Source organism: Henckelia pumila, chromosome 2 (genome assembly GCF_033568475.1).
Source record: "Henckelia pumila isolate YLH828 chromosome 2, ASM3356847v2, whole genome shotgun sequence".
Taxonomy (NCBI): domain Eukaryota; kingdom Viridiplantae; phylum Streptophyta; class Magnoliopsida; order Lamiales; family Gesneriaceae; genus Henckelia; species Henckelia pumila.
In genome coordinates, this window is record NC_133121.1 from 18,402,103 (window position 1) to 18,473,655 (window position 71,553).

The 71,553-nt window shown below is 37.6% G+C and overlaps 7 protein-coding genes and 1 pseudogene across 11 annotated transcripts; 5 read left to right on the forward strand and 3 right to left on the reverse strand.

The window, feature by feature from the left end:
• The first annotated feature begins 16,254 nt into the window (after positions 1–16,254).
• Positions 16,255–17,267, forward strand: LOC140877309 (uncharacterized). The gene is made up of 2 exons (XM_073280848.1): positions 16,255–16,767; positions 16,851–17,267. Exons 1-2 carry the CDS (start codon positions 16,255–16,257, stop codon positions 17,265–17,267), a joined length of 930 nt encoding a protein of 309 aa, XP_073136949.1.
• A 462-nt stretch (positions 17,268–17,729) lies between these two features.
• On the forward strand, positions 17,730–19,620 carry LOC140881180 (DNA polymerase II subunit B4-like). Its single transcript, XM_073286280.1, has 3 exons — positions 17,730–17,991; positions 18,263–18,381; positions 19,269–19,620. Exons 1-3 carry the CDS (start codon positions 17,762–17,764, stop codon positions 19,415–19,417), a joined length of 498 nt encoding a protein of 165 aa, XP_073142381.1. The 5' UTR covers positions 17,730–17,761; the 3' UTR covers positions 19,418–19,620.
• Positions 19,621–19,750: 130 nt separating this feature from the next.
• LOC140881179 (glucan endo-1,3-beta-glucosidase 14-like) lies at positions 19,751–21,923 on the reverse strand. 3 transcript variants are annotated; one of them, XM_073286278.1, is made up of 3 exons: positions 21,906–21,921; positions 21,558–21,640; positions 19,751–21,192 (listed from the first exon to the last, which is right to left on the reverse strand). In XM_073286278.1, the coding sequence occupies exons 2-3, from the start codon at positions 21,604–21,606 to the stop codon at positions 20,036–20,038; spliced, it is 1,206 nt and encodes a 401-aa protein (XP_073142379.1). In that variant the 5' UTR covers positions 21,607–21,640; positions 21,906–21,921; the 3' UTR covers positions 19,751–20,035. The 3 variants fall into 3 exon arrangements, with proteins under 3 accessions (XP_073142379.1, XP_073142378.1, XP_073142380.1); XM_073286279.1 differs by having other exon boundaries at positions 19,755–20,081; positions 20,162–21,192; positions 21,558–21,923; XM_073286277.1 differs by having other exon boundaries at positions 21,558–21,923.
• Positions 21,924–32,226: 10,303 nt separating this feature from the next.
• Positions 32,227–33,818, reverse strand: LOC140882820 (ferredoxin, root R-B1-like). 2 transcript variants are annotated; one of them, XM_073289029.1, is made up of 2 exons: positions 33,577–33,818; positions 32,227–33,008 (listed from the first exon to the last, which is right to left on the reverse strand). In XM_073289029.1, the coding sequence occupies exon 2, from the start codon at positions 32,999–33,001 to the stop codon at positions 32,546–32,548; it is 456 nt and encodes a 151-aa protein (XP_073145130.1). In that variant the 5' UTR covers positions 33,002–33,008; positions 33,577–33,818; the 3' UTR covers positions 32,227–32,545. The 2 variants fall into 2 exon arrangements, with proteins under 2 accessions (XP_073145130.1, XP_073145129.1); XM_073289028.1 differs by having other exon boundaries at positions 32,228–33,024.
• Positions 33,819–36,448: 2,630 nt separating this feature from the next.
• LOC140877310 (large ribosomal subunit protein uL1z-like) lies at positions 36,449–38,320 on the reverse strand (annotated as a pseudogene).
• A 38-nt stretch (positions 38,321–38,358) lies between these two features.
• Positions 38,359–43,555, forward strand: LOC140880661 (protein ADP-ribosyltransferase PARP3-like). 2 transcript variants are annotated; one of them, XM_073285289.1, is made up of 18 exons: positions 38,359–38,867; positions 39,262–39,542; positions 39,635–39,830; positions 39,916–40,026; positions 40,117–40,174; positions 40,257–40,330; positions 40,636–40,806; positions 40,892–41,025; positions 41,105–41,342; positions 41,428–41,555; positions 41,640–41,716; positions 41,790–41,950; positions 42,069–42,278; positions 42,380–42,482; positions 42,560–42,642; positions 42,741–42,884; positions 42,970–43,152; positions 43,238–43,555. In XM_073285289.1, exons 1-18 carry the CDS (start codon positions 38,805–38,807, stop codon positions 43,307–43,309), a joined length of 2,487 nt encoding a protein of 828 aa, XP_073141390.1. In that variant the 5' UTR covers positions 38,359–38,804; the 3' UTR covers positions 43,310–43,555. The 2 variants fall into 2 exon arrangements, with proteins under 2 accessions (XP_073141390.1, XP_073141391.1); XM_073285290.1 differs by lacking the exon at positions 38,359–38,867 and adding an exon at positions 38,889–39,044.
• Positions 43,556–45,271: 1,716 nt separating this feature from the next.
• On the forward strand, positions 45,272–49,587 carry LOC140880729 (protein SUPPRESSOR OF K(+) TRANSPORT GROWTH DEFECT 1-like). Its single transcript, XM_073285419.1, has 8 exons — positions 45,272–45,992; positions 46,181–46,286; positions 47,351–47,549; positions 47,956–48,024; positions 48,095–48,169; positions 48,258–48,356; positions 48,445–48,600; positions 49,167–49,587. The coding sequence occupies exons 1-8, from the start codon at positions 45,527–45,529 to the stop codon at positions 49,290–49,292; spliced, it is 1,296 nt and encodes a 431-aa protein (XP_073141520.1). The 5' UTR covers positions 45,272–45,526; the 3' UTR covers positions 49,293–49,587.
• A 3,738-nt stretch (positions 49,588–53,325) lies between these two features.
• LOC140877311 (uncharacterized) lies at positions 53,326–54,765 on the forward strand. The gene has a single exon (XM_073280850.1). It carries the CDS (start codon positions 53,326–53,328, stop codon positions 54,763–54,765), a length of 1,440 nt encoding a protein of 479 aa, XP_073136951.1.
• The last annotated feature ends 16,788 nt before the right edge of the window (positions 54,766–71,553 follow it).

Here is a 71,553-nt window from a genome sequence, read left to right on the forward strand (position 1 = left end):
TTTTCAGTATTTTTAATGTATTTAAAGTTTCTCCTTTTTATTATTTATTAATTTATTTTTATTGATTTTATTTGGAAGAAAAAAACAAATGAAAATAATAATTAAATAAGATCGTGACAAAAAAATTACATATTTTATTACGAACGCAAATCAAATTAGTTAACTTAACATTAATTAAATATGTAATCATATTAAAACATTAAAAATAAACAATTATTAAAAAACAGAGTACCAATAATTTAAAACAAACAAACACACACAAACAATAAACATACACACACTTTTATTCTACTGCAATGATGACTAAACACTAGTAGTCTAGAAGGTCGGATTCGGATGGAGAAGTTCCACCAAAGAACTGACCAAACGGACTAGAAGGTTCACCGGCTCCATCCCCTTTTGCTGCTTTTTTCTTCCAAATTTTTTGTTATTTTTTGAGCAAGTAAACACGGAACGATTCATCAACAAACATGGGATCGATCCGTAGCATTTTATTTTCTTCTTTCCAAGCCAATTGAGCATTCCTTTTTTTATGAACATCAATGAGTTGTTGTCGATTGGCCTTGACATTCTCAATTGAAGTCATCATTTTCTCAATACGTATATTTGGCCATGGTGGAAATATCCTTCGAATAATCTAATTAGCTTTAGTTTTTGACTTTCGATTTTTTATGCCAGTTGGACGCTGAGAACCTCTGATGGGCTATCTTCATCTAGGCTTACAGCAAAACCACATAATACTGGAGAATCGGGTGTTGGGGATTTTGAGTTGGGGGAATAGTCGGACTGAGAGAAGTCAAAATTCCTGCGGTTTGATATGAAACCAGGTAAGGCAGCATTGGATGACGTAAACTTCTCCTGATCCTTTACTAAAGACAAAACATGATCCAACCTCCAAGTTGACCCATATTGCTTAGCTTCATCTTACTTTAAGCATGTATTAATTGTATGTTAGTTACACATTAAAACTTAAACTCTAACAAAAATATTTGAACAAAAATACTCACAATGTCTTTCTCTGAAGCACTACTTTGAGAATACATTCACTAAAACTTTGGACTATCTTGCTTATGTTGGACCTTCGACATTGGAGGACCTTCATAATACGATGCTTTGTTGACGGGCTAGCGAGTTTCTCGTTGTTGCTTGCTGCCACTTATGACCACAAGCTATCATGTGACTAGTTTATGTCAATAATAGGATTTTGGGATATGTCTAGATAAATTTTCAGAAGAAGTTTTTCCTCCTCGACTGAGAATCCAGGACCACGTCGAGATGAATTCATTATACTTGGAGAGAATGAATTAGAGGATGCTAGAATTTTATTATAGCAGGATAGATGTAGTGGGATAGTGGAAATGGTCCGGATTAGACTGTAGGAATACTTCTATATATAGACAAAAAATTGCAGGAATACTTCTATATATAGACAAAAAAATTCAAGGACTTTATCTTTAATTTTACTGAATTCTGGACATGACATTTCAATGCTTTATATTTTACTGTATTGTGGATAAGATAATTCAATGGCTTTATCTTGTACTCGATTCGAAAATCTAAATAATTTTTCGCTCCATATTATATTAACTGAATAGTTGAAATGACAATTCAGTGTCTAGCTACTCTATTTTAAAGCATTCTACGATTATTCTCCAAATTTGAAGAACTACTGTAGCAATGAAGAAGGGATTTGGAGAATGACATTATTTACAAAAATGTCATTCTCCTAATTAAAATAACCCTTTTTTTTCTTGGTTTATTTTAATTATATATTTTTTCATTTCAATATTTTTATTTATTTTTAATGGTTTTTTGGTATTTTTTAAATGTATTTCAAGTTTTCTCCATTTTTTATTATTTATTAATTTATTGTGATCGATTTTAATTGGAAGAAAAAAACAAATGAAAAGAATAATTAAATAAGATCGTGACAAAAAAATTACATATTTTATTACGAACACAAATCAAATTAGTTAAATTAAAAGGAATTAAACATGAAATCATATTAAAACATAGAAAAAAAAAACAATCATTAACAAACATAGTACCAATAATTTAAAACAAACAAACACACACAAATAATAAACATGCTCACACTTTTATTCCACTGCAATGATATATGAATAAATACTATTACTCTATAAGGTCGGACCCGGATGGAGAAGTTCCGTCGAAGAACTGGCCAAATGGAGTAGAAGGTCCATCGGCTCCATCCCCTTTTACTGCTCTTTTTTTCCAAATTTTTTGTTGTTCTTTGAGCAAGTATACACGGAACGATTTATCAACAGAAACAGGGTCGATCCGTAGCATATTATTTTCTTTTTTCCAAGCCTATAGAGCATTCCTTTCTTTTTGAATATCAATGAGTTGTTGTCGATGGGCCTCGGCATTCACCATTGTAATCATCATTTTCTCACTACATTTGGACATGGTTTAAATATCCTTCTAATATTCTTCATCAACTTTTCTTTTTGGCTTTCTCTGTTTTTATGTCGATTGGCCGCTGAGAACCCCTAATGGGATATCTTAATCTAGGTTTACTGCAAACCCACATAATCCTGGAGAATCGAGTGTTGGGGATTTTGTGTTGGGGGATTAGTCAGACTGGGGGGGAGTCAAAATTTCTGCGGTTTCATATGAAACCAGGTAAGACAACATTGGATAACCTAAACTTCTCCTGGTACTTTAGTAAAGACCAAACATGATCCAACCTCCAAGTTGACCAAGATTTCTTAGCTTCATCCAACTTTAAGTATGTGTTAATTGTATGTTAGTTACACATTAAAACTTAAACTATAACAAAAATATTTGAACAAAATACTCACAATGTCTTTTTATGAAGAACCACATGGAGAATACATCCACTAAAACTTTGGACAGTCTTGCTTGTGTTGGACCATCGACATTGGAGGGCCTTCATAGTACGATGCTCTGTTTATGGGCTAGTGAGTTGCTCGTTATTACTGGCGGACACTCGTAACCACAAGCTATCATGTATGTGACTGGTTTATGCCAATAATATGATTTTGGGAGATGTATGGATAAATTTTCACAAGGAGTTTGTCCTCATCAACTTAGAAACGAGGACCACGTCAAGATGAATTCATTATTCTTGGAGAGAATTAATTAGGGGAAGCAAGAATTTTATTATAGCAGGATACATGGTAGTGGGATAGTGGGTGGTCTGGATTAGATGGTGGGAATACATCTATATGTAGACATAAAATTCAATGACTTTATTTTTTTTGAATACTGGATGTAGTGACCCGCACCGTGATCACCTACTGATCAGAACATAAGCATACATTTAATCAATAAAATAATCTTAATCAGAGTAAATGTGGAATTAAAGTAAGTCAAATACCATGTAAGCAAATCCTAGTGGTCAACCCTGCTATCCAACCTTGGTCACCACCTAACCTCCCTGTCTCCGGGAGAACTACCTGCAACTGCCCCATGGAATAGGGCATCCAGCCAACAGAAAAATAACCGGAAGTGAGCCTAACATGCTTAGTAAGAGAGTATGAGCATACACTATTATATGCGCATGAATGCAAATGAACTGAGTACTAAGACACTCAGGTCAAGAAACTAGCTCATAGACCGGGCCCAGGGTATATAGCACGTTGCACCATCGCCTCTGGAGGTGGCTCATATATCCAATGGATAATGGTGACCAGATACTATACATGTGTCCAACCAATCATGGTGACCTGACACAAGACTTACGTATCCAACCATCCACGACTCGTAGGGTGAGCGCCCTACTACAGGTTACCTCTAAGGTAATAAAGCTCAATATGCATATGAATGCAACATACAATCATGGCATGCTGTATATAAAGGCATATAAAACATGCAATCACATAATCTGTAGTGACCCGCACCATGATCACCTACTAATCAGAACTTAAGCATTCAATTAATTAATAAAATAATCTTAATTAGAAAAACTGCGGAATTAAAGTAAGTCAAATACCAGGTAAGCAAAACCTAGTGGTCAACCCCGCTATCCAGCCTTGGTCACCACCTAACCTCCCTGTCTCCGGGAGAACTACCCGCATCTGCCCCATGGAATAGGGCTTCCAGCCAACAGAAAAATAACCGGAAGTGAGCCTAACATGCTCAGTACGAGAATATGAGTATACGGTGTTATGTATGCACGTATGCAAGTAAACTGGGTACCAAGACTCTCAGGTCAAGAAACAAGCTCATAGACCGGGCCCAGGGTATATAGCACGCTGCGCCGTCGCATCAGGAGGTGGCTCATATACCTAGTGGATAATGGTGACCTGATACTAGTACATGTGTCCAACCATAAAGGTGACCTGACACAAGACTTACGTATCCAACCATCAACAAACTCGTAGGGTGAGTGCCCTACTACAGGATACCTCTAAGGTAAAAGCTCAATATGCTAATGTATGCAACATACAGTCATGACATTCTGTATATAAAGGCATATAAAACATGCAATCACATAATCCATGCAAACACATAATACATGCATACTCAATCTGGATATCTCGAATAATACTTCCGTACCTTACTAAGGCAGATCCTAGAAGCTCCCCCTCTAGGTTCAAGCCTACCATGCAGCACTACAGCATAAATAACCATGCATTACCTAGCATGCCAAACATCACCTACTAGGCTCTAAAAGCCTTAATTAAACTATATCCTACTCCCTATTTACTATAGGGAACCAAAGCCATACCTTCGTTCGTCGTCAGCCCGCTGATGTCGTATGCCCCAGAGCCTGGGCATAGCCTAGCTACGACTCCTAGATGCCTCGCCAGAGCTCTACCGCCTGGCTGCTACTGCGGACAGTGTCCGCTATAAAATAAACTATTTCCTACTCCAACTCTTAGAGAAAGAGTCCCGAAGCCCTTAAAAAGAGCGATTACCGGGAGAGGAGAAGGAAAATTGCACTTAAAAATGAGGGATTCGGACCCCTATTTATAGGCCACGATCGGAAGCTCCGATCTCCTGATCGAAAGCTCCGATCGGTGCATGTTTGCCATGTTTTGGATGGCCGAGATCGGAAGCTCCGATCGCAGGATCGGAAGCTCCGATCTCCTGCATCTGGCCACGTGTTTCAATCTCCTTGACACTTGTTTTTGGTTGAGATCGGAAGCTCCGTTCTTGGATCGGAAGCTCCTATCTCGGATCGGAAGCTCCGATCTGCCCGGTAGCTCCGAACTGTTTCTCATGCTTCCGAACTGGTTTTGGACCTCCGGGACCCCCAGGAACTACCCCACCATTTTCGGACGTTCCGGATATGATTTTCCACTTATTTTAACCAAATAAGGACTCCTTAAATATGTTTTGACACTTTTAAAATTATATGTCATTTTCTAACATGTTTAAAATCACTTAATCTTGTAAAATAGAACCGGGATACTACATTCTCCCCCTACTTAAGATATTTCATCCTCGAACAATCTTAAGTACTGAATGCAGTAAAATATTGAATAAAAATCTTTTATTCAAAATGATTCATTTTACAAGTTACAACCTGAAAATACAAAAATTCAAAATCGCTCTGGATAATCTGTACGCATACGACTCTCAAGTTCCTAAGTGGCCTCCTTAGTGCCTCGGCGCTGCCACTGAACTAGAACAAGAGGAATGGTCTTGTTGCGTAACACCTTTTTCTTGTGACCTATGATACGCAAATGTCTCTCCACATATTTCAAATTTGAGTCCAACTGTACCTCAGACGGCTGTAAGATATGAGACTCGTCCGCTACATACCGTTGTAACAGTGAAACATGGAACACGTCGTGGATACTTAGAAAAATACGGGGGTAAAGCCAACCTGTAAACCAGATCTCCAACACTTTCCAATATTTCAAATGGACCAATAAACCTAGGAGATAGCTTAACCAAATCTCAAAAATCCTGCGAAATGGTGAGACTTTCAGGAATACTTTCTCACCCACCTCAAACTGTAAAGGTCTGCGCTTGACATTCGCATAACTAGCTTGTCGATCATGCGCAACCTTAATTCTCTTCTTGATCTGTCCAACAATATCAACAGCCTGCTGGACTAACTCTGGTCCCTCAACCTGTCGCTCCCCCACTTCCTCCCAGAATAGTGGAGTACGACATCGTCGCCCGTACAACGCCTCAAACGGAGCCATCCCAATACTGCGATGGTAACTGTTGTTGTACGCGAACTCAATCAATGGCAACTGATCTTGCCATGCTGGACCAAAATCCATAGAACATGCTCGCAACATGTCTTCAAGAGTACGAATCGTGCGCTCTGACTGCCCGTTAGTCTCTGGGTAATATGCTGTACTCAAACTAAGAGTAGTACCCATAGCGCGCTGAAGACTCCCCCAGAACCTGGAAGTAAACCTGGGATCTCGATCGCTGACTATGCTCACAGGCACTCCGTGCAATCGAACAATATCCTGGATGTACAACCGTGACATCCTAACAAAACTGTAGTCCTGGTTATAAGGAATAAAATGTGCTGACTTGATGAGTCGGTCCACCACAACCCAGATAGCATCACAATTCCTCAAGCTCACCGGTAAATGGGTCACGAAGTCCATCATGATCAACTCCCATTTCCACTCAGGAATGAATAAACTGTGAAGCAATCCTCCAGGTCGTCGGTGCTCTACCTTGACCTGCTAACACACCAAACATCTAGAAACATAAAGATACACACTCCTTTTCATTCATTTCCACCAGAAAGAACATCGTAAGCAAATCTTTGTACACTGAAAGGATTCTCATACTTTATGACTAACACTTGTCATAATACCTGTGACAACGTCGTTGTCCATAATTCTTGATTTCTTGAATCCCTCAGGTTCTCTTCTTGGAAAACATCAATACAATTATTCTGTTGATTAACAAATCGATTAGTGCAATCTCTAGTGCCAATTTATATTGACACCCATCTCATAACTTCAGATAACACCTGAAAACGAGAATATTGCTTATCCTCTCACGGATAATCATTTTTTGTTGAATCCTGACTTGCACTACTGGATGAAAAAAACCGTTTCATCCCTCTTAGGCAAAGTCCTAAAAACAATACAACCTAGCAAAAACCCCTGAATCGATCTCATCAAATCAGACTTATCAATGCATCCATTAGACATCCTGAAAAATCAGTGACAACAATCTCGCTGGATCTGATAACCTTAGATCTCAGCTGATGTCCTTTTTCCATGTCTAAACACTTGATGTTATCCTGTTAGTATTCATTAAAATTTAAATGCTTGCTAGATCAATTTCTGTCACTGAAGTCCGAGAATTACTTCAAATCATTCCTGAGAACTGAATATCTGAGTACTCTACTCATCTTTTCAGTCTATCAAAAAGTGAATAATTCTAATCATTCTTTATGCAAAAGAATATTTAGCTCCCCCATCACGGGTTATAACATCTGTATCAATCTCAGACAAATAATTGCAAATAGTCACTGGGCACCAAACTTGCACCAGTTTAACTGACCATTTTAAAACATACATGAACACCTAAGTGCCCAGCTTTCACTAACCAAGTGAATTCTCATACTGATGAATCCATACTGTAATTTAGCAGGCTCATGACATCTGTCAATAGAATCGAGTATCTTTTCAAGGTTATCAAACTGACACCAAACTATATTTTTAACGTAACTGTTGCAATAATCTCTAGACTGAGTAAATTTTCCATCCTTTCCTGAAGTACAATAGACTTCCAGAATATCAATGGAAATATACTCTCCCATGTCTATCGTTGATCACAGTTCACGTCTTCTAGTATAAGTCATCACAGTGCCCTGATAAAATTCTTCTTTGCTTGACAATCCATCGATCGAATTCCAATTCTTACAGGAAAATTTACCTACGTAAACTCATCACTTAGAATTTCCTGTTCATCTCGTAATGAAGATCCTGATCACTAAAATACCTCTGATAGAATCAGACAATACTGGTAAAACCTCCTGGTTCTCCCCCAGTATCACGTGCGAGAACTACCCGTCCAAAATATTCACTTGTCAAGGAATCCTTTCCAAGACTATTCTGTCCACGGAAAAAAAAGTCTGTATCTCTGATGAAGTCAGACGATAACTCAAATCCCTTGGAACTAATCCAGTACCAAGTATAACTCCAGAAGACTCAAATAAATCCTGAATATTCCCCTGATAATTATACCTATTGCTATGACTATACAAACAACGAGACTGAGGTAAGTCTTCCTATAATGCCAAACTGGAACAAAAGAATCCTTCCAGAGTACACCGACATAAGGTTGCACTTACTATACCATCTCAAAACCCGACAGTCAAGAGCACCCTGGCATAACTCATCCCTGAGTCTCTGATATTATGCAATCATTCCTTTCTGGACCAAAATCATTAGTCAAGGAAAATTCTCTGTAGAGGCACAACTCATATCCCGAGTCTGCAAGCATCTGATAATTAAATCCTGTTGAATATCAATTCAACTAATCTCCTGGATTAAATCCCGATATCACAAATCAAGATCAAAAACTTATATACTCAGAACAATTACTTGTCAAGGAAAAATCCATTCCAAGACTGTTCTGACAACGGAACATCTTTATCTCAAATAAATTATAACTAAACCTTGATACCACACCTGGTATCTGTCCTATCCAAAGTCATACCCTGTTGTGACTGTTGCCAAATTTCTAAAATGAGTAGCCTTCCCTATATAGTCCCTGGAGCACCAAGGCCTCCAAACAATCTCTGAAGTATAGAAACTTCTAGAGGAATAACTGACTAAGGGTGGCGCCCCCTCATGTCTAGTACTGGTCACAATCCACAACTCTTGGTATTAGTTAATCTGTCATCCTGATGAAAATCCATCATCACTAGGTAACAACCTAAAAGGATCAAAGCAGCCAACTGTTCTAAGAAAATACGTCTAGAACAAACATTCATGCGTCTTGATGAGTCACATCATCCTTGGCAAACACTTGGCTTAATAGAATATTCTAGGTAAAACATCAAGAACTATTCATTGAAAACATGCAAAATTCCCAAGTACTCATTTAAAACAATGATCAGTCTTTTATTCAATATAACCAAGTTAATCTCAAGATTACAACACTTGAACCACAAATTCAGGTTCTAATACAATCTTTATTACAATCCCATGTAAAACACAACTTAATCAAAAGATTACACTGAAAGATGTACAATACAACAATAACTGAGTACATCAAATACTGAAATCTTTAATACATCTGATTACAACTGAAATACTGTAGTGACCCTGCAAGGAATCACCTACTAACTGGCAACTAATAGCATGCATTAAACTTAATACAGCAATATACTTAACAGAGTAAGACATGCGGAAACAAAACCATAATTTACATATCAGCGTAGTAATATAATTCAGGCTTAATACTGTAGTGATACAACCAAATTGAAATCTTAAACAGTAAACATTATACAGCTATATCGAATCCTGCTGTATAATAAAATCCTCAAGGCTCCTGCTCCCTAGTCCTGCCTTGAACTACCAGCTCCGTCCATCCTGCGACCTGCCCCATGGAATAGGGTGTCCAAGATAACAACTAGGACGTGAGCGCTACGCCCAGTACATAGACATGAGTAAACATATGTAAATAATGCATGCAACATGATGACTGGTACAGGGTCATCTGAAAAGTCATGCTCAGAACCGGCGCCACATGAGTGCTGCCACCGCACGGATCAACCTCTGGGTGCAACCACACTCGTCTAGTACACCAGAGTAGACAGACATAAATGCCCCCGCCGTCGCGGTACTCTCAGTGACAGACTATCGAGTATAGAGCTGAGCGGCTCTATAATCAGGTATAACAAGGAATAGGCTCAACGTGTATATGCACATGACATATGAGTATAGAAAACGGTAAATCATACATCATGCCATATAATAATGCCAAATAAATGCAACATATAAACATGTATACTCGCTGGCAATCTCAGTCAATGTGTACGTACCTCTAGGCTAGTTCAAGTATAATAGGATCCTAGGTTCCAAGCCTATATTCAAAAGTTCACCGTATCACTACATAAATTCTATAAGCCTTAACTAAGCTAATAAGTACTCCCAAAACTTAAATAGATTCCCGGACCATACCTTCGTCCGTAGTTAGCCCTTTGGAGTCGCTAGTCCCGGATGACTATAACCACACCTTGGTTATTCCAGAACCTCTATTATAACCGATAGGGCCCTCAAGTGTATATCTCACACTATATAACTGAAGAAGGAAACTCGGGAATTCGTAATTGAAAATGAACTCTGAACGGCCCTATTTATAGCCAAATTTCTCGGCCAGGATCGGAACTTCCAATTTCAGGATCGGAGCTTCCGATCCAGCTCATTGCGTGCATGTCTGCCACGCCAGGATCGGAACTTCCGATCTACAATCGGAGCTTCCGATCTGCTCTATGATCGACACTTGTCAAAACTCGCGACTGAGTCATCGATCATTTCTGGCAGCTGGGGATGGGAACTTCCGTTCCAGGATCGGAGCTTCCGTTCCGATCGGAGCTTACTATCTAGGATCGGAGCTTACTATCCGGGATCGGAGCTTACTATCCGGGCCAAAATTAAAAAGCCCAAATTTTACTTCTGAAGTCCAATAACACTCCGAAATTGGTTAAATACCAACCCTTAATCATGTTTAACATATTATTATCTTAAAATGGTATCTGGGTTACTACAAATACTGTTTACAAGAGAATACAGTATTTAAACTCTTACGGAAGTCTTTCATTTCGTCTACTGATCTTGAACATAAAGTTTTCCTCAGGTCAGCAGACCTTCTTCATCGCAAGATCTCAAAGATAAAATCTTGCTAATCTACCGGATCCTTCCAATATTGTTGGGTTCCTTATCTGGTAGATAAGACAAGATTTTCCCGTCAATCTCTCCAACTACTAGAGGAGAGTCTTTCGGGGTGGCTTCCTTGGTCGACTCAGAATGGATGACTACATGTCACAAATTCCTTTCAACCTGGAGAAGCACCTGGCGTTGAAAACTGGATCTTCTCTACCAACTCTATCCTGCTGGGATCCACATAATACGAACTTCTGCTGCCAACCTTGGCAATGACGATCTTGAAAAAGCCTAGACATCCTGCTATTCCAATTCCTGATACTGTTATCGTTATTGAATCCAACTTGTAATCCTACAAAGGATAACCCAAAATCAATACTATGTCCCAAAGAATCTTATTGCATGCTCTGATACCATAAATGTAGTGACCCGCACCGTGATCACCTACTAATCAGAACTTAAGCAAGCAATTAATTAATAAAATAATCTTAATCAGAGAAACTGCGGAATTAAAGTAAGTCAAATACCAGGTAAGAAAAACCTAGTGGTCAACCCCGCTATCCAGCCTTGGTCACCACCTAACCTCCCTGTCTCCGGGAGAACTACCTGCATCTGCCCCATGGAATAGGGCATCCAGCCAACAAAAAAATAACCGGAAGTGAGCCTAACATGCTCAGTATGAGAGTATGAGTATACGGTGTTATGTGTGCATGTATGCAAGTGAACTGGGTACCAAGACTCTCAGGTCAAGAAACAAGCTCATAGACCGGGCCCAGGGTATATAGCACGCTACGCCGTCGCATCAGGAGGTGGCTCATATACCCAATGGATAATGGTGACCTGATACTAGTACATGTGTCCAACCATAAAGGTGACCTGACACAATACTTACGTATCCAACCATCCACAAACTCGTAGGGTGAGCGCCCTACTACAGGATACCTCTAAGATAAAAGCTCAATATGCTCATGTATGCAACATACAGTCATGACATGCTGTATATAAAGGCATATAAAACATGCAATCACATAATCCATGCAAACACATAATACATGCATACTCAATCTGGATATCTCGAATAATACTTCCGTACCTTACTAAGGCAGATCCTAGAAGCTCCCCCTCTAGGTACAAGCCTACCATGCAGCACTACAGCATAAATAACCATGCATTACCTAGCATGCCAAACATCACCTACTAGGCTCTAAAAGCCTTAATTAAACTATAGCCTACTCCCTATTTACTATAGGGAACCAAAGCCATACCTTCGTCCGTCGTCAGCCCGCTGATGTCGCATGTCCCAGAGCCTGGGCATAGCCTAGCTACGACTCCTAGACGCCTCGCCAGAGCTCCGCCGCCTGGCTGCTACTGCGGACACTGTCCGCTATAAAATAAACTATTTCCTACTCCAACTCTTAAATAAAGAGTCCCGAAACCCTTAAATAGAGCGATTACTGGGAGAGGAGAGGGAAAATTGCACTTAAAAATGAGGGATTCGGACCCCTATTTATAGGCCACGATCGGAAGCTCCGATCTCCTGATCGGAAGCTCCGATCGGTGCATGTTTGCCACGTTTTGGACGGCCGAGATCGGAAGCTCCGATCGCAGGATCGGAAGCTCCGATCTCCTGCATCTGGCCATGTGTTTCAATCTCCTTGACACTTGTTTCTGGTTGAGATCGGAAGCTCCGTTCTCGGATCGGAAGCTCCTATCTCAGATCGGAAGCTCCGATCTGCCCGGTAGCTCCGAACTGTTTCTCATGCTTCCGAACTGGTTTGGTCCTCCGGGACCCCCGGGACCTACCCCATCATTTTCGAACGTTACGGATCTTATTTTCCACTTATTTTAACCAAATAAGGACTCCTTAAACATGTTTTGATACTTTTAAAATTATATGTCATTTTCTAACATGTTTAAAATCACTTAATCTTGTAAAATGGAACCGGGCTACTAAAATTACATGCAAACACATAATACATGCATACTCATCTGGATATCTCGAATAAATACTTTCGTACCTTACTAAGGCAGATCCTAGAAGCTTCCCCTATAGGTCCAAGCCTACCATACAACACTACACCATAAAGAACCATGCATTACCTAGCATGCCAAACATCACCTTCTAGGCTTTAAAAGCCTTAATTAAACTATAGCCTACTCCCTATTTACTATAGGGAATCAGAGCCATACCTTTGTCCGTCGTCAGCCCGCTGATGTCGCATGCCCCAGAACCTGGGCATAGCCTAGCTACGACCCCTGGATGCCTCGCCAGAGCTCCGCCGCCTGGCTGCTACTGCAGACACTGTCCTCTATAAAAAAAATTCTATTTCATACTCCAACTCTTAAAGAAAGAGTCCCGAAGCCCTTAAAATAAAGGCACGATGGGAAAGGAGAGGATTTTGAACGATTCCAAATGAGGCAAATCCGACCCCTATTATAGGCATCGATCGGACGGTCCGTTCCCAGTTCGGACTGTCCGATATTGTGCACGGATGCCACCTTCCGATCAAGTAAGATCGGACGCTCCAATCCCACTTCGAAGGCTCCGATCTCCCTGCATGCATCCACGTGTGTAATTCTTCTGTCCACGTGCATGGCACTGATATCGGACGGTCCGATCATCGTTCGGACGCTCCAAACTCATCCGTTGCTTTCGAACTCCATCGGTGGCTCCGTTCTGGTTCGGACCCTCCGAACCCAATTCGGATCCTCCGAACTACCCGAGCCCAAATAAGCCCATAAACTAATTTTTTGTCATTTTGGACCCAATTCCTTGGTCCGTTAGATCTTATTCAAAAAAACTTTTAATCATATTTTATTAAATCTAAACATGATTAGAAACTTAATCTTATAAAATGAAACTGAACTACTACACTGGACATGACACTTCAATGCTTTATATTTTACTGTATTGTGGATAAGACAATTCAATGGCTTTATCTTGTACTCAATTCTAAAAGCAAAATAATTTGTCGCTCCATATTATATTAACTGAATAGTTGATATGACAATTCAGTGTCTAGCTACTCTAATTTAAAGCATGCTACAGTTATTCTCCAAATTTGGAGAACCACTGTAGCAATGGAGAAGAGATTTGGAGAATGTCATTATTTACGAAAATGTCATTCTTCAAATTAAAATAACCTTTTTTTTCTTGTTTTATTTTATTTATATATTTTTTCATTTAAATATTTTTATTTATTTTTAATGGTTTTTTTGGTATTTTTTAATGTATTTCAAGTTTTCTCCTTTTTATTTATTATTTTATTTTGATCGATTTTATTTGGAAGAAAAAAAAAATGAAAAAAATAATACGTAAATAAAATCGTGACAAAACAAATTACATATTTTATTACGAACACAATTAAAATTAGTTAACTTAACTTGAATTAAACATGCAAATCACATTAAAACATAGAAAATTAGACAATCATTAAAAGACGGGGTACCAATAATTTAAAACAAACACACATGGACAATAAACATACACACTTTTATTCCACTGCAATGATGACTAAACACTAGTACTCTAGAAATTCCGACTCAGATGGAGAAGTTCTGTCGAAGAACTGGCCAAACGAAGTAGAAGTTCCATCGGCTCCATCCTCTTTTGCTGCTCTATTCTGCCAAAATATTTTGTTGTTCTTTTAGCAAATATACACGAAACGATTCATCAACAGACATAGGTTCGATCCATAGCATTTTATTTTCTTCTTTCCAAGCCAATAGAGCATTCTTTTTTTCTGAACATCAATGAGTTGTTGTCGATGGGTCTCGGCATTCTCCATTGTAGTCATCATTTTCTCACTACATTTGGCCATGGTGAAAATATCCTTAGAATAATCTTCATTAACTTTTCTTTTGGTTTTCGCTTTTTTTTATGTCGATTGGTCGCTGAGAACCCCTGATGGGCTATCTTCATCTAGGTTTATAGCAAACCCACATAATTCGGGAGAATCGAGTGTTGGGGATTTTGTGTTGGGAGAATAGTCAGACTGGGAGGAGTAAAATTCCTGCGGTTTGATATAAAACCATGTAAGGCAGCATTGGATGACCTAAACTTCTCCTGGTCATTTAGTAAATTGGACCAAACATGATCCAACTTCCAAGTTGACCCAGATTGTTAGCTTCATCCAAATTTAAGCATGTGTTAATTGTATGTTAGTTACGTATTAAAATTGAAACTATAACAAAAATATTTGAACAAAAATACTCACAATGTCTTTCTCTGAAGTTCCACTTGGCGAATACATCAACTAAAACTTTGGACAGTTTTGCTTATGTTAGACCATCGATATTGGAGGGCCTTCATAGTACGATGCTTTGTTGACAGGATAGTGAGTTGCTCGTTGTTACTGGCTAGCACTCGTGATCACAAGCTATCATATGATTGGTTTGTGCCAATAATAGGATTTTGGGAGATGTTTGGATAAATTTTCACAAAGAGTTTGTCCGCCTCGACTTTGAAACTAGGACAACGTCGAGATGAATTCGTAATGCTTAGAGAGAATGAATTAGGGGATGCAAGAATTTTATTATTGCAGGATAGATGGTAATGGGATAGTGGGAATGATCTTGATTAGATGGTGGGAATACTTCTATGTGTAGACAAAAAATTCAATGACTTTATCTTTTACTGAATTATGGACATGACACTTCAGTGTTTTATATTTTACTGCATCGTGGATATAACAATTCAATGGCTTTATCGTTTATTGATTGTGAATATGACAATTCAATATCTTTATCGTTTATTGAATTGTGGATATAACAATTCAATGGCTTTATCTTGTACTGGATTTGAAAAACTAAATAATTTGATGTTCCATATTATTAACTGAATAGTTGATATGACAATTAAGTGTCTTTATTTATGACTGGTACATAGTGATAGATATATCTGACATAGCTTATCTACTGAATTCGAAAAGATACATATCCGATGCTCCAGATTATATGTAATCTCATCTAACGATATAAATATAAAGCTTATAGTTTATTGAATTGTGGATATGACAATTCAATGACATTATTCAAGACTAGTAAATGGTGATAGAACTACTATCACCATTTCTTTTTCCAACTCAATATGAATTTTAATGAGGGAGATCCTTAAAATTTTGCTTTCCTTGAATCTCCGCGACCCTCTGATGGAGACGAGGAGTTTGGTACCATGATAAAAAATGAGCTTCAACTCATTGACCAACAAAAACAGATGGTGTTTTTCCAACTTACAAGCAATGCTACCGTCGTCTTTTCTTACTTCCAACAATTTGATAACATGCACCATGGAGGATGAATTAATGGTCGTGTGGTGATTAATCGAGATAGAGCGGCCGCAGAACAATGCTTGCACAATTATCATTTTTCAGATTATCCAATGTATACCGAGGCAATTTTCAAGATACATTTTTTAATATCATGTCACCTATTACTGCGCATTATGACATCCATTCAAGAACATGACAATTACTTCATGGAGAGAGCGGATGCGTTAGGCCGTCCTGGGTTGTCCATATACCAAAAGATAACTGCTGCAACGCGGATCCTGACATACGATGTGGGGGCAGATGCAACAGATGAGTATATTAAAATCGGGGAGTCCACTGTGACTGAATGTGTGAAGAGATTTTTTCGGGCTGTGGTAGAGGTGTTTGACGACTTGTATCTTCGCTCTCCTAATGCCTTGGACATTGAAAGACTTCTCTATATTGGAAAACAACGTGGATTTTTGGGGATGTTGGGAAGCCTTGTTTGTATGCATTGGAAGTGGAAAAACTGTCCAACAGCTTGGGTGGGACAATATACCGGTCGCAGTGAAAGCCCAAAAATTATTTTTGAGGTCGTAGCTGATTACGACATGTGGATATATCATGCATACTTTGGTTTTCCAGATTCAGACAATGACATTAATGTGTTGTCAAAATCCCACCTCTTTGCTAATCTGTTCATTGGGGTAGCTCCTCCTGCTAATTATATCATACAAGGAAAAAAAAATATAACATAGGATACTATCTAGCTGATGGTATTTATCCAAAGTGGGCCACTATAGTTCAAACAATTCACAATCCACAAGGTCCAAAGAATAAATATTTTGCAACACGACAAGAGAGTTGTAGAAAAGATGTAGAACGAGCATTTGGTCTATTGCAATCAAAATGGGCGATAATCACAGGTCCTGCACGTGTTTGGAGCAAACATATATTGCATGATATCATGACAATGTGCATTATAATGCATAATATGATTATTGAAGATGAGCGGGATGAGCAGATGTCAATCACAAATTATCGCGAAGCACCCATCCCAGAAGTTGAAATGGTGCATGATGAACATGTCCGATTCCAAGAGTTTATTGCACGGCATCGTCAAATCAAAGATAAGTCGGCTCACTATGCACTCCGGGATGCTCTTATTGATCATTTGTGGGAGAAATACTTTAATTCAGAATATTAGTACTTAGACCATATGTGTAGTTTATAATTATCTCGATTTATGTATATATTTTAATGTTGTGTGCGGCTTGAAATTTGATGTCAAAATAAATGCATTGTTTTTTAAACGAGTCATGTTTAATTCAGTTTCTTTGCATAATTAATATTTTTCTTTTGTTAAATAATTTGGAATAAAAAATAGATAATTTTACAAAAAAAAATATATATAAAAATTGAAGAAGATTTTTGAAATAGAAAAGTCAATACTCTATTTTAAATAATAGAGAATTGGAAAATTGAGAACTTGATTGGAGATGTCCCAAGCACAACATTTGGCTATAGTAAAATAAGGTTACAAAACGATGGGCGAATTGTAGTGTACTTTGGGCCTGTATAAACAGTTCCACTTTCAGGCCTCGTAATTTGGGCCCATAAATTCACTGAAGCCCATCAAGTTGACCTCCATTAATGGCGGGAGGGATTATTGGTTAAGCTTCGCAGCTGCGGGAAACTAGAATGGAGACAGAGAAGGAGATTGCAGAGAATGAGAATGAGAATGTGAATGAGAATGAGACTGCGGAGAAGGTGCTCTCTCAAGTAGAGGAACTGCCGAAGACTATCGTGCGCCGGTTGGTGAAGAATAAGCTGTCGCAGCTCTCCTCAGATTCCGAAATCTCTGTGCTTCGCGATTCTCTTCAGGCGTTCTCCGAAAGCGCTCGTATTTTTATCCACTATCTCTCCGCTACGTAAGAGCTCGATCACTACAGATGATTATTGAATTTTGTGGCCGAATTTTTTAGTGATGTTAGCTAGGGTTTAATGCGGAATATGTGTGTCTTCATGTTTGGGATTTTAGAAGATTCTTTGATTTCAGGTGTCAATCATCTGAGTATTGTGTTTTTCGGTTAAATTCTCTGTTTCAAGTATGGATGATATTTGTGATTGCGTGCTTTGAATCAGTTCTGATTTTGATTATGCTCTTTTTTTTATAATTCATTCTTTCTTGTTGTTATGAAGTGCCAATGACATTTGTAAGGAATCAAATAGACAAATAATTAGTGCTGAAGATGTTTTCAAGGCGCTAGAAGAGATAGAGTTCACTGAATTCATTGCCCCTCTCCGAGCTTCTCTTGAAGGTTAGCACTTTATCATTCAACTAGTTTTCATCTTTTCATTTTCGAAATGCATTATGCACATGCTACGTGCGTGCTAGTCAATGAAGTTTGAGCAAAGTCGAGAATGTTATCACCTATTATTAGCTTCATTTGCTGAATTGCTGAATTACTTCATTATCTGATTGAATTCCGTGTCTCTCGGGCCTAGACACGCTTTAAGCCTTACTCTGTGTTGATGAACTATGTGCTTCCGTGGGTTTCAAAAGACTAGGCTTGGCACATCAGAGAGATGGACGTTTCTATTTATAGTCTAGTGGCATATCATGAATGAATATTTATACCTCTTTGTGATTGGAGGCATCACTTACAAGTTGCGGGATTGGGAATACAGAGTTGAATATATGTTATAGTGCCCGGTAAGTTAGGACAGTCTTTTATGGAATGGATTTTGTGTTTTTGATATCCAAGATTTCTTCAAAATAAGATGGCAGCAGCAGTTTGTTACATCATTTCATTCACGTGTGCTTCTGAAACAGTGGTTCTTTTTATTTATTGCCTGGGCTTCTTTAGATGCAATTTTTACCATTCAGAGCTGGTTAGTGTCTTTCATTTAGTTCTCATTTCTTCTTCATGGATGTTCCAGTATGTCTTCTGCAACTGACAGATTTAATCCATTATATCTTTTTTATAACTTAATGCGTCCCTCTTCTTAAAAAGTATTTGTTGCTGATTTAGTATAACTGTTGTAAATCAAACCGTCGGTAAGAGGTAAAGAATTGATGATCAACTGTAGAAAGATGGCATCAAATGCATCATAAAATTCTTGAATTTCTATTGTAGAAAAGCAATGAGCATTGTTGAGTTTCTCCTCTCTTAATCATCTCGTTAATGTCATTATGACGTGACAGAGTTCCGCCAAAAAAACGGTGGAAGAAAATCCGGATCATCAAAGGCAAAGGATGCTAACAAGAAGGCAAAAAAGAATGAGCAATCTGCGCATAACGGAGATGGGAGCAAACAACAGGAAGACCACAACAATGATGATGCAGCCGAATAGCTCAGATTGACTCAGTACGTCGCGAATCCCGATCACTTTCCATACTATGTTTCAGAAAGTATGTAATCTTGGATATAACATATCTCCGCTTAGTTGATAACTTTGTTGGATGGTATAACATCGCGGGGCATTCCTGTTAATGTTAGGCTTCTAACTGCTTATATTTTGTGGCATTTCTTATTATTGTGTTATTATGATAAGACAGATAAATGGAGTTTTTGATATTGTATACCTTAGAGATTGAACTTTCCTTGCCAAATTTCATTTATACAGAACAAAAAATTACGTATGAAAGATAATGCTGGCAGCTTTGTTTATAAAATTTTGTAATGCAACCTGGTAAGTTGCTTTGGTTTGTTTAGTTTTGTAAAAACGTACAACATAAAATGTAAATTCCTATAAGCCGAGCCTATGCTTCAACGTAATATTTCTACTGTCCAGACAAAATATCTAATAAAATAATCTAGAGGTATTCAAGGAAAGAATCTGAATCTTTTATGTATAATAATATCCGAATGCAAGTATATTTGGAACTCTGACTTCAGAAACTCGTCCTTTTCTGAATCTTTTCCATCTATTTCCATCAAATTCTCTGACAAATATCAAGCACAAATGATGTCAAGAAAGCAGTGGGAACGAAGAGAGCTTCAATCCAAGAAACCACCTGAAACACAAAAAAATATGATCATCAAATATAGTAAACAGAACATGCGATAAACACACGAAACAAAGCAGTTGCCCTACATTTTTCGCCGAAGATGAATAATCCATTCTTGGGAGATAACCTTGAATCCCAATATCATACACAGGATTGCCGTCAGGATAATACAATCCATAGTTCCTCTCAGATGCTGGACCAGGCTTCAAATCCTCGTTAAAGAGCGCAAAGAAGTAAATATCGACTGGTTCTGATGGTTTAGCTGGTGTCCCCTGGTTTTGCTCCATTCGTTGAAGCAAGTTACCATTGTACAATCTAGCGTTTTCTGGTGTCGCCCCAGTCTCGTTTGGATCACCTTTAGACGGCCAACCTGTCTCGGAGACCTTAACTTGTATATTTGTATAGCCAGCTGCATTGATTGCTGCATGAACAGCATCAATTTGAGCGTACAACATGTTATCATAGAGCAAATTTGTGCCAGGATCTGTCATCCCAGGATTAGACTGAAATAGCACATAGTCAAGTGATACTTGGCTAGGATTATCTTTATAAGCGAAGAAAGGATACGCATTTATAAAAAATGGGGTCCCGGTCTGTGAATGGAAATTGAGGATACTACGTATATAGTCGACAAGATCTTGTCGAAATGAGCCAGCTGAAGGTGGGTAAGAAGTCTCCAAGACCCCAAAAGAATGAGCCGTTGTCACGTATATTTCCTCTTGTAATCCAAGATTCGCAAGAGCGTTGTTCACAGTCTGCATCGCAGGCAGAAGATATGACATCAACTGTGTATCATTGCCGGTAAGAACTTCGTTTCCCACGGTGATGCACTTGATCTTGGTTCGTGAAATGTAAGGTTGTAAGTTCTGTTGAATCCAAGTTTGAGCCTGCGTTGGATCGGTCATCATCTGCAGATGCTCGTTCCCTAGTCCGACGACAAATGCAACATCGGAGTTTGCGAACGCTGATAGCACGTTTGGATCAGAATCGTATAGTTTCACTCGGGTTACGTTCAAAGATTTGATTAGATACGCAGCATGTGATGGGGATGGGAGATTGTTGGCTATTTGGCCATAGTTGATTCCTACTCCGAGGCAATGGCTCCCAAGAAATGAATCTGAACATAATAGGAAGAAGAGTTCAATCACAGAGTGTAAGCAAACAAAATTTTACGGAACCTAAATCTTTAAGCTTGAATTCAAAGTTAAAAATGCCCAAGAATTTGTAATTAAACTGTAGTAAACCTGAGGTTCTACAGAAAACTTGCATGAACCATTCGAAACTTACAAAAAAATACTTCAAGGGAAGCATATAAACGATTCAAATACACGAAACAAAATTCATCAGCGCCTAAAAAATTATACAAAAAAAGTATTATGCTGGCACAGAAGCAACAAGTGAATGTTCCATTACACACAAAAGAACATAAAAAAGAACAAAGAATTTTCTTTTTTCTTGAAACCCGAGATCGGTGAAAAGAACCTGAAAAGATTAGGAGGAGAAGAACCCAGAAAAGTGTGGCGGTGGCCATTACAATCTGCTGCTAACTCTGCCAAAATCTCACCCTGTCTCTTATCGTATGCATACGCGTTAAGTACCCAAAAAAAAAAAAAACTATTGTGAATGCAAACGTGGGAAGTAATCAACCCAAAAACTTAATAAATCAAATGTATGTATGTATATATATAGATATGTATATGTATTGTCTGTATATATATGCTTAAAACTATTTTGCAGCTGCACGTAATGGCTTTGGTTTCTCTGTTTTTACATTGGGATTTGGAAATGAACCAAATGAACGAACCTTCGCCAGACTGAAATGAAGAGTACAGTTGGGATTTGGCCAACTTCTTTTCTCTGCTGCAGCCCCCTCAAGAAAATATCACACACACACACACATATTTAATAATAGTGTTTGATTAGTCGGCTGAAAATTATTATTATCTTATAATATAACTTATTACATATCGTATTATATTATATGATTTATTACAAGACACAAGTGGTAAGTCTCGAACGGGAGATGTATAACGGCTGGTGGCTATAGTTTATATTTTATAATCGAAATCAAATCGTGTACTCTATTTTGTTGGGATCTGTGAAACCTCGGGGAGTCAAATTATTGAGTACGATTATATTTTTTTATTATTATTTTTTGGTAAAATTTTAATTTAGTTATGAAAAATTAAATGTGAAGGGGGGTAGAGTAGATCATTGAGTCATGTGTGCTGACTAAAAACCACGTGGCATTCTTTGGTGTAAAAGTGGGCGTACACATCATGTTACGTTTTTTGGGGCTATTGCTATTGTCCGAACTCACACGTGTTGTTTCATATAAATACAAAAATAGAATGCCGAATTGGACGGACTACTTAGCTTCAAAGAAATCTTTTGCAAACACATCTAGAAGTATTTCTTCTTAACTCAGGAAATTTAAAAAACAAAGTGTAAACAAATATTTATATATTATATATATATATATTTGGTTCAATCAGTAGCAGAGGCGGATCAAGGGTGGCAGGTCTGAGTTGTAGCTCAGTCCTGCTTTGGCCCAATTAGATATGTATATTATATATTTATATATATATTAAAAAAATTTATGCTTTTAGTCCAAAATAAAAATAACCAAATCCAAACATAATTTTTATATTTTTCGCAAAACACAGAACCTATATTTTGTGTCTTTCTTTCTGAATCGTGCGAGATAAGAGACAAAATAGTGGTTTCCATTTTTGAGGAGCTAAAGCCGTTGAAGCTCTCGGTTTTGATTTCTTATTTTTTTTAGTCACATTTTATTTATTTTTTGGCTCCGCCCCTGATAGTAGTACAATACTTGGCCAACTCTTTAATCCATTGGTTTCACCTTCAGCTTCCCCTCCTCAGCACTTTCCGTTCGTCTCGAGCTGTATTTTTCATTGTGTATTGTATTTTTCGATTTGATCTCACAATAACAAGTGATTTAGGTGAACGAAAATATTCCTAACTTATGGCAAGGAAGAAACTGATGGAAGTGATGTTACAGTCTTCTGTGCTGACAGCAAAGAGCCTAGTTGGAAAGATGAAATAATCGACTATTTAAAGCAAGAGAAACTACCTGCTAACCAAGTCGAAGCTCGAAAACTTAGAGTGAGAGCTGCTCGGTTCACGATCATTGACGGAGAACTGTACAAAAGAGGTTTCTCTTCACCTTACCTAAAGTGTCTAACGCCAGCTAAGGGAAACTATGTGCTCCGTGAAATTCATGAAGGAATATGTGGAAATCATTTAGCTGGCAGAGCTCTCGCGGGGAAAGCATTGCGCCAAGGGTACTTTTGGCCAACGATGAAGCAAGATGCTATGGAGTTAGCAAAACATTGTCATGCCTGTCAAGAGCATGCTAACTTCCATCACCAGCCGGCTACAACCTTACAGCCCCTGGAAAGTCCTCTACCTTTTGCTCAATGGGGAATGGATTTGGTAGGTCCTTTTCCTCCTGCTACCGGACAAAGAAAATTTCTGATAGTAGCTGTGGATTATTTCACCAAATGGGTCGAAGCTGAACCATTGGCCAAAATATCCGAGAGAGATGTAATCAATTTCTTATGGAAGAATATAATATGCAGATTTGGCATTCCTCAAACCTTGGTTTCAGATAATGGAACTCAATTCTCTGGAGCGAAGATAAAAGACTGGTGCAGAGGACTCTCTATCAGGCAGTTCTTCACTTCTGTAGGGAATCCTCAAGCAAATGGGCAAACCGAGGTCACCAACCGGACCATTCTACAGCACCTCAAAACACGCCTAGGCAATGCCAAAGGAAAATGGGTGGATGAGTTACCAAGTGTTCTATGGGCATATCGAACCACCCCACGCTCTTCAACTGGAGAATCTCCTTTCAACTTGGCCTACGGAGCGGAAGCTGTGGCTCCTGCCGAAATCGGAGAGCAATCATGGCGAGTGAAACAGTACACTCCATCTAGGAATGACCAAGCCCTCCGAATTTCATTGGACTTGGTGGATGAACTGAGAGATGGAGCTTCAACACGAGCCGAGAGATATCGAGCTTGTATGACTAAAGCATACAATGACAGAGTCAAACCAAGATCTTTCCAAGTAGGAGATCTTGTATTGAGAAAATCTGACATCTTAAAGTCTGTGGGCAAGCTGGATCCGAAATGGGAAGGCCCCTACAAAGTAATTGAAATTGTGAAGATGGGAACATATCGCCTCAAACATTCAGATTGAAGAATACTTCCCAGGCCTTGGAACGTGGCCAACCTGAAGAATTTTTATGCATAAACTGCAACTCTCGTCAATAATAGGCTAAATTTATCTTTTTTAGCATATTTTCCTTATGTTTTCATATTACAATTTTGTGATACATTGTTCAACTAATTTGATTATTGTTTTTATATAAACAGATTACTTTGTCGAAAGCATATCATATCTCCTCTCCTATACTAACGCTTACTTACGACATAAACGTCATAGACCCTAGCAATCATAAAAAATTCCCAACAGTAAGAGGCTTGGCCAGCCCCTTGGGACATTTGAACTTATGACGCTGTACGAGGTCAGGACGACATAATAACATTATAAGTCCCGGGATACCTCACCACGCACCAAGTGGGTTTAGGAATTCCCCATGAGACAAAATCTTGGGAGATTGATCCCCTCCCAAGTACTCCATTGTTAAAGCGATGGTATTTTATTCATCAAACAAGTATGCAATAGCAACTTCAAAATGCAAAAGAGATATGATAATCGACAAATACTTACTTACTCAAAAAGAACAAAAAAAAAAAAAAAAGTCTATGACTTTGACTCTGTCACAAAAAAAATTTTGCCCGAAAGTGGCAAGAAATAATAAAGCTAAACTGTTCCACGGTTTAGTCTCCATATAGCTTCGACACACACCGTCATTATTGGCTGTATAAGCTAAAAATTCGAACGCAAAGCTTCGATCATCTCCTCATCACCCAGACCTCCCAGTAAATCTCCTAAGGGAGGATCCGAGTCATCTTCAACTCTGGCAAGACTAGGCTCCGGAATCTTTGGGTGAATCATCATAATAATTTCCTCTGGAACTAGTTGAGTTTTCCGTAGTTCCTTGCGGCAATCCACTACAACTTCATCATGAATAACGATCGCCCGCTGAATCACTTCATCTCTAAAATCTGTGGACTCTCGGTAGCATTCAATTGCTTTTTCTCCAGTACTTCGCAAGAGATTCTTGCCTATTGACGAATTGAGAAAAGTCTCACCGGTCTCCGATTCATGGGAATATTTTCCCTTAAGTAGCTCCATATCCTTGCACATTGCATCATACTTTTTGGATTTCTCTTCAAGCTCCTTTTGCGATTTGAGAAAATCATCTCGGGCCTTAGCACCTTCCTCGCCGAGTCTTTTGCACTCTCCCCTTAATGACGCCAGCTCGTCATCAAATTTTCTCCCGGAATTTCGAGACCTCTCTTCTCAAAATTGAAAAGTTTGGGCAAGCGATAAAATCTGCAAAGACCCATAGATAAGGAGTATTGTTTACTACATAAAAATCATAACAAATATCAAACGTATAATAATATACCTGGAAGGCAGACGAGGCAAGAGACCGAGTTAATACTTCGGTAGGCTGAGGCAGTAGATGCAACCTATCATGATCTCCAATGAGATTAGCTCCGTTTCTCCAGCCAATGTCTGGATCTTTCAAATCCCAAAAAGATCCAGCATTACTTTTATGGTTCACACCCTCCAAGAACAAGTGACAACCCTCACGAGTGTCGGGAGGAACTGTTCGTTCATCTTCACGTCTTCTTTTTGGATTTATTCTACCATTAGCATTCTCCCTAGTACGGGTATCACGGTCAGCATCATTTCTTCTACCACCATTCCTTCGGTCACGAGTGTCAGTATTTTTAGATGGAGGACCAGAACAATTGACACGGTCGGATGGCCCGGGAGAATTCGTCCTCCTTGGAATCCCTTGGGAATTGTGATTACCTCGATCCATTGGTGACTCTTTTCTCGATGTCTTTGACGGAGTTTTCTCGTTTTTCTCTATGCAAGCGCGAACCTCCGCCAAACTTAATTTGTCACCTACAAACAAACACAAAGAGAAGAGTGACAATGATCAGTAAATAAATTTAATAAATTTTAAATTACCACGAGTAGAAGAATCCAAAGAAGACGCAAAATACAGTCATCAAAATTCAATTTGAACAAAGCATTACCGGCAGGAATCAAACTTTTTGGGTCAACCAACTCCTGGAAGAGGCCTAAGGAACGACATTTAAGTTGCAATTCACGGTGGATTTTGCTAAGAATAATTTTCCTATGGCCCGGACTCCAAACTATGGGAACCTCCCAACCATAATCCCATACATAAACAAAATTTTTTCTCCAATCGTTTTTTGGAGATGGACAACGAGATAAAAACTTACAATCTCCCCGAGGTAGAAAATAAGTATAGGAACCCGGCATGGAGCGACGCACCGAGAAAAGCGCATAGAATAAGTCTATAGTCGGGGACATTTTAATTTCACTCACTCTACGTAGGAAACACGTAAAGAGAAGAATCGCACTTGGTGTTAATTGACTTAAACTCACCCCGAGACTATCTACAATTTCTATCAAAAGGGCATGAGGAGGGAGCGAGAAACCAAAATTAAAGTACTCCAGATATACAGTAAAATATCCCGGAGGCGGTTCATGGCAAAGATCTCCATTTTTGGGAATCTTAAGGATATTTTTAGAGGATAAGTCAAATTTTTTACTTGGACTTAAAATCTCTGACTCGTCCAAAAGACGCTCGCTCACTCCTCCCGAAGACTCTTCAGAACCACTATTATCGCAAGAATTCGGGTTACTATCAATTTTTAAATAAGGTGATACCACTGTTTTCAAATCACTCAAAGAATATAGACACTCGTCAATTTCACTGTCACCGCTAGACCCCACTGGCGAGAGGGAAAGAGTATCTCGGTTAGCAACCAACACCGAAAATACTTTACCCCGTGGAGGATGCCCTGCAATTATTTTTTAGAAAAAATATATATATAAAATAAAAATATATATTTTACCAAAAAATAATATTTTGTATAGATTAATTAAAAATAATAAAGCAATAATAGCATCAAATACGTGGCAATTGATTATATATGTTTATTAATATGGTTCCTGTGTATATATGTATATATGCGTCTGTCCCTGTAGCCCGCGGTTTATCATCGTCAACTTCATCCACAACCGCCGGCCATTTTCTCCGACTAGCTTTCATCAACCGACCTCTGCGAACCCGCCACCATCTTCAACAGCCACCATAGCTCCGTCGAGTCCAGATTTGGACAGCTTATATGCTAGTCCATGGCTGGAGCGTCGACGAGAGTTCTTCACCGGAACATCGCCCGTCATCGAGCCCGTGCAAGTTCCTTTCCTTTCGAGTCCAGATTTGGGCATATCCACGATCAGTGGATGCGATCCCAGGGCTGGCACTTGATTCCTCGGCATTACCACGCCTTCGCCGATTCGGGTCCTTCTACAATCACTTCCAGATTTGGGCGCGTTCGTGTCACCGGAACGCAACTTCATGGCGGGATTGTGCAGAACCCCGTGTTCGTCGCCGTACCTTGCCGTTTCCTCGTCGAACGCTGCTGCTGGTTTGGTCATGGATGAAGGAGCCGAGGACAACTGATGGAGTGGGAGGAAGGATAGACACGCGCATATACATACCATAAACACATACGTACGACAAACAATATGCATATGGATAAGTTTGCACGTGAAGCAGATAATAAAACAAAGTGATAAATAATAAATAAATATCACATATCAATTTTTAAATCAAGTTGTGTCATTGCTACCTGCCATATTGATTGCCTTTTCCCTTTGATTATTTTTAATGGACCGTGAGGAAACGAATTCTGCAAATACAAATAAAAAAGAAATTCAATGGGTTAGCACGTTGTGGTAAGCATACTGTGCTGCTGAATTTATAATCACAGTAGTTGGTAGAGTTCTACTGGGATTCTATAATTAATATTCTAGTAGGATTTTGATTCCTATCAATTACGCTCTAATTATTATTCTGCTGGGATTTTAATTCTATTGCATCCCAGTCCTACTACGATTTCTCCATCTTGGTATATCCAGGTCGATCCCCGTAATTTTCGCAGTGGCTCATAATATTCGTTCTCGGAAATTAAATTTTTGGCAATACTCCGGTAAAAAATCTACTCTCGGTCCTCTCAACACATGCGACACGCCCGAGAGTGGGGGGCCTATGATAGGTTACACCTAAAAATTCAACTGGGCCTAAGCCCAATCATTAAGGTCCACTCCGAATATTTTTAAGGCCCAAGCTTATTTAAATATTATATATATTTAATTCAAGCAGACCCTGAATTCTACAAAAGCCCATAAGAGGCTCAAGCCCATGAGGCTCTCCAAATATCTATAAATAGCTCAAGTCACCTCATTATTAAGGTACACACTTTCTTAAGCAATATATCGCTCTACTCTCGATTATTATTCCTTGAGTAATAACTGACTTGAGCGTCGGAGTGCCTTCGCCGGGAACCCTCCCGGCTCCTCTGACTTTGTTTTGTGACGTAGGAACAACCCACTGAAGATCTCCTCCGGGAACATACCAGGACTTACTGATACTCCGGACTTTGCGGAAGCATCGTGTCCTATACAAGTGATTTTTGGCTACATCACATATGTATGTGTTGTGTTCATTGTTCAAAGCTCAATGATTCAGTAATTGGTTATTTCTACAATCAATTACCTATCTAGTTTTTGTTGGAAATTTGAATTAAAATTAAAATTTGAACAAAATTATGGATATGAATATGAGACTAAGAGGGTGTTCCTTCAATTTGTTTGGTAATAATTTGGTCAAACAACTTATAAGCGGTTAAAATAAGCTGTTTTAAAAAAAGTTATGGTGATCTTACTTTTTTTTTAGAAAGATCTTATTTTAAAATTTTACTTCTCCAAAATAGTTTTCTATATTTTCATAAATCTACGTCATGTACTCTACTTATAAAATATTAAATATTTTTCAAAAAATGAAATTTTCAAAGAATATCAATTTTCTAAATTAAAATATAAAATATTTTTAATATTTTGAAATATATGTTTAATACTTATGATAAAATTTTAAAAATATTTTTAAAAAAAATTATATTATTATATTTTATTTGATAATTTTGACAATAAAAATATCTTATAATGTCAAACACATCAACATCTTTAATTCATTTAACATAAGTTCATCCAAACACTTTAACAGCTTAATTTTAAAATAATTCGTGACAGCTTATCAGCTCCTAAATCAGTTTATAAGCTCTTAAAAGCTTATTAACTGTTTTTAATAAACTTAGTCAAGCACTCTCAGAGTATCTTTTCGCTTTCCATATTTTTAAGTTAATTGTGGTTCATGAATATGGAGTGTCCTTTTGACTCTCTATATTTTGGAATTTTGGCTTATAACATTTTTGAGTTAATTGTAAGATTAATTATGTTGACTTTTAAAATTTTTGAGTTAATTGTAAGATTACTTATGTTGTTAATTGCAATTTAATATTGCATGATTTTTGGGGTGTTTTTTGAAGCTTATAAATAGTGTGTTTATTTTCTCAATACACACACTCTCACTTAAATATTTTCTTGCATTTTATATTTTTATCTTTTCATTTGACATCCGTAAAGTTTGGTGATAAAGTGATTTGAATTCGCCGAAGTAATAAATTTTGTGCTTAATTTCCTACCGTTTCAATCATTATCTTTTGGAAAACAAATGTCGGTGTTGGTTCTCATGCCTCTCGTGGAGGGGACGAATATGTTTTAAAGAAACTACTTGTTACATAGGCATCTTTTCGTTTTATCTCATTATTTTGTTCCTACATATTTATTTTTTTGGTTTATATTTCAATTGTTGTTTGGAATGCAGTTTACAATTTCGACAGATTTGTTATTGGGATCGAACAGGGATGGATCCAAGAATTAGAGTTGGGATGGGCTTGTACAGCTTAATCAATAAATTATATCTTATAAAAAAAGTCATTACATTGTACTACTTACAAAAAATAGAAAAATCGTGTTTTTGGTACTATATGTTTGTTTTTAGGATTTTAATCTTCTATGTTGTCAAATTTTAATTTTAATCCGCTATCTTTGTTTCTTTGACAACTTTCATCTTTTTTTCGACTTGGCTCTAACATGGAAACAATGTAGTACTGCTATGACACTGGAGTGTATAGTGCCACATTAGCACTTCCAATAAAAAAAGAATAGAATTACCAAAAAAAAATTACATGACTAAAACTAAAATTTGATAACATAGATAATCAAAATCATAAAATGACAAATTTGCATGACCAAAATGTAATTTTACTCCCAAAAATGAAGTAGTGCTCTAGAATTAAGAATATGGGTCGGGCTTTCGATGTAAAAAGTAAATTTTATTGGATTAAGCAAAAAAAAACTTACATATGTAATAAAAAATTTTGGAGTGGGTTATAGCTTAGGACTGGCCTAAGCTAAATCCGTCCTTGGGATAGAACAAGTTTGACATACAAGCTCTGTTTTAGAGTGTGATATTCATCAATTTCGGGAGAAATTTGGTTTAATTTATAATTGATTTACTTCATTTTATTTTGATACGCGGTATATTATGTAAAATGCCGATGATTATGCTCGTCATATTATAAAGTTTGTTATATGAACAATCACTTTTATTTCTTATATTTTGTATTCATTTTATAATCGGACCCAACAGTTTTTTAACGAAATAAATGCTAAGCTATCATAACTGAAACATATTTATCGATATATTAATGTATCTACAAATTCTTCCGAACTTTTGGGACCATTTCTTTTTACAATGGTCTCGTACCTCCAAAATCTCAAGCACAGCATTAAATGCCCATGTATTTTCAATCGGTTAAGTTACCTTATCAGTTTTTCACTAGTTGTGGGTTGCGTTTACGCTCATCTCGTGAGATGATGATAAATGAGATCTTATCCATACAGATATTGTCTCAATGCAGACTTAAGAATTGAGATTTATCAAATATATGTAATATGTGGGCTCTACTATTTTTTAATGTACTCACAAATATTGATAAATCATCACCCTTAAATATATCATTAGGATAATGTCGATAAAGTAAGGATGAAATAATTCATTCCATGTTATACTAGGTGCTTTCTTGACGTATCGATTCTAATATTGGACATGTCTTTGTGTCACATCGGGGGCGGCCTTGAGGTAGGGTGGGCTGAGCGACCGTCCAAGGCCCCATCTAGAGACGGGCTTCTGATTAATTTTAAATTAGTATTTATATTAATACTTATATAATTTAAAAAATTATTTAACAAAATAAAGAAACCAAAAGTAGGTTTTTATGACAATTTTTGCTCAAATTGAGTTAAATCACCATAAACTCTCGTGTCTCACTAACTTTTTAAGCTTTCATCTTCTTTCTTTCTGCGACCCTGCACACATTTTAACCTAGACACGAAAAATTATCACAAACCTTCTTTGCTTCATAGATAGACATATCGTCGGATTTTTCTTACTTATTATACAATTAAACTATGTTGATTAAAATAAATAAATAAAAATAAAATTCAGTTTCTTCATTTGAAAATTACTAATTGATTGTTGAATCGTTATTTTATTATTCATATTTTAGTAATTTATTATTTTTCTCCTATATATATGTTTATTTTTGTTTGCTTTGAGCTTATTATTTAGTATTATTTTACATTGTTGCGAGTTTAGTTAAAATAATTTTATTCTTGCACAGTTATTTATCGTACGTAAAATGTCAAAAAAATTGATGACTTTGTTTCAAAAAATGTAAGAAAAGTGCATTTTAAATAATATTGGTGATTGAACAAGTTACTTTGAAAAATTATGTAAAACGTTTGTGATTTGTAATTTCTTTAATTACATATTATGGTTTACTTTGATAATAATATTCGAATAATTTATATATATATATATATATATATATATATATATATATTCAGCCTGTTCAAGTTAATGAAAGAGCCTATAATTTTTATTCGCCTTGGAGCCTGATTTACCTCATGACCGCCAATGTGTCACATGATTGCTTCACTTAATAATAAAACAAACATCTCTAGTTTTTTTTTTTTAAATAAAAATAAAAAATCCTATCTTTGGGTAGTATAACTAAAATGCATAAATTTTCACTTTTACAAGCAATGAAAATCAACCTCATAATTTTTTTACTTTTATAAGAAAGGAAAATCAAACTCAATTATAACAGGAGGTTCGTCTCAATCGATAAATATTCACTTTCAGATGTCGTTTTGAGACGATACCCTTAAGAGTAAGGTCTCATCTCCGCGGATGGATGGATAGAATACTTCCTCCTCCTGACTAAAAACAGCTCCACACTCAGCTGCATTTTATTCAAACACGGACGCAACAAAATCTAACAAGAAATGCCTAACACATCTCAATACAAATCATGCTCCCTGTGACTGTGAATGACACAATCTGAAGTCGGGTACGAAATGCAAGTTAGAAGGTAGCCCTCATCCATCTGTTGGTCGTCTAGAAACGATCCATCCGACTGATCGACCTTCCCCGACACCATCTTCCCGGCACATGTGGAGCATGAACCAGCCCTGCACGAATAGGGAAGCTCCAGCCCTGCACATTCGGCCGAGTCGAGGATGTAGGAGTCATCAGGCGCCTCAAATTCCGTCTCCGTGCCATCCGGACCAATCAATTTGACCTTGTACACGGCCATGGATGCTCTAAACTTGCACTGGGATTTCAGGCCGAAGGATTTGGTGACACTTCTTAATGATCCTAAAGAGTGTGGGCTTCTCACCAAGGGACAAGTGTTTTTGCTTCGTGGAGGGGTACTTTTGAATGTGCAGTTGGTTGGAAGCCTTGCAGTTGCCATGTTACTCCTGTTAAAAGGGAGGGCTGTGCCAATGAATGACAATCAATCAAATTTATTTGACATGAATTAGCATTTTAAGTTCCAACAGAAGAACTGAGTCAAAATTTCCAGCTCTCACTCCTAAAGTGGAGAATATTATGGAAATAGGAGAAAGGGACAACAATAACAAGGGAGAATCAGGGGAGACAAATGAACAAAGACCAAAAACGTGGGGAAATTGTTGAAAAAATCAGATTATTTGCAAGAGTTACCAGTGCTGACATCGAGGTATCAATCTTTTTTCAACATTAACATTGGATTCCGAAAACAAGAGGTCGAAAATCATGAATTATTGTGGCCCCATCTTTGTTCCAAAAATCAGGACAAGAAATTTAAGACGCGACTTCCTTAGGAACAAGAAAGGATCAACAAAAGACAGATCTAGATCATAACATTTCCAAAGTTCGAAGCTAATCGATCACCAGAAGTGAACATAATCGAAATCAAACAAGAAATGGAGCCCATAAAAGAATTAAAAAAAAAACCCGCAAGAAAAGTAACAAAAACAACCAAGATCCGATCTTGTTCCACAGTACCTTACAGATTCTTCCCCCGCTTGAACAGTTGATAGATATTGAGATGAACACGAGAAGGGCTTAATTAATAATTAATTAGCCGCTGAAATAAATGGATTTATAGGGAAGGGAGATGTCTTTTGGGATTGATTAAGAGGCGTAGGTGGGTTGGCCCTTTGAGCCTACGAGCTAAATGCTTGCTGCTGCTAATGAAATGAAAAGGTACCTCCTCGGAACCTGAATACCATACCTGCCGCCCCCGGTTTACCATTTGGGTTCACGTAATATTAATGCATCTTTTATAAAAACAATATTAACTTGCTCTTTGCTCACATGGGCGTTGGCGAGTTGGTAAGGCCTGAGGTGACGTGGAAAGAAATTTTCCAGCGTTGCGGGTTCGATCCTTGTGTGGAGCATATTTCTCATTGAAATATTTGGAGGTATGCTCTGGGGGTTGGACCATTTAACCCCGCATGAGCCAATGGGCTTCTGACTCATGTGGGATGGGGTCCCATTCGGGATCAATCCTTTTGAAATATTAACTTGCTCTTTTATTCCTTACCTGAGAATCTGTCGGCTAGTTAAATAAATCGTACTAAATAAGTTTTATGCGACAACTCGAATATCTTCTTGGAAGCAATATATTTGCTCTCAACGGGTGTCCGAGTTGATAGTGTCTGCGTATATTTAATCAACATTCGATTACTTCTACCTACATTTTTGTAGACGAACTTATAAGATTTGATCAATACAATTTATTTTACTAACATATTTTTAACGGTTAATTATAATTCAATCCCCAAACCTAAACAAAAATTAATGATCAGTTTCTGTCAGAAAAAAAACTTTGTTTAAATTTCATGGGCCCACATGTTTTGTTTCGGATAAAATTCGGTACAAAACATGAAAAATATGGTACAAATACATGATATTTGAGTATCAAATGTGTTAGATCTAGTATAAATATATGATTTTCGAGTACTAAAAAATATTGATATTAATAACATATTTATCTTATTTGGATGAAAATCGATACAAAACATTGAAAATATGATACGCATATGTGATTTTTGAGTACCCAATGTGTTAGATCTGGTACAAATATATGATTTTTGAGTACTCAAACACATGTTGCAAGTTCACGTTAATAAAGATGTTTAGATTTTATACTCAAAATTGTATTTTTTGTACTCGATCTTGAACAATTAGTGCTCAAATATCTTGTATTTGTACCATATTTTCAATATTTTGTACTTAATTTTATCCGAGTAAAATAATGTGGGCTCAGGGAGTGCAAACAAATTTTTTCTGATAAGAGGCTGATTTTTAATTTGCTTTTGGATTTAGGGACTGAAAACCAATTCACCCTATTTTTTGAACTACTGGATTAGAATAATAATGTAAACTTACACATTTGATGCTTTTAATTAATTAAATAGAACGTCACAACTGTCAAATGTGATTTCATTCAATTTTTTTTTTAAATTGACGACCTGGTATTTAATTATTGATAAGTGGGGTACTCAATTTAATTATCAAGAAATTGGTGGGTATTCGAAATTTGATCGATTACCAAAAAAACCAGATACCAACTCGAAGTTAATAATTTGATCGATACCTGAAGTTTTTTTTCTCGATTGGTCTGAACAGACAATACCTAAAACGAAATATCAACCTTCAACCTAACAACACAATATGATATAAGAAGTCAATAAAATTGTATTTACATATTATCAAATGCACTTAAAAGTGTGTGAATTTGCATCCATAGATTTGAGGCTGTATGAGTTCTTATTTAAAAACACAAGGGATTGACACTTAATAATATTTTAACAAGAGTTTTACACAGCTTTGTTTTCATGTGGGGGTTGGATGTAATTTTCAACCCCTTTGTGTTTGACGTAACTTTATTTTCCTATTGGGGTTGAACATAATTTTCTCATACGTTTGGTATCGAATAAAAAGATATATATCTTAACACACACGTGTAGAAATAACCGGGTGTCAAGCAAACCATAATGGTAAAATGTGGAAATAAGAGAGTCAATTAACTTAATTATCGGTTATTAAGTGGAATACACTTAAAAGTAGCTCAATGTCAATGGTACGCCTTCTTCACCTTTCCAAGACGTTGACACCCAATTAGAATATCAGTAGAATACAATTTGAGAATATCTATATATTTCTCAAACATTAGACCAGTCCACGGAAACTAATTTCATTCATAAATCAAAAACAGGAAAATTCCAAACACGACCCAAAGTCCCAGCAGATGCATGCTCTGTCGCTTTCTATAGCTATCATTAAAACGATTTTCTAGTAAAACTCAAAGTTGTGACAAATACGGATTTTTCGACCTGCAGAGGGGTAATACCCCTGCATTTTTCTTGATCATGATTGGGCCACATCCAATTTTTATGTTAGGCCCACATGACATTCCCGACAAATACAGCGGGTGACCGACCAAAATGAATCACCTTTTTATTTATCACAAATATTGTCATTAAATAATCTCACACATCAATTCGATAGATTTTACAAGACGAACTTCTTTTTTAACCTCAATCCATAAAAAATATTATTTCTAATTTTAGATATGTGTTGAATCGTCCAATCACTTGTTATAAACCGTGAGATCGTCCCACAAAAATCATATTAAATAATTACTTATTCATGATTAAGAGTCAGATGATACCAACTGTTCAAATATAGAAGATTCGTTGCGGCTTCCCCATGGTACCTGATTGACAAGAAAAGAAATTAAATTTGGAAACTACCAGGTGAAGATATTAAAAAAAAGGTATGATATGGACTCATATGGTGGTACTGTTGCCACCAACAGAAATATTCAATCTTTAAAAATGGTAAATCATGGAGTGTTGGTTAATTTGATTTAATCAAAACAAGGGAAAAAGGGACTTAAATTTTGCCAGTTTTTCTTCAAAAGAGAAACCAGAAAGTTAACACTCATCTGAACATTTTGAAAATTTTGCTTATCTTCCATACCAAAATTCCCAACTGCTACTCCCATGCAAAGCACCTTCTTCAATTGGAACTTCACCGTAGCCTTGGTCTCATTCACCTTGGATTCCAGAGATTCTTGGTGCCACACAGGGGTGGGAAACTTGCATGAAATACAAACATTATCTTCATAAAAATTGAAATGGGATACGTACAAAATACGATGAACATGTACATTGAAACAAAAATAATCGCCTGTTTAGAACTCGAAAGTAGAAACTCGCTGAACCAAAACCACAAACCTGCCTAGCTTGTTAAGACCAGGTCTCAAGAGACGGGGAATTTTGTAGGACTGAACGCTTGCCGCTTTATCAAAAGTAATAGGTGTTGGTAACGGTGCAACTCAAATCTTTTAAATCACAAAACAACTCAAACGTCATAGTTCGACCGCTCTACCAACTGGGACAATTATTGCACCCAACAAATTTGCTTTGATAACAACTTCTGAGGCTAAGAAAGCATGGTACTTCTTTGCAAGTTTCTCGACCAATTTCTTGTTTTATTCAACTTCTTCAGAGCCTTCACATCCATGGATACATAGACAGTTGATTTTATTTTATTTTTGAAATAAGCACATAAACAAAATTATGGATCGAGTGAAACACACAAAATGTCTCACTAGCACAAAACTTCCAAGGTAAGACAAGGGAACTCTCTAAGTTATTATACAAGTTTCAAGCACAAATATTATATATTTAGAGCTCCAAAGTTATAATGTATAAATACATAGCCAGTAAAGAAAGAGCTAGACTGAACCCGTGAAACAACATTCAATAGTCAATATATAACATGGCCAAGTCAACAAAAGGGAGATATAAGATGCATGCATTGAATGTATATCCTCAACATAAAGCTTGCAACCAACTATACATCCAAGCCACCAGACAGCAGATATGGGGCAACTTTACAGAACCACTGAATCGCTTGTCCTTCTGGGGATCATAGTTTTTTAGTCCGATCTGGAGCTCGATTGTCTCCATAAAGTTGCGTTTTTTCTCCTTGACATCTGAGAAATGGCTTCGCTCTGAAGTTTACTGCAGAAGCACCACAATCGATTCAGATCAACAAACAGATGCAAAATGAATCTCAGCTGGAAATTCTATCCCTCGGCATATTTGTCTTGAGAATTTACAAAAATCCCTTTTTCTTGCACAATCACAACTTTATGCATTACAACTATAGTAGTTAAAACTTAAAAGCACACATGAACTCGAGAAAAAGGACTAGTACAGCTAACAACTCATTTTAATCATACCTCCGTTACATTCCAATACTACTAATAACTTCATCGTTTTCGATTTACATAATAACTGCATGCACACCGAATATAATTACAAAAAGCGACACAAATTGCGAGTGGATAATTACGAATTCACATTTTATCCTGTCCATGAAAGCTGGGGAGACAATTGTTATTTTCATTTCAGCTGAAAAAGACAATCTATTCTATCTAAACTCACAAAACAAAAACAAAAACAAACCAAAGGGATCTTCTTTTCCTCCGAATTAGCTTCTGCAATTCAACCAAAAAAACGGGGCGAAACTAATTAAATTGGCGTGAAAAAAAAAAAGAAAAAGAAAAAGAAAAAAAAAAAGTCATGCAAAATCATAAACATGCACATGTGCATAATGCATGCAATTGCATGAGGGTAAGATTTATCAGCAGAAAGAGCGTTCAGTTACCTGAGAAGAAATCCCTAAATTAGGGTTCGTGAGAGTTGGATAAATTAGATCCAAATGTTACGTATCCAAAACCCGATAAAAATTATGTGTTCGGGATTAATAAATCTTAAAAGCCCATTAAAGAAGGAACCATAAGAAGCCCACTGGACAAAATCAATGTGATCTTTTGTCATGTAGTCCAAAGAAAAATGGAGTCTTTACCATTACTAAGTCTTAATTTGATTTTACCGACTAAGGGTGAACCAAGTATACACATACAACTGTTCGATTGCGTCAGATGGCCTACTTGGAATTATGCAATATCCCCAAGTTTTCATATGTTTGCGGGGATGTTCTTGAATCGCGACACATGATTTCTCATGTGGTTCCAAGTGTATGCGGAATAGCTTCACGTTCTGCCAAGTCGCAGATTCTTGGGACTGCACTTGATAATCACACACAAATAGCTTTTTCTTGGAAGAGATAAGTGAAGAAAAAAAAAGTGATTTTTATTACATGGGTTGCCGATTAGTCGTGGCAAACGTTGCCCCGAAGCTGCAGCACACATGGAGGTATGTGAGAGAGACAACAGAGCCTCGGTTTTACTACAAAACACAGCACGTGTCTCGGTAATTATTTCCCCTCCACCGCGTTTAATTGCTCTGTATAAGAGAGTGCGAACCAATACTTTTTGCTTCCTCGGTGTTCTTTGCACCTTTGGTTATATTTGTTCTTTTTCTTTTTGGGTCAAACTTTGTTCTCCATCTTAGGAAGAAACCCAATCAGAACGTCGTGTTAAAATGAAGGTTTGTTTATGAAATGGGGTTGTCTTTCAGTTTGATTGTGTTGAATAATATTTGATTTTATGCTACTTCTGTTTCTTGACTCGGAAATTTCAGTGGGTATTGGGGATGGTGTACTTATACTTGGCACAAAATTTTATAGTTGGACGTAAAATATAGTGATAAAATCTTGGAAGAGCCGTGTTCATAATTTTTTTGGCTCCTCTGTGTGTATTTTAAGGTTCAAGAGAAAAGATCACATTCTGTTGATGAGGACAAGGTGGTAACAAGGAAGCAGAAAGCAGAGGGAAAGGCACCCGAACCGGAGCAGTCGCCCAAGAAGGCTAAAATAGAGAATGAAAGCAACCAAGATAATGGGAAATCCACCGAAGACATTAAGGAAGAATTCAAAAATTTCTGCAAATCCACGAGCGAGCATCTCTCGATCAAGCAGATGCGCGAGATTCTTGAGTCAAACGACCAAGACTCGGGTGGCTCCGATGATGCTGTTGTTCCAAGATGGTAACTTACAATGAGGTTTTATATCGAAAATTTTCGGAGTTTTGGTTTTGCTCTTGTGTGACGAATAGTTGATTTCTTGAATTAAATCACAGCCAAGACATCTTGTTTTACGGTCCATTGGACAATTGTCCAATTTGTGATGGCTGTTTGGAGGTCTCTGGCACGACTTACTCGTGCAGTGGATCGTATAGTGAATGGTCTTCATGCTCATACTCCACAAGGGATCCTCCAAGAAGAGAAGATCCGCTCAAGTTGCCAGATTCTGTGAAAGATTCTGCTGTTGCAGATGTAGTTTACGCGATGCTCTTGCCATTTCTTTTCGAAATTATATATTGGGATTTTGACCGTCTTCTGAAAATGTTTCTTTTTTTAGTTGCTGAAACGACACCAAGATTCGAAAAGTCGGCCTCAGAAAGAGCTTTCGACCGAGAAGCCTTTCAAGGGGATGATGATTTCTCTTTCGGGTCGTTTAACTCGAACGCATGTAACGTCTTCTGTTTCTTCTCTTACCTGTAGTTTCAATTTGGCTTCAAGAAATATGGATGTTTATGGAGTCCGGTTTTTATTCACACAGCAATATTGGAAGTCAAAGATAGAGAAACATGGTGGGAAAGTTGCAAACTCCATCATTGGTGAGTGCATTTGAGTAAAAAACTGAAAGAATTTTTGTTGGAACATTCATCAACTAATGTGGGCATATATGTTTGCTTGTAGGTGCAACTTGTTTAGTTGTCTCTCCGAGTGAGAGGGATCGAGGCGGATCGAGCAAGTTGGCCGATGCAATGCAAGTACCTTTTGATTTTAATACATAAATACGGTGTTGCATCCCATGTCTTAGGTTCTTGCATGATCATATTAGTTATAACTTACGATTCCGTAGGCCCCTAAACTTTGATTTTCAGTTTGAATCACAAGATGCTATACTCAAAATCTCGAATAACTTAGTTCTCTTGATGGTTAGAAGATGAGAACTTTCAAACAGCTGATTTTTATTTTTTTACTTTGAAAGGCCATATTTTGGATTCTTTCCAAATTAAAATGGAGCATTAGAGTTGTTAGTGGATGTGTACCTAACTCAAGAATTTTCAGAGAGAGCGGCATACCAGTGGTAAGGGAGGCTTGGTTAAGTGACAGCATAGAGAAAAAGGAAACGCAGCCTTTGGATGCCTATGATGTTGTTGGCGATCTTCTTGTGGGTGGAAAAGGTATTCCTTTGGATAAGCAGGATTCAAGTGAGGAAGCTTTGGAAACCATCACAGCTGAGGTATATATATGTATGCCCATCTTCGGCACTCGGCTGATTTCGAAATCGGCTGTTCTTTTAATGTATTATTGGTTGATAATCTCAGCTTAAGGTATATGGAAAGAGAGGTGTTCACAAGGACACAAAGCTGCAGAATGAAGGTGGACATATACTAGAAGAGGATGGGATTTTGTACAATTGCGCATTTGCAGCCTCTGATCGTGCTCGAGGAGTGAACGAGTAAATCTCCGTTTTTTATTGCCTTTGAGTTTTTTGAAGTATTGGCTTGGTTACTGAAGGGTTGATTTCATTCCAACAGATGTTGCATTTTGCAACTGATTGTTGTGCCCGAAAATCGTCTTTACATGTACTATAAGAGGGGGAAGATCGGCGATAATTCAAACGTGGAAGAGAGATTAGACGAGTGGGAAAATGTTGGCGAGGCCATTAAGGAGTTCGCAAATCGTTTTAGAGAGTTGACTGGAAATGAGTTTGAACCATGGGAGAGGGAGAAGAGAATCCAGAAGAAGAAGCAAAAACTGTTTCCTATTGACATTGTACATTTTTTGGCCTTGGAAACTATTTAGAGCATTTGACCCTATACACTGAATGATATATACATCGACTTGTTATTTCTTGTAGGATGACGGGGTCGAAGTTAGACACGGTGGTTTAGGCCTTAGACAACTCGGAGTTGCGGCTGCACATAGCAAGCTCGAGCCCAAGGTGGCGCATATCATGAAAATTCTGTGTGGCCAGGAGATTTATAGGTGGGTGGTCCATGGTTTAATTAAATTTACTTGTAATTTTTTTTCTAGGTTGTGGGTAGGCAAAATACTATGTTTTGGTTGTAGGTATGCTTTGATGGAGACAGGGCTAGATGTTCCGGATATACCGTTCGGTATGTTGACGGATCACCATTTGAAAAGATGTAAGTTATTTGCCTAGTCTTGATCTTTATAAAGTGTTTCAACTACACTTTGTCATGAATGAGAATAATGCAGGTGAAGATGCCCTATTGGAATTTGTGGAGAAGCTTAAGCGGCAGAAAGAAACAGGGATGAAGGGCGAAGCGATGTGGTCTGATTTTAGCCAAAGAATGTTTACTCTTATGCCTTCGACAAGACCGTTTAATTTCCGAGATTCTAATGATCTTGCTGATCACGTGAGTGATCCAAAAACTCTGAAATACTGGAAATTAAACACTGTCAAATACTTTGAAATTATGTTGTGAGCGTTGCTATGGATTTTCATTGAATGCTAATTTTGAAAGAGACATGCAGGTTGTGTCTGCATTCGAGACCGTAAGAGATATAAACTCGGCTTCACGGATCATAGGAGATATGTCCGGTTCAACTCTTGATGACCCTCTGTTTGAAGTATATAAGAAATTGAGATGTTCCATATCTCCAGTAGAGAAAGAAGCCCATGATTACAAGATGATAGCAAAATATCTGGAGAAAACTTATGAACCTGTCAAAGTCGGCGAAATTGTAAGACTGATTAGTCTCGTCCTTTGTCGTCTGTTTATCTTATAACAGCGAGTCCAAATTGTTTGCATATTTGACACTCTTTCTTCTGACATTTCCCCTAGAGTTATGGAGTATCAATTGAGAATGTTTATTCTGTGGAATTGAGTGCTTGCCCCTCGCTGGAGGAAATCAAGAAGCTACCGAACAAAGTTCTCCTGTGGTGTGGTATGACCGGAACCGTACTCCTTTCTTGCGTATCCTTTTTGGGACTCCTCCTGGGTTTTTAATCATTCGAATATCAGGTACTCGAAGTTCGAATATGCTGCGTCACCTTCAGAAAGGATTCTTGCTAGCTCCATGCTCTCTACCCGTCCCCGGATACATGGCAAGATCGATTAATCATCTATCATGCTTGCACCTTTTGTTACATGCTTTTTTTTTTATAGTTTCGTTGAACATATGGTATGTTTTTCTTACGTACAGTTTGGCAAGGCTATAGTTTGTTCAGATGCTGCATCAGAAGCAGCCCGGTACGGATTCACCGCTGTGGACAGGCCAGAAGGATTCCTGATCTTGGCCATCGCATCCTTGGGTGAAAAGGTGACAGAATTGACATCAACTCCAGAGGTATTGATTCGTATCTCGTCCTTTTCGCTTTCGTCGTCATACTTTGCAAGTTGCAACTCTCATGCGTTCCCTTCCGGGCATGCAGGATTCGTTATCTCTCGAGAAGAAGAAACATGGAGTCATAGGCCTTGGCCGGAAGCAAACCGACGAGTCGGAGCATTTCATGTGGAAAGATGATGTAAAAGTGCCATGCGGCCGACTGATCCCGTCAGAGCACAAGAATAGTCCTCTCGAGTACAATGAATATGCAATCTACGATCCCCAAAAGGTCCGAACAAACATATGAGAACATACTCTATTTTCTCCATTGGATTGGAACATCTCAAATCTCTATTTTTTTCCCCATTTGACAGGTCACAATTAGGTTTTTGGTGGCTGTGAAGTTCGAAGAGAAAGATGTGGTGTACGATGTAGAAGAAGAGTGATTGATATATTATGAAAGAATAATAATATGATATATATTTTGGGTCCTTTTAAAGTAGAAGTTTGTAGGTGGAAAGGGTGGGATTTTGGTGAACATGATTGGCTCATGTTTTTTGCTGCTGAAGTGGTCGATCTCAGACAGGAAAAAATATATATATTTTGCATGTAATGTGTAAGAAGATTTATCATCGTTTTTTGCTTCTCTTCCGCGGACATCGATCTTATCTTTGTTATAGTTTCAATGGTTATCTCTAGTGGAGTACTATCGAGTTATTCATTGTTGTTATTATATTTTAAAGTAACTTCTTACTATTATATTTTAAAGTAACTTGTGATTTTTGATACATCGTACATATTGGATGAATTCTTGGACTGAGAAAATGGTTTGTAATTATGTTAGTTAGAAAAATCATATGATTAATTAAATGATTTGTAAATTAAGTTGGTCGGATATTGTATCTTTACTATATTATTAAATATTATTAAGTATGAGTATCATAGAAAAACTGTTTTGTTTTTAGTGTCATGGTAAATTTTCTTAAATTTTTAGATTATATCTCACATTCCCAAAAAAAATTATCATGTCTCATTTCTTTCCGCTTTTTTCTTGGTTTTTCTTCTAATCTTTTTTTTTTCTTCTATTTTTTTTCTCAGTCAAATTAAAATTTCCTGACTGCATTTTATCAAATTGGAGTTTTTATCAAATTATATATTTATTGGACACGCGTCGTGTGTGTCACGGTGGCTTATAAGCTTTGTACAACGTGTTTATTCGATTGATTTGTAAATTATGTTGATATAAAGTGTTGGTCTAACCATACGATTAATTAATGAGTAAGTTTTGTTCGACAGGTTTGTTCGATAAAGTATTGGTAAGAACCGTCTAAATGTTAACTATTTATTAACTCCAATATCTCAATTTATTTAACTCCGATATCTCAAAGAAGGGAAGTTGTTCGTTGTTTTTGATGTGATTGCAAATGAAATGATATAGTAACACACATTTATTTTTGTTGGAGTGTCTCTCTAAGTTGGATACACATCTGTTAAGAGGCTACAACTGGAAGCTACAAAAGAATTCAACCGGTTGTTACTGGAAGTTAGAGACAGTTAGTATGATGGTTATTCAGTTTTGGAGCTAAATCAGTTGAGTCTTGAATTGATTAGAGGGACTGGAAACCTGGAGGGATGACCGGAACAAGCTGGTATATATACTAAGGGACTCCATCGTGAAAAGAAGGAAATCAATTCAAAGGAGATACAAGAGTGGAAAATCACAGTAGAGAGAGCTGAGAATTGTTCTTGTTGTTTTCGTAATTTTTGTAATTGAATACTTGTTTGATCAATAAAGTGGCTGCCGATTTCTCCCATGGATGTAGACTCATTGAAAGAGTCGAACCACGTAAACTTTGAGTGTTCTTGATTTGTTACTTTCTGCTCTTGTTTTTGTGCTTGGTTGAATAATCGATTGATCATTTCTACTTGAGGGTTGTTCTTGTGGATTGACAATAAATTCTAACAATTCTAAAGTTTATTATTATATTAGTTGATAGTATTTTGTTTTGAGACGATATCATAAATCAAAATTGTAAAAGGATCTCGTGAATTTATGTTCTTGGGATTTGTTGACATATCTCATATTTATAATAAAAAATAATATTTTAATATAAAAAATAATCATTTTTTAATGAGTTAATAATATATTTTTTTAAATGTTAAAGTTTGCAACTTTATTAAACAACCAAGTTTTTAGATGCAATTTACCAACCGACAAAAAAAGTAAGTAAATGAACAATCACTAGTATACTGGATCTCATTACAACTACGAAGTTAGACGTGTTTGGAAAAGGGCACTACTAAAATGAGTTTTATATAACAATATTATGCTGACAAATCTATAACAATAATTTTTTTTTTCCTGAATAATGAAAGTTGTTTTATTCAATGTTAAATTTATCCACAAATTTTTAATAACGTAGTACAGTTATCTAAAACTAAAAGCGCACCTGGTAAGATACACGATTTCCAGTCAACAATCGCCGATCATACTCCAACGCATACTTTCGTTGCGTTTTGTCTCTCCACAAATTCAACTTCTTCAATTCAACCCCAAAAGATCACCGGTCTCCGCCTCCCTCCGATCCATTTCCTTCATCATAGAGCAATAGGAATTCCTCTGAAATTCAAAGGATTATCGTAAATTTTCATGATCGGATAAGATGTACAGCAATTTCAAAGAGCAAGCAATCGAGTATGTACGGCAAGCAGTGGCAGAAGACAATTCTGGGAACTACGCAAAGGCTTTCCCTTTGTATATGAACGCGTTGGAGTATTTCAGAACCCATCTCAAGTATGAAAAGAACCCTAAGATTAAGGAAGCTATAACTCATAAATTCACTGAATACTTGCGGCGAGCTGAGGAGATCCGAGCTGTGCTCGACGAGGGCGGTCCGGGGCCAGCGTCGAACGGGGATTCTGCTGTTGCGGCTCGGCCCAAGACCAAGCCGAAAGATGGGAATGATGGGGAGGATGGGGATAGGGAGAAGCTTCGCTCCGGGTTGAATTCGGCTATCATCAGGGAAAAGCCTAATGTTAAATGGAATGATGTTGCTGGGTTGGAAAGCGCCAAGCAAGCGCTTAAGGAGGCTGTTATCCTTCCTGTGAATTTCCCTCAGTTTTTTACTGGTAGAATTTATCTGTTTCTTTGGATTTTATTTTTTTATATATAATTCTCTTTTGATTGTCAGTCTTTCTTTGACCTTGAGAATTTTTTTGAATTTTAGAACAAATATTAGAGCTGCTGCAAGGTTGTCATCTTATTGGAAAAATTATAGCCCATGTTTTTCATGATTTACTTTATTGTGTGCTTTCAGGCAAGAGACGCCCATGGAAGGCTTTTCTTTTATACGGTCCACCTGGAACAGGAAAGTCCTACTTAGCCAAGGCTGTTGCCACTGAAGCTGATTCGACGTTTTTCAGGTTACTTATCCAGCCTGTGATCGACTGTGTTTCATGTTGACATAGTTCCCTTCATTCTGCCTCCTATCATCGATCATATTTCTTGTTACATTATCTTATGGACATGCGGTTTTGATATATATATATATATATATATATATATATATATATATATATATATATATATAGATAGAGTTCTTTTATGGTGCCCAACACTATATGCCCACTTCATGTCCACCATGTACAATAGGTGAGTTGACCGGTACAATAGGTGAGTTGACTTGTACATGGTGGGCATGAAGTGGGCGTATAGTGTTGGGCATCATAAAAGAACTCTATATATATATATATATCTTGCAGCATTGCTAATTTCAGTATGTTCCTACAGCAATTTCGATTTGGATCGTGGAGAAATCATTGAAATTCATATATATAGTTGAACATGCAAGTTGCAGATTTATGTAACTATTGACTTGACTTTTAATTTTTTTGTTGCCAAGCATACGCCGTATCTACTATGATGAAATTAGGTAAATATTTGTCATTGTATTTCTTTCTTGAAATTTCGGGAAATTTCAGAATATCCTTTAAATTTCAGGAAATTTTGTAGAAAAAGTTGTAAGTGGGATCTCATTTGGCAGCCTAGAAACCAGAAATTTCTGGATTTAGGAGGAAATTTGAAGCAATTCAACAGCGTTTAAATTTCAGTTTTTTTTTTAATGTTATGCTGTAGAATACTTCATTTGATATCTAGTCCTTGGAGTATATAGAGAGAATCATATTAACATGATTGAGCTAAAGGGGTGTTCTTTTGGTGATCAACGTTTGAAGGGTTTCAGACTGTAGGAAAGTTTCCTTAGCTTCAACATTTTCATCTTCACAAATCAGGGCTCTGCTTTCATTCGTTTTACAGATTACTCCATTGTGAAACATACAATGTTTCTCATTTTTGTTCACGTGTTAGTGTGTGGTTGGGAACGTTTTTCTTGATACATATTTTCTTTTGCTGTTTTTCATTCCTTGTGTTTAATGACAAAGTGCTCAGGCCATAAAGTAAGCAAGTGCTTACGACTGTTATTTTTCAGCATTTCTTCGTCAGACTTGGTTTCAAAGTGGATGGGTGAGAGTGAGAAGCTGGTATCTAATCTATTCCAAATGGCTCGTGAAAGTTCTCCATCAATCATATTCATTGATGAAATAGATTCCCTGGCCGGCCAGCGTGGAGAAGGAAATGAGAGTGAGGCTTCCAGGCGAATAAAAACAGAACTGCTGGTGCAGATGCAGGTAACTAACTATTAATAGTTGAAGAATTATTCCTGGGTTGTCCACGAAAAGAAGTTGGATCTTTAGAATGGGTATTCTCCATAACAAACCAATTTGGTGTGTGGTAACTCACCTGATGTGACTGCTACATGCCTGAGTTTAGTTTAAAATGATTTAATGGTCCTTTTTTTTAGGAATGCTTTAATGGCGCTTTAAAAATGTTCTTCTGTGTCATTTGGTTTTGAATATCATCCTTCTGTCCCATGCTTTCTTTTGGTGATCTGCGCTGTTGCAAAATTGGTTCTCTAATCATCTAATAATATATCAACTTTGGATACTTATTTCTGTTTCTTTGTTATTCTATATTTCTGTTAGACGTGGCACTATATAGCTTACCTTCTCTCTCCCTTTTACCACAAATTAATAGGGAGTAGGCCACAATGATGATAAAGTTCTTGTTCTTGCTGCTACAAATACTCCTTATGCGCTTGATCAGGTAATCTATGTTCATGCGGGTTGTGGGGCATGGCAAATTTTTTTCCTAAAGTTGTATGATGTTTCTATAGGCTATCAGGCGACGGTTTGATAAGCGCATTTACATCCCTCTGCCAGATCTTAAGGCAAGACAACATATGTTCAAAGTATGGAACTCTCCTTTTTATTTTCTGAGAATAATTGAAATAAAAATCCCTGGTCACTATAACTCATGCACCTTTTGCTCTTATGCAGGTGCATTTAGGAGATACTCCTCATAACTTGACTGAAAGTGATTTTGAAGACTTAGCTAGTAAAACTGAAGGGTTCTCTGGTTCGGACGTTTCTGTTTGCGTAAGTTTGTTCATTGGGTTATTCACTGATCAGCATTATCAGACACTAGTTATATGAGATATTAATGGCTTTTTAATCGTCTTTACAGGTCAAGGATGTGTTGTTTGAGCCTGTGCGTAAAACACAAGATGCCATGTTTTTTAGGGAGGCTTCTAATGGCACGTGGATGCCATGTGGCTCTAAACAACGAGGTGCTGCGCAGATAACAATGCAACAGCTTGCTGCCCAAGGACTTGCAGCTAAGGTATTGATTTGGTAAATTTTAGTCGTGAACCTTGTAAAATGTAATAGGAATATCGTTTGGTAAAGTTTCGCACCTGTCGATATACATGAATTGTCATGTCCAAAAACAAGAAAGAAATGGACAAATAAGAAAAATCAAATTAGAACTTAGTTGTGAATTGATTCATGGATTGTAAGAAAATATCATCTGTCTCTAAGTGGAGTTTCTTGTAAATATAAAGAAAATGGATTCTAAAAGTTGATAGACGAGTGAAACCTGTGACTTTAGCTAATATGGGTTATCACTTGACTTGTCGATGAAATGACTGATTCTGATTTTATGAGGAACTGGCAGTAATTAGCATGGCACCAAGTTTTGATGTTCCATCAGATTCATGTCTAAAAATGTTTGTGTAAAATTTCATAGCATGGTACTGAGTAGTTGAACGATTTCATGTCATGTGGGATCAATGGCCGAAAATTTGAATATTTTGAAGTGTATGATGCATAACACAACCATTAAGTTACATCATATCCAACAATAAATTGGATTAAGTTTAACTTTGCCTCTACTCCGTGCTTGTGTAGATAATCCCACCTCCTATATCAAGAACAGATTTTGATAAAGTGCTGTCAAGACAAAGACCAACGGTCAGCAAAGCTGACCTGGATGTGCACGAGCGATTCACCCAGGAATTCGGTGAAGAGGGTTGAGGAAACCGGGATGCATAGAGTGCTGCAACTACGACGTAGCTGTTGTTTATATGCTGTGTTTCTAAATGGTTTGGTGTAAGCGACTTGATCTTTCAAGCAGTAAGGTGACTCGACTTTTTACCCGTTCCTTCCCCATTGAGCTGGGCAATGAGCTGACACTTCTCAAATGGACTGTATTTATTATTTTGATTGATTAGCAACAAATACTATGACCCCATCAAACAAATTGATATATTTTCATCTTATATGTTGACGTGAGATTATATATATATATGGTTTAATTAGATTAGATAAATACACTTCTTTTTCATTCATGAAATTATTTTGATTTTGTAATGTCAAACCATTTGTAAAAAATATATAATGTTAAACACCATTTATTTTGAAATGATATAAAATATAGAAATAATATGTTCATATCATACTTAATATTCATGTATAGTGTTACACACAACACATGAATCTTAACGGTAATGTACACACATACACACACACACACACATATATATATATATATATATATATATATATATATATATATAGTTATGATCCACTGCACACCAGTGTGCATGGATTTTGTGTGCACCGCGTGATGTTCGCGCGAACATCTGAAAATAAAAATCAGATGTTCGCGTGAACATCTCAGATGTTCTCGCGAACATCACGGGGTGCACACAAAATTTCTGCACACTTGGTGTGCAGGGGAACAAGATTATATATATATATTCAATACTTGAATAAGTTCTACAACTATTTAAAATCACTATGTCGATGGAATTTGTAATCGATATTACTCGACGCTCATTGGATAAATCTTTCGATTGTTTCACCCGAAAAATATTAATAACAAGAATCGAACCCATGACTGTTGTTTTATGGGTAAATTTGCTTTAAATTCGCAAACTCGAACATGATTTTGTATTTAATCAATATCAGAAAAAAGTATGTTTGAACTCTCTGATTCATAACATAATGTTTTTGCACTCTCTAGACCCATGTAATTTTTCTCAGATGAAAGTCGGTACAAACCATTGAAATGTATTAGTGTTAATTTACATATTTATCTTTTTTTGAATGAACGACGGTACAAAACATTGGAAATGTGATATTAATATATGATATTGAAGTATCAGTTGTTTTATATCTGATACTAATATATGATTATTGAGTATTCAAACATATGTTCTACGTGTTGATATAAATAAAATTGCTCTAATTTTGTACTCAAAACTTATGTTTTGTGCCAGACTAAACCAGTTAGTGATCAAATGTAATACATTAGTATCAAACTTTCAATGTTTTGTGTTGATTTTCACCCGTAAAAAAACATGCAAGTCCAAGGAATACATAAACATTTTTGTGTGGATTAGGGAGTTCAACATTTTTTTTTTCTGACAATGATTGAATATAAAATTATGTTTGAGTCTAGGGATTTAAAATAAATTTAATCTTTTTTATTCTATGGAAAGAAAAAGGTGGTTGGATTGTGATATCAAGTTAAAAGGTGTCTACATGTGCTCTTTAGCGGGCTTAAATGAAGTATTAATTATGTTGTAAGCCCACAGGCCACAGGAATGGCCCAACAACAAACTTACAAACCCAAGGTTTTAGATGTTTGGGTGGGAAAATTACATTTTTAGTATTCATATTTTTATATCAAAACACTTTTGGTCCCTAAACATTTCAACACAACACTTTTAGTCCTTAAACTTTAAAAACTGTAACAAAATTAGTCCTTGTCGTTTATTTTATAGTTAAATATATTTGTGAGGACTAATTTATGATATTATTAAATTTTAAGGACTAAAAATGAATAAAATTAATAATAAAATATTGTGAAAAGATAAAAACATAAAAATAGTAAATGAAACTCTATTTTTTAAAAAATATTTTTGTTTTATCTTTATATTTAAATTGATTTTTTTTTAAAAAAATAAAATTAAAATTAGAGTTCCAAGATTAATTTCTATACCATATGTATTTTTTATTCTTTGTAATTTATTATTAACGTTTAATATTTACAAACATAATTATATATATTACATATTTATATTTGATATTTTAATAAACTTAAAATTTTCTAGGTTGTTAAATAAAAGTAAATAATTAATCAGATTTGATATCAAATCAATTATTTAGTATCAAAGATATTGAATAAATTTTATTTTAAAAAATTATTAGAAAACACATTAAGAAATGTGCTTATTAAAATATTTATAAGATATTTCAATTTTAAAAACATATTTGATTAATTTTAAGCAAAAACAGATTCTAAAGTAGGTATTTTTTGTTTAAATAAAAAAAATCGTAATAAATTTTATTTATATATAATAACAATATAAAAAAGAATAAATATGTTACTCAAAAAAAATATTTATCTTATAGATATGTGATTATTTATGATCTTTATTTTTTATATTTTTTTAATATTTATTTAGGTCCCTATAATTTAAAAATATAATACATTAGTCTCCAAAAATATATTTAACCATAAAAAAAATATAAGGACTAATTGTGTTGTAATTTGTAAAGTTTAAGGACTAAAAGTGTTGCTTTGAAATGTTTAAGAACGGAAAACGTTTTGATGTGAAAGTATAAAGACTAAAACGGTACTTTTTTCTGTTTGGGTTATATCGTTTCCTCATTCCTGTAATCTGAAGAATTTTGCTAGTTTTGTCAAGTTTGGAGGGATTCTTCGTATTCATATTCAGTTTACATTCCGGAAAAAAAATCAATCGTCCATTTTTGTGAGTTGGTAGCTGGAAATGAATCTCATATATTCATTTGATGTGGGTTCAATTGGCGTGGTTTTTAGTAACAACGTTCAAGTTAATGCTCAATTAATGTATTTGAATTCAAAACATTTGGCCAATAAATAATGACATTACATTACCTGTCCACTTTTAAGAAGGAAAATAAACAAAAATGCTCCACAAATGAGCTAATTGACCAGTCGTCGTATTAAAAGACAACTTTATGGTCTATCTTATTTTAATTTGGAATGATCTTATATACTTTAGTTGTTTCTTTGTTTTATTCGCATGATGTGAGCTTTATTTTAGGAGACCATGGATTCTTAAGAATATCGTTCTTAACCTTGAAAACAATCCAAAATACTTTGGATGTATTTTAAATTGATAATCGAATGTGTTGTATATTATTTTTGCAGCATAACAATATCAAATAACAAATATTTTGAAGAAAAATGATACCCCGGAAAATTATTTTAACCCGAACCCGTTCAATATGGGTTTAAGAGGGTTGACCCAATTATAGGATTATTATTAGATATAAGGTCCAGCACAGTTTTCTACCTGTTAGGGCATGTCAAGACCTGAGCTGTTGTTAATGGGCCGACCCGAGCAGGGGCCCAATGGGCTTGGTATGTTTTCTAGTTCAAGTGGAACTCAAATACATTGAAGATAAGCTTGACCATTTCACAGATATGAATGAGATAGGGATAAACTCAAGGACGGACCAATGAATAAAGAGCCCTACTTCAGGACATGTTATAATTCGACTAGGTAACTTACTCTATTTTTTTTATAAATACAGGTACTGTTATGGTTGTGTTTATTCATTACTCACTATTCATTATTCATCACACATTCACTCTCATTTTTATATTCCCTTACTCACCTTTCTCAGTTTTCGCATTAATCATATCATCTGTCTTCAAGACACTGACTTAGATATCGGAGGGTCACGCCGAAAACACCTTCGGCGCCCCTTGACCTAGCTGTTGCTTGTGCAGATCTAAGTGGTGCCCGACCCGACCCGCTCTACAAGGGAATTGGAGGATCCATTCTACCAGACCGAACCCGGAGGAAAAAATCAACATCATCAATTGGCGCCGTCTGTGGGAATTTGAAGAAAAAGAGTTTCGATGGCTAATTAGAATGGAAATCACCCAAATTTAGAGGAGTTAGTAACTTAGGCTATTCAGAGGGCTTTGGCGAAAAGGGGTGAGGCCAATCCCCCGCACCCCGATCATAATGCCCACCTCGAGGAGATCAAAAAGTTGAAGGAAGAGATGGAGCAGCTAAGGAAGAAGCAGGTCGGGTACCTAGCTACCACAACCAGAAACATTCCTTTTACTCAGGAGATATTGGATGCCGATCTCCCCAAACAATTCAAATTGCCTCACGTCGGGGAGTATGATGGTAAAGGAGATCCTGAAGACCATTTAGCACGCTTCGAGAATGCAGCTCTGTTGCATAAATATTCTGATCAGATCAAGTGCCGGTCTTTCCTTACTACTCTTATAGGACCAGCCCAGCAATGGTTCAATATGCTACGCCCTGGGGAGATCAAGGAGTTCAAGGATTTTAGCAAATCCTTTTTGCATCACTTTGCTAGCAGCAAAAAGCATCCTACCACTACTTTCAGCCTCTTTGCAATCAAGCAACGAGAACATGAAAATTTGAGAACATATATCCGCAGGTTTAGTGCCTTGGCTCTCGAGGTACCCATGGCTACCCCAGACCTGCTCATCAGTGCCTTCATGCAAGGGCTGGATACAAAAGATTTTCTCAAATCTTTAATAAAAAGGCTGCCGGAGACGTACGAGGAATTACTCGCCCGAGCTGAGAAATATGTCAACATGGAAGAGATTCAGGTCTCGCGAGCAGCTGTAAAGAGAGAGCGGCCTAAAAGTCCTAAGAACAATAGGGTTCCGAGTAGCAATTCAGGGATGGGACAACCATACCGACCCGCACTATTGGGTGAATTCACCTCTTTCACTCCTTTGCGCATGAGAAAAGTCCGAGCTCTTCAAATTTGTGACGATCGGAAACTCACACAAAGACCTCCATGGACTGAGAAGGGACCTCAGAATAGGGAATCGGATAAATATTGTCACTTTCATAATGAGTACGGGCATACTACGGAAGACTGCCGTCAATTAGATCAAGAGATTGAAAGGATAATACAACAACATTCTGAAATAAAAGATATATTGATCCGTCAAGAGGGATATCGCCAGAACAGGAGACATCGAGGAAGATCGAGACAGAGAGCCCGAACTGCTCCCCTCCAAGAAGATTTCAATCGCCCAAATCAGGACCAGCCCAGGGAGGACCGAGCTCATCATAGACCGGCTCCTCTTGCCCGAGGAATTATCAACATGATCTTTGGAGGCCCTACCGATGGAGATTCCAATCGAGCCAGGAAAACTAGCAGTCAAAAATTAATAAATATGGAGATTGACAATCAGACCGTCCACACTGGCTCGACCCTTTCTTTTGGACCAGAAGATTTAAAAGGGGTCTCTAGCAACCATAATGATGCACTGGTAATAAGGGCCATGGCCGCAAATTATGACGTGGCCCGGATATTTGTGGATTCAGGCAGTTCTGTCAATGTTCTATTTCAGGAAGCAATAAATCAAATGGACCTGGACAGTACAAGATGGAGCCCATCGTTGCATCACTTTTTGGTTTCACGGGTCATGAAATCCGACCTGTTGGGTTAGTACATCTACCCCTAACTCTTGGGAAAGGCAACGGTCGCAAGACCAGGATTGTGAGCTTTATTATAGTAGACGCTCTGTCTGCCTATAATGCCATACTGGGTAGACCTGCCATGACCACTTTCATGGCTGTCGCATCAGCTCTGCATCAGAAAATAAAGTTCCCAGTTGGTAAGGAGGTCGGTGAAGTACAAGGTGATCAAGTTATTGCTCGCAAATGCTATGTGGAGGAGGTCAGAATAGAGCAAAAGGTGACCAGGACTGATAGAGTTGACAGACCTGGACTTTCCGGCATGGAGAAGGTCAACCTGATAGAAGATACATCTGTCACCGCTGAAGAAGAAATTGAGGAAATCATGATCTCCCCTCCTTCAGGGACGGTAAAAATTGCTCGCACCCTTGAAGCACAGTTGAAACAACCACTACTGGAATGCTTGAAAGAAAATAAAGACGTCTTTGCATGGTCAGTTTCAGACCTGGTAGGGGTGTGTCGGGAGGTCGCAGAGCATAAACTCAATATAACAAGGGATTGTCGCCCTGTTATTCAAAAGAAACGCCACTTCGGTCCCGAAAAAGATGCGGTAATAAAGGAGCAAGTGGACGAGTTACTCAGGGCTGGACACATTGAGGAAATATATTTCCCAACCTGGTTGTCTAATATCGTCCTGGTTCCCAAGTCTACGAGAAAATGGCGTATGTGTGTAGATTTTTGAGATTTAAATAAAGCATGCCCTAAAGATTGTTACCCCCTACCTAGAATCGATCAGCTTGTTGATTCAACCGTAGGGCATGATTACTCAGCTTTTTGGATGCTTATCAGGGATATCACCAAATTCCCTTAGAAAAAAAGACAAAAACAAGGTGAGTTTTGTCACATCAATAGGAACTTATTGCTATGTGGTCATGCCGTTTGGGCTCAAAAATGCTAGGGCTACATACCAAAGGTTGATGGACAGAGTATTCGAGAAGCAAATTGGCAAAAATATCGAGGTCTATGTAGATGATATCCTGGTCAAGACCCGAACTGCAAACCAGTTCATTACCGACCTAACTCAAACTTTTCAGACTTTGAAGCGCTATCAGCTTAAGCTAAACCCCAGCAAGTGTACTTTCGGAGTCCGAGCTGGAAAGTTTCTTGGTTACATGGTTACAAGAAGGGGAATCGAAGCTAATCCCGAAAAGGTCCAAGCCATCATTTCTATGAATCCCCCAAGAATATACAGGAAGTACAGAGATTAACGGGAAGAATTACAGCACTGGCCCGGTTTATAAGTCAATCAGCAGATAAAAGCCTCCCTTTCTTCAAGGCACTACGAAAAACGAAAAATTTTGAATGGAATGAGGAAAGTGAGAAAGCCTTCCAGGACCTGAAGTCTTACTTAAAGCAATTGCCTGTGCTGAATAAGCCTACCTAGGGGGAAGCATTGTTCTTATATTTGGCGGTCACACCTAGGGGTGATCAAGTTTTTTCAAAAACCGCCCGAACCGCCCGCCCTGAACCGCCCCAAACCGTTGTATCTCATTTTTCAAAATAACCGCGGTTTAAAAAAAAAACAAAGAACCGCACCGCCATGTCGGTTCGGTTATAATATTTTGGTAAAACCGAACCGCCCTGAACCGTGTGTTGGAGAACGCGGCGATCAGATCAATCAGGATTGATACCCGGTGCAGCGGAAGTTTAAAAATTTTATATGGAACGATTCCATAATGGGTATCAAAACCTTACGATTAAATTGTGTGTGTAAAAATTAAATAACAATTATAAATTTTTACCTCCAATCTCGAATCGAGATTATGGACACCAACAGATTGCTCTGCTCTTGTTGTATATCCCTGGAACTGATGGACGAACTGTTCTTCAATCAGGTCCACGAACGGATAATTAATCCCTCTGATAGATTGCACTAGAAAATCTATCAGAAGTTTCTACGAAGAGAATTAACGAATTTGATCCGTTAAACCAGACTGTAATTCAAAATTCACAGACTGGGTTTTTCCCGAGTAGAGAGGGGAGGGGGCGGCCACTTTAGAGAGAAAATACTAGGTTTTTCGAAAATTTGTGACCTGTTGTGTATAATTTCTGTACTGCAATAACTTATTTATAATGTAGGCCGCTAACAGCTTAGGGCCCATTAGTCATAAGTTCAAGCCCGACAAGCAAAGCCCGCATGTTCAGAAATTAATATAAAATTCATCATGACTCCGATTGATAAACCGATTTCACCAATGTGCACAGAAACCATTTCTGCACCTTTTAAAGTCAAGATAAAATTTTCTGAATCCGAATTCAGTGGTTTTCAAAAATGCTCATCCCTATGTCATTTTAGGAAATCTTACTCCTCTACTCATAATTAAGAAGTCCAACTTTTTTGTTCATTAAATTTAACTCTTTAAATTTAACTATCTCAACGAGGATCAAAAATCCATTACTCTGTGTGACCCTCAATGGTTCAGGGATACAGCTAGCCGTGGGCTCACAACTCCTTGTGACTCGGAACAATAATTTCCGACTTTCCCATCGAATCATGGTAAGAGCGCCTAGCAACATCGCCCCATGATTTCCTAGGTATCACTGATAGTGCCTGCAAGAACCAATAGATTTTGGTTAGCGTACAGTACGGTCCCTTCATCCATATATCCCGATCGAATCAACAACCATTGGTAAATCGAGAGTCGTTCGAGATTCGATAACTATGCAATACATCTTGAAGATCAAATAGTGACATCGCATGTGTTACTAAGAAACCATTTCTTAAAACACATCATGTACTCTGGCCAGAGATTCGTCACACTAATATCTCCTCAGATTGCATAGGATATCCACACTCGCAAGTATGTTGTGAATCCTTGACAACAAAGCATCGACTCCTATATGTGTTGTAACTGTATCCAATCCCGACACCTGATGACCCCAATAGAGTCGGTAAACGAGTCAAAACACAGTACTAGCATATAGAGTCTCAATGATGTTTCAAGTAGTAAGCACTAATGGTGTACAACCAAAACCGCGGACTTTATCCACTCGATAAGTGATAACCACTTAGAAAGTCCGGATAGGGTAGTTCGATCATTCATCGTATGAATATCCATTTGCATGCTTCGAACATCTCTATGTTCCTTACCAATGAAACGTGGTACTCCGCATTGCAAATACTAGTCTCAAACTCGAGCGATCCTTATCCTTATTATCGGACGGCTCAATCGACTAGGAACAGTTTAGAATATACAGTGACTATAAGATGTGTTTCATGATAGACATCCCCATGTTCTACCACATCTTACATACACTATAGTATATTCAAGGTCTTTATCAAAACAACAATAGTATATCATAATATAACAATATGAAGAAAGATAAAGTCATTGCCATTAATAAAAGTGTAAATTATATTAAACAAAAGATTGTTTATACAAAGAGTCATCAAAGCCCTTAGCCACAAGTTGGCTCACCGGGCACCCACTCTTTCACCGTGGTATATAATTTTATTTATTTAAGGTTTTACTTAGCGTGAGGATTGAGAAATATATTGCAAATATTTTATATTTACTAGAATTAAACATATAACAATCATTATTTGCACACGAAAAACAATAGGTAAAATTTCTTAAATTTATTGTTATTAGGCAATAGGCATTATTGTTTTACTTTAATTATGCTTATATTTTTATTACTTATACAGTTGAAGGTTTTGATTCTTTTCTCTAGTAGATGAAGGAGTTTTAGAGCAAGATCACATGTCTAGTGATTAAAGTTTGAAATTGACAAATGGTTAGAATGTTTAGAACTAAATTTGTATTTTTTTTTAAAGAAATACTATGTTCAGTGTTCATTTGTTATGGTTGCATGGTTAAATAGAAAGACTATATGAAGGGTCCGAGACTTAATAAAAAAACCGCAAACCGACCTCAACCGCAAAAAACCGCCAAAACAATTATACATATAAAATCGCAAGAAAAAAAGAAAATATAACCGAACCGCAATTGGCAATTCGGTTTTAATTTCTTCTAAAAAATCGCCAAACCGCACCGTGATCACCCCTAGTCACACCCCGAGCAGCCAGTTCAATTGAAAGAGTGGGTGCCCGGTGAGCCAACTTGTGGCTAAGGGCTTTGATGACTCTTTGTATAAACAATCTTTTGTTTAATATAATTTACACTTTTATTAATGACAATGACTTTATCTTTCTTCATATTGTTATATTGTGATATACTATTGTTGTTTTGATAAAGACCTTGAATATACTATAGTGTATGTAAGATGTGGTAGAACATGGGGATGTCTATCATGAAACACATCTTATAGTCACTGTATATTCTAAACTGTTCCTAGTCGATTGAGCCGTCCGATAATAAGGATAAGGATCGCTCGAGTTTGAGACTAGCATTTGCGATGCAGAGTACCACGTTTCATTGGTAAGGAACATAGAGATGTTCGAAGCATGCAAATGGATATTCATACGATGAATGATCGAACTACCCTATCCGAACTTTCCAAGTGGTTATCACTTATCGAGTGGATAAAGTCCGCGGTTTTGGTTGTACACCATTAGTCCTTACTACTTGAAACATCATTGAGACTCTATATGCTAGTACTGTGCTTTGACTCGTTTACCGACTCTATTGGGGTCATCAGGTGTCGGGATTGGGTACAGTTACATCACATATAGGAGTCGATGCTTTGTTGTCAAGGATTCACCACATACTTGCGAGTGTGGATATCCTATGCGATCTGAGGAGATATTAGTGTGACGAATCTCTGGCCAGAGTACATGATGTGATTTAAGAAATGGTTTCTTAGTAGCACATGCGATGTCACTATTTGATCTTCAAGATGTATTGCATAGTTATCGAATCTCGAACGACTCTCGATATACCAATGGTTGTTGATTCGATCGGGATATATGGATGAAGGGACCGTACTGTACGCTAACCAAAATCTATTGGTTCTTGCAGGCACTATCAGTGATACCTAGGGAATCATGGGGCGATGTTGCTAGGCGCTCATACCATGATTCGATGGGCAAGTCGGAAATTGTTGTTCCGAGTCACAAGGAGTTGTGAGCCCACGGCTAGCTGTATCCCTGAACCATTGAGGGTCACACAGAGTAATGGATTTTTAATCCTCGTTGAGATAGTTAAATTTAAAGAGTTAAATTTAATGAACAAAGAAGTTGGACTTCTTAATTATGAGTAGAGGAGTAAGATTTCCTAAAATGACATAGGGATGAGCATTTTTGGAAATCACTGAATTCGGATTCAGAAAAATTTATCTTGACTTTAAAAGATGCAGAAATGGTTTCTGTGCACATTGGTGAAATCGGTTTATCAATCAGAGTCACGATGAATTTTATATTAATTTCTGAACATGCGGGCTTTGCTTGTCGGGCTTGAACTTATGACTAATGGGCCCTAAGCTGTTAGTGGCCTACATTATAAATAAGTTATTGCAGTACAGAAATTAGACACAACAGGTCACAATTTTCGAAAAAACCCTATTTTTCTCTCAGTAGTGGCCGCCCCCCTTCTCCCCTCTGCTCGGAAAATCCAGTCTGTGAATTTTGAATTGCAGTCTGGTTTAACGAATCAAATTCGTTAATCTCTTCGTAGAAACTTCTGATAGATTTTCTAGTGCAATCTATCAGAGGGATTAAATATCCGTTCATGGACCTGATTGTAGAACAATTCGTCCATCAGTTCCAGGGATATACAACAAGAGCAGAGCAATCTGTTGGTATCCAAAATCTCGATTCGAGATTGAAGGTAAAAATTTATAATTGTTATTTAATTTTTACACACATAATTTAATCGTAAAAGTTTTGATACCCAATATGGAATCGTTCCATATAAAATTTTTAAACTTCCGCTGCACCGGATATCAATACTGATTGATCTGATCGCCGCGTTCTCCAACAGTGGTATCAGAGCCAGGTTGCTCAGATCAAGCGATTAAATTAATCGATTGTACAAAAATTTTTGAGCCTCGGTTTTTGAAACAAAATAAATATTTTAAAAATTTAAAAAAATTTTCGGGCAAAAACCTGGGCAGCGATTGGATCGCTGCCCGGGGGGGCAGCGATGGTCGCTGCGCAGGGCAGCGATGTGATCGCTGCCCAGGGCAGCGCAGCAATCGTCGTTGCCCTAGGGGCAGCCGGGCTGCCCGGCCCGAGCCCAATGGGGCGCGGGCAGCCCGGGAATGTCCCGGGCGGCCCGCGGAAAAATTAATTTTTTAATTTTTAAATTAAATTTTAATATGTTAAAATTCTATTTTTGGTCCGATCGAAAATTGTTTTTGATTGGTCCACGAGGCGTCGGATCGAATTGTTCAAGTCCGAAAATTTTAAAATTGATTTTTGGATAAATTTGAATTTTTGGAAAATTTAAATATTTTATCCGTTAAATTGAATTTTGAAATTAATTATTTTTGGTACAATTGATGATAAGATATGATCTTATGGATATATTGAGTAAAATATGATTTTATGTATAAAATTGGATTTTATAGATAAAATATGATTTTATTTGATAAAAAGATAAAATATGATTTTGTATATAAAATAAGATTTTATGTATGAAATATGATTTTATCCTTTTAAATTTAAATTGCCATTGCATGTTATCCAATAAATTAATTTTGAATTAAATGTTATTGGATAAGGATGATCGATTGCCATGACCAATTTTGTAGGTGTATGTTAGGAATTTACATTTGTTTTTATTGTTGTTGGATTTATTAATGGGCCTGGTTTATGGCCCAATATGAATTGTCATATGTAATAAAAGTGGGCTTGGTTTATGGCCCGTTCCCACCCCTTAAAAATGTATCCCCTACTTGTCATTGTTATTTATTGTAAATACATTAGATTTAGTGGGAGATCAAAATTTGAAGATGGAGGTGGGCCCAGCAGACAATAAAGACAGAAGAAATGTAAATTGGAAGCTCAATGTAATAGGATTGCATTGCATACTGCATATTACCTAGGATTGGACTAAGACTCGTGATTGGCAACCACGGGTCAATTAGAAATGGAATCGATCATCCTATATAATATGTGATATTATTGTTGTATGCATGTTTTAGACAAAATTGTGTGAATCCGGCAAGCATACAAAATTTTAAAAATGATGAGACAAATTTTCATAATTAAAATCCCTCATTTTAAATATGATTTAAAATTGATATCAAGATAAATAAAGAAAATTTAAATTTGTTTAAATGTTCCTACCTTCCATCAACGATCAATGTATGAGATGCTACCCGCGGATACAGTCCGGCTCATATTATTGGGGGGGCCCGTTCGTCGGAAAGCTGTACATTGGATCGACACATGTTGTAAGTTGGGTGGAACTCCCATGGGATCGGCTCATATTATTGGGGGATCCACATGGCGACCGTCCATCACAACTTAATATTGATGGGTCATCTTGACATGTCACAATAAACGACGTCATATTATTGGGCCCTTATTGGACATGAGGTAAAAACGTGGAGGTTGCTTTGGAAGCAATTGAGCTCTACCTTTTGAAAATTATGGTTGGCTGATATTATTCGGGACCATAGTTTGTCAATTGGACTCCATGTTCTCACTAAGGAAAATAGTTTCCCGTTTTCACTAGAGGGTAGTGAAATCGTTAAAATAGTGGGAGTGAGATTCATAAAATAAATTTCGCCTATTTTATGTCTTAGTAAATTACTTAAACAATCACTGATATTTGTCTGTTTCTTTTCAGTATTTCATAAAGATGAATTCGCGTAATCCACTTTTCTCGATCCTCGAACAAAATAAGTTGACTGGCGCAAACTATACGGAATGGTTCCGTAAGTTGAAGATTGTCTTGACTTCGGAGAAGATGCTCTACGTGTTAGAAAAATCTCCTCCGAAGGAAGCACCAGCTGACATAAGTCCGGAAGAGTTAGCCAAACTTGATACATGGTGGGACCATGATATCAAGGCCAAATGCTATATGCAAGCCTCGATATCTGATGAAATCCAGAGGCGATTTGAGGACACCGTGAATGCTGCTGACATTCACGTACAACTCAAGGAACTTTTTGGGGCTCAATCGAGGGCTGAAAGGTTCGCTACTGTAAAGGAGCTAATGACGTGTCGCATGCGTGAAGGGACCTCGGTCCGTGATCATGGGGTACGAGTGATTTGGCTCATACAGAAGTTGGTAACCCTTGATTTGGTGTTGGAGCATGAACTCAACGTGGACTTACTACTTCTGTCTCTTCCTTCTTCGTTTGACGGATTTGTGGTGAATTTCAATATGAACAAGATAGAGGCCTCCCTTGAAGAGATGGTCAATATGCTTGTGACATATGAATCCACATTAAAGAAGGATAAACCGGCTTTCTTGGTGGGCTCCTCTTCTTCTGCTAAGAAGGGGCCAAGTACAAAGGGTAAGAAACGTTCTGCCCCACCCAAGAAAATCGAACCAGAGAAGAAGTACAAGACAAAGGCTTCAAACATGAAAAAATCCAAGGATGTTTGCCATTACTGCAAGAAGCCCGGTCATTGGAAGCATAACTGCAAGGAATATCTAGAGCAGTTGCGAACTGCGAAGGGTATGTTCTATATTGAAATAAATGTTTCACTTAATACTACTTCTTGGGTATTGGATACCGGATGTGGATCTCACATTTGCAATGATTTGCAGGTGATGACAAGAAGTCGCAGGCTTAGAATGGGTGAGACCCAGCTGAGGCTCGAAAATGGTTCCAGAGTTGAAGCTAAAGCTGTGGGAGATGTTTATTTATTTTTGCAGAACGGTTTTAAGTTACTTTTAAGAGATGTTTTATTTGTTCCGGATTTGATTAAAAACATTATTTCTGTTTCTATGCTTGATAGAGATGGTTATTCTTGCAATTTTGTGAATGAGATTTGCAACATTTACAAGAATGAATGTTTGATTGGAAATGGACAACTTGAAAATGATCTATACAACTTAAAACTAAAAGACGTTCCAATAAATTATGTTGATAAACCGGCAACAACAAACAAAAGGAAAATCGATAGTCAAAACCCGGCAAACCTTTGGCATGCTAGGCTAGGTCATATTTCCTCAAGGAGGATGAACAAGCTAGTGGGAGAGGGCATGTTTGATATGTCTGATATTAACTCTCTACCTACTTGTGAATCCTGCCTGAAAGGAAAAATGACTAAATCTCCTTTTAAGGGGAAACCTGAGCGTAGTAAAAATCTGTTGGATTTGATCCATACAGATGTTTGTGGTCCATTTAGAGTTGGTACTCAATATGGCCACACCTACTTCATTACCTTTACTGATGATTATTCTAGGTATGGGTATTTATATTTAATGAAATATAAGTCTGAAGCATTTGAAAAGTTCAAAGAATTCAAGGCTGAAGTAGAAAACAAGCTAGGTAAAAGTATTAAAGCACTTCGATCGGATCGAGGTGGAGAATACTTAAGTACCGAGTTTTTGGACTATCTAAAAGAGAATGAGATTCTCTCTCAATGGACTCCTCCTATGACACCACAGCTTAATGGTGTATCGGAGCGTCGTAATCGAACTTTGTTGGACATGGTTCGATCCATGATGAGCTTCACTGAGCTTCCACCTTCGTTTTGGGGCTATGCGCTTGAAACGACGGTATTGTTGTTGAACAACGTCCACACTAAAGCAGTGGACAAAACACCATACGAGTTATGGAATGGCAAAGCTCCTAAGTATTCGTACTTGAGGATTTGGGGATGTCCTGCTTACGTGAAGCGGACAGTGGGAGATAAGTTGGATAGTCGATCCAGCTTATGTTATTTTGTAGGGTATCCGAAGAATTCAATCGGATATTATTTCTATTATCCTGCTGAAACAAAGGTGTTTGTTTCAAGGAATGCCACCTTCTTGGAGAAAGAGTTCTTATTGGATAAGAAAGGCGAGATGATGGAACTCGAAGAAATTCGAGAAGAACCCGAAATACAAAATAACGATCCTACACCTCAGGAACCATTGATAGACACGCCTGTACCTAGAAGATCCGAGAGGACTTCTAGACCTCCTATTCGATATGGTCTTCTTCTTGAAGGGGATCAAGATGAACCCGATGTTGGATGTGATCCAAAAAACTTCAAGAAAGCAATTTCTGATGCGGATTCAAATTTATGGCTTGAAGCTATGCAGTCGGAAATAGATTCGATGCATACAAACCAAGTTTGGTCTTTAGTAGATCCTCCCGATGGAATTGTTCCAATAGGGTGTAAATGGATCTACAAGAGAAAGCTTGGGCCTGATGGTAAGGTATTGACCTACAAGGCGCGATTGGTGGCGAAAGGTTATACTCAAAGACAAGGAGTTGACTATGATGAAACCTTTTCATCAGTTGCAATGTTCAAGTCCATAAGAATCCTTATTGCCATAGCTGCTTGGTATGACTATGAGATATGGCAAATGGATGTGAAGACTGATTTTCTTAATGGAGACATTAAGGAAGAAATCTATATGAAGCAGCCTGAGGGGTACACATCCATGGGAAGCGAGCATAAGGTATGCAAGCTTCAGAGATCAATTTATGGTCTAAAACAAGCATCAAGAAGTTGGAACCAGAAATTTGATGAAACAATAAAGGATTTTGGTTTCATCAAGAACCCGGAGGAACCATGCGTGTACAAGAAAGTAGTTAAGGATGCTGTGACATTCTTAGTACTTTATGTTGATGACATCCTACTAATTGGGAATGACGTAGGGATGTTGCAGTCAACAAAGATATGGTTATCAGGTAGATTCTCGATGAAGGATTTGGGTGAGGCATCCTATATTCTAGGGATACAGATCTATAGAGATAGATGTAAGAGAATGATAGGACTCACTCAATCAACCTACATCGACACCATATTGAAACGGTTTTCAATGGATGGGTCCAAGAGAGGACATCTACCCATGTGTCATGGAGTTTCTCTATCCAAGTCTATGTGTCCCAAGACGGATGAAGAGATAGAGAAAATGACACATGTACCATATGCGTCAGCCATAGGTAGTATCATGTATGGGATGATATCTACCAGACCGGATGTAGCATTTGCTCTGAGTATCACGAGCAGATATCAAGCTAATCCAGGTCAAATGCATTGGAAAGCCGTGAAGGACATTCTTAAGTATTTACGAAGGACTAAGAATATGTTCATGGTACATGGAGGAAGATAACTAAAATTGGAAGGCTATACCGACTCTAGCTTCCAAAGTGACGTGGATGACTCAAAGTCAACCTCTGGATTTGTGTTCATGCTCAATGGAGGTGCTGTCTCTTGGAAGAGTTCCAAGCAGGACACCACAGTGGATTCCACCACTGAGGCAGAATACATTGCAGCATCAGCTGCTGCTAAAGAGGCCGTTTGGATGAGGAATTTCGTCCAAGAGTTGGGCATCATTCCTGAAGTTGTTGGTCCAGTCCCGGTGTACTGTGACAACACGGGTGCCGTTGCTCAGGCAAAGGAACCAAGGTCTCATCAAAGATCCAAACACGTACTGAGAAAATACCACATCATCCGGGAGATTGTGTAAAGAGGAGACATCACTGTCGAAAGAGTGGCCTCTGCAGACAATATCGCTGATCCACTTACTAAGCCCTTGCCAGGACCATTATTTGACAAACATCGCGAAGCAATGGGTCTACGTAGTATGACTAGTTGGCTATAGGCAAGTGGGAGATTGAAAGAGTGGGTGCCCGGTGAGCCAACTTGTGGCTAAGGGCTTTGATGACTCTTTGTATAAACAATCTTTTGTTTAATATAATTTACACTTTTATTAATAGCAATGACTTTATCTTTCTTCATATTGTTATATTGTGATATACTATTGTTGTTTTGATAAAGACCTTGAATATACTATAGTGTATGTAAGATGTGGTAGAACATGGGGATGTCTATCATGAAACACATCTTATAGTCACTGTATATTCTAAACTGTTCCTAGTCGATTGAGCCGTCCGATAATAAGGATAAGGATCGCTCGAGTTTGAGACTAGCATTTGCGATGCAGAGTACCACGTTTCATTGGTAAGGAACATAGAGATGTTCGAAGCATGCAAATGGATATTCATACGATGAATGATCGAACTACCCTATCCGGACTTTCCAAGTGGTTATCACTTATCGAGTGGATAAAGTCCGCGGTTTTGGTTGTACACCATTAGTCCTTACTACTTGAAACATCATTGAGACTCTATATGCTAGTACTGTGCTTTGACTCGTTTACCGACTCTATTGGGGTCATCAGGTGTCGGGATTGGGTACAGTTACATCACATATAGGAGTCGATGCTTTGTTGTCAAGGATTCACCACATACTTGCGAGTGTGGATATCCTATGCGATCTGAGGAGATATTAGTGTGACGAATCTCTGGCCAGAGTACATGATGTGATTTAAGAAATGGTTTCTTAGTAGCACATGCGATGCCACTATTTGATCTTCAAGATGTATTGCATAGTTATCGAATCTCGAACGACTCTCGATATACCAATGGTTGTTGATTCGATCGGGATATATGGATGAAGGGACCGTACTGTACGCTAACCAAAATCTATTGGTTCTTGCAGGCACTATCAGTGATACCTAGGGAATCATGGGGCGATGTTGCTAGGCGCTCATACCATGATTCGATGGGCAAGTCGGAAATTGTTGTTCCGAGTCACAAGGAGTTGTGAGCCCACGGCTAACTGTATCCCTAAACCATTGAGGGTCACACAGAGTAATGGATTTTTAATCCCCGTTGAGATAGTTAAATTTAAAGAGTTAAATTTAATGAACAAAGAAGTTGGACTTCTTAATTATGAGTAGAGGAGTAAGATTTCCTAAAATGACATAGGGATGGGCATTTTTGGAAATCACTGAATTCGGATTCAGAAAAATTTATCTTGACTTTAAAAGGTGCAGAAATGGTTTCTGTGCACATTGGTGAAATCGGTTTATCAATCGGAGTCACGATGAATTTTATATTAATTTCTGAACATGCGGGCTTTGCTTGTCGGGCTTGAACTTATGACTAATGGGCCCTAAGCTGTTAGTGGCCTACATTATAAATAAGTTATTGCAGTACAGAAATTAGACACAACAGGTCACAATTTTCGAAAAAACCCTATTTTTCTCTCAGTAGTGGCCGCCCCCCTTCTCCCCTCTGCTCGGAAAATCCAGTCTGTGAATTTTGAATTGCAGTCTGGTTTAACGGATCAAATTCGTTAATCTCTTCGTAGAAACTTCTGATAGATTTTCTAGTGCAATCTATCAGAGGGATTAAATATCCGTTCGTGGACCTGATTGAAGAACAGTTCGTCCATCAGTTCCAGGGATATACAACAAGAGCAGAGCAATCTGTTGGTGTCCAAAATCTCGATTCGAGATTGAAGGTAAAAATTTATAATTGTTATTTAATTTTTACACACACAATTTAATCGTAAATGTTTTGATACCCAATATGGAATCGTTCCATATAAAATTTTTAAACTTCCGCTGCACCGGGTATCAATACTGATTGATCTGATCGCCGCGTTCTCCAACAGGTCCTGGTCAGGAGAGACGGAACAAATCATCAGCCTATTTATTTTGTGAGTCATGCCTTGAAGGGAGCCGAACTCAATTACTTAACTCAGGAGAAGCTTTCCTTAGCTTTAGTCATCACTGCAAGAAAATTGCGTCCTTACTTTTTGTCACATCCCATCACCGTGCTCACCAACAGCATTCTGGGAAAAATTGCAACCAATCCAGACGCATCGGGGAGACTTATCAGATGGATTACAGAGCTGAGTGAGTATGACATCAAATTTGAGCCTCGGACAGCCATAAAGTCTCAAGCCCTAGCTTATTTCTTGGCAGAGACAGTTCAACTAGAACAAGAAGAGCTATGGAAAATTTTTGTAGATGGGTCATCATGTCAATCCGGGAGCGGAGCTGGAATTGTGATCATCTCACCTTGGGGTGAAGAAACTAATATTTCAATCAGATTAGACTTCAAAGCCTCAAACAATGAAGCAGAATATGAGGCATTATTACTTGGGCTCAAAGCAACACGAAACTTGGGTATCTCCCGAGCTATTCTGTATTCCGATTCCCAATTAGCAATCTAACAGAGTAACGGAAAATTTGAATGCAAAGATGGGAAGATGCTGAGGTATGTCAAAGCACTGGACAAAGCCAAAGAAGGTTTCACCGAGTTGAATTCGGAGCTCATCCCCCGAACTAAAAATATTAAAGCAGACCACTTAGCCCGCCTAGCCAGTGCCCTCAGCAACCGACCTGATCCCATTGTTCTAGGTCGGGAACTTGTTTCTCAGTTGGAAACTCTCGATGATATTATAGCCCAGGTACCAGAGGGAGATTGGAGATATGATATATATCAGTATCTGACCAAGAAAGAACTACCAAGCAATAATAAGAAAGCTAAGGAGGTAAAGAGAAGGGCTCTTCGCTTCGTCATGATCGATCAGATCTTGTTCAAAAGATCTTTCTCTCAGCCTTTGTTAAAATGTTTGGGTCCTGACGAGGCTAATTATGTACTACGAGAAATTCATGAAGGGTTTTGTGGCAGTCACCTGGGTAGTCTTGCCCTAACTCGAAAAGCACTCCTGGCGGGATTCTTTTGGCCTACTATGCGGAAAGACTCATCAGATCTGGTTAATTCATGTTATAATTGCCAAAGACATGCTAACCTACAGTGGAGACCTGCAGAAGACATGAAGGAAGTGGTGGCCGCTTGTCCTTTTGATCAGTGGGGAATGGACATTGTAGAACCATTCCCTGTTAGCACGGGGCAGAGAAAATTTTTGTTGGTCGCGGTCGACTATTTTTCTAATTGGGTGGAGGCCGAGCCCCTAGCTAAAATTACAGAAAACGAAGTTCTCAATTTTCTATGGAAAAATATAGTGTGCCGCTTCGGGATCCCTCGCAGGTTGGCATCAGATAATGGGAGACAATTCTGTGGATCCAAAGTTCAAGTATGGTGCCAGGGAATGAAGATCGAACATGTTTTCACCTCTGTAGCATACCCGCAAGGGAATGGACAAGTTGAAGTTACCAATAGAACGATAGTCCAAGCTCTTAAGACACGACTGGATGCAGCCAAGTGCAAGTGGGCAGATGAACTCCCTTCCGTATTGTGGTCCTACCGAACTACAACTTGATCTGGTACGGGTGAAACTCCTTTTAGCATGGTGTATGGGACTGAATTTGTTCTCCCAGCATAAATTGGACAAGAGAGTGCTAGGATAATGGCATATGGGGCAAACAATCAAGAACCGCGAGCAATGGATTTGGACTTACTCGAAGAGCATAGGTCCCGAGCTGCAATTAGGCTCGCAGCCTATTGCAAGAGAATGACCCAGGCCTACAACAAAAGAGTATACCCTAAGGTTTTCCAGGAGGGAGACCTGGTTATGCGAAAGATACAACATCCAAGGGAAAGAGAAAAGCTGAAGGCAAAGTATGAAGGCCCATTCAAAGTGATAGGAAAAGCTGGAATAGCTGCATATTACTTAGAAGATGCCCAAGACAAAAAGGGTAAGAAGCCATGGAATGCTCAGCACTTGAAAAAATACTATCCCTAGTAGCTCAGCTCGGGTCTCGTCATATTATTTATATCTTACTAAGCTGGTTCTTAACCAGCCGAGTCTTTTTGCATTATTTGTTGTAATAGTCAGTCCTATTTTGTTTACATAGGGGCCAGTCCTATTTTAGAGTCAATTTTGTTTTTGAATGTTGCAAGAGTCAGTTCTGTTTTATGGAACATCCTGTGATTTTTGGTAACATTCTTCACTCAAAATCCATCTCAGTGGCCCACATCAGTGGAATTCAAAGCCCAGGCAGGTCTGGCACCCAAAGTCCACCTCAGTGGCCCACCTCAGTGGAATTCAAAGCCAAGGCAGGTCTGGCACCCAAAGTCCACCTCAGTGGCCCACATCAGTGGAATTCAAAGCCCAGGCAGGTCTTGTTGGAACATGCGTTCTCTGATCACACGGATGTGATACCCGGAGCAGCGGAAGTTTAAAATATTATTTTTCGATATGGAACGATTCCATATCGTGGGTATCAAATCCTAACGATTAAAATCTTGCAAGTAAAAATATAAATACACAATTAAATATTTTTACTTATTCAAGCAAAGGCTTGATTATGGACTCCAACATAATTTAATCTGCTCTTCTTGTAAATTCCGGGAACCGATGACTATCACGATCAACCTCCGGAATTAAGTCCACGAATAGAAAACTAAAACCCTCTGATTAATTGCACTAGAAATCAATAAGATGTTATCAAAGAAAATAAACAGATTTGATCTGTCAATTCAGAATGTAATTTTTCACAAAAATTACAGACTGAATTATCTCAAAAAGGAGTAGAGGATTTTCGAAAAACCTCTTGAAAATATATGTGTGTAATTCGAAAATTGCAAGACTGAAAACTTATGATTTTCGAACACTACACATGTATTTATAGATAATTTCTAGACTAGATTAAGTTATAATTGTATTAGGACTCTAACTTCTTAGGGTCCACAATCCATAACTTAAGCCCAACAAGCCAAGCCTGTTATTATAGAAATTAATATAAAATTCATCGTGACTCCGATTGATAAACTGATTTTACCAATGTGCACAGAAACCATTTATGCATCTTTTGAAGTCAAGATAATTTTTCTGAATCCGAATTCAGTAATTTCCAAAAATGCCCATCCCTATGTCATTTTAGGAAATTCCACTCCTTTTATTTAAGAAGTCCAACTTCTCTTTCATTAAATTTAACTCTTTAAATTTAACTATCTCAACGGGGTTTAGTAATCCATTA

Coding starts and splice junctions, on each gene's coding strand:
- LOC140881180 (XM_073286280.1), top strand. CDS start 17,762: ATGGAGACAGAGAAGGAGATTGCAGAGAATGAGAATGAGAATGTGAAT. Junction 17,992..18,262: donor ATCCACTATCTCTCCGCTAC/GTAAGAGCTCGA, acceptor GTTGTTATGAAG/TGCCAATGACATTTGTAAGG. Junction 18,382..19,268: donor TCTCCGAGCTTCTCTTGAAG/GTTAGCACTTTA, acceptor ATGACGTGACAG/AGTTCCGCCAAAAAAACGGT.
- LOC140882820 (XM_073289029.1), bottom strand. CDS start 33,001: ATGGCAACTGCAAGGCTTCCAACCAACTGCACATTCAAAAGTACCCCT.
- LOC140881179 (XM_073286277.1), bottom strand. CDS start 21,606: ATGGCCACCGCCACACTTTTCTGGGTTCTTCTCCTCCTAATCTTTTCA. Junction 21,193..21,557: donor TCTCCTCCTAATCTTTTCAG/GTTCTTTTCACC, acceptor TATTATGTTCAG/ATTCATTTCTTGGGAGCCAT.
- LOC140880729 (XM_073285419.1), top strand. CDS start 45,527: ATGTACAGCAATTTCAAAGAGCAAGCAATCGAGTATGTACGGCAAGCA. Junction 48,025..48,094: donor CTCCTTATGCGCTTGATCAG/GTAATCTATGTT, acceptor ATGTTTCTATAG/GCTATCAGGCGACGGTTTGA. Junction 48,357..48,444: donor GTTCGGACGTTTCTGTTTGC/GTAAGTTTGTTC, acceptor TCGTCTTTACAG/GTCAAGGATGTGTTGTTTGA.
- LOC140880661 (XM_073285289.1), top strand. CDS start 38,805: ATGGAGGTATGTGAGAGAGACAACAGAGCCTCGGTTTTACTACAAAAC. Junction 40,807..40,891: donor TGGAAACCATCACAGCTGAG/GTATATATATGT, acceptor TGATAATCTCAG/CTTAAGGTATATGGAAAGAG. Junction 42,279..42,379: donor CTGTCAAAGTCGGCGAAATT/GTAAGACTGATT, acceptor CATTTCCCCTAG/AGTTATGGAGTATCAATTGA.
- LOC140877311 (XM_073280850.1), top strand. CDS start 53,326: ATGGAGCAGCTAAGGAAGAAGCAGGTCGGGTACCTAGCTACCACAACC.
- LOC140877309 (XM_073280848.1), top strand. CDS start 16,255: ATGACATCCATTCAAGAACATGACAATTACTTCATGGAGAGAGCGGAT. Junction 16,768..16,850: donor TTGCTAATCTGTTCATTGGG/GTAGCTCCTCCT, acceptor ATTTATCCAAAG/TGGGCCACTATAGTTCAAAC.